At 32.3% G+C, this 72,089-nt stretch overlaps 2 protein-coding genes across 7 annotated transcripts; one reads left to right on the top strand and one right to left on the bottom strand.

The window, feature by feature from the left end:
* Positions 1-12,106: 12,106 nt before the first annotated feature.
* On the bottom strand, positions 12,107-25,514 carry LOC132730878 (uncharacterized). Of its 2 annotated transcripts, none has more exons than XM_060716956.1 (2): positions 23,504-25,514; positions 12,107-13,537 (listed from the first exon to the last, which is right to left on the bottom strand). In XM_060716956.1, the coding sequence occupies exons 1-2, from the start codon at positions 25,317-25,319 to the stop codon at positions 13,182-13,184; spliced, it is 2,172 nt and encodes a 723-aa protein (XP_060572939.1). In that variant the 5' UTR covers positions 25,320-25,514; the 3' UTR covers positions 12,107-13,181. The 2 variants fall into 2 exon arrangements, with proteins under 2 accessions (XP_060572939.1, XP_060572941.1); XM_060716958.1 differs by lacking the exon at positions 12,107-13,537 and adding an exon at positions 23,007-23,064.
* A 3,349-nt stretch (positions 25,515-28,863) lies between these two features.
* LOC132730874 (alpha-L-fucosidase-like) lies at positions 28,864-70,375 on the top strand. Of its 5 annotated transcripts, none has more exons than XM_060716952.1 (10): positions 28,864-29,265; positions 39,345-39,451; positions 40,972-41,102; positions 45,431-45,564; positions 58,150-58,247; positions 59,694-59,826; positions 61,854-62,024; positions 62,730-62,989; positions 69,371-69,458; positions 70,160-70,375. In XM_060716952.1, the coding sequence occupies exons 1-10, from the start codon at positions 28,901-28,903 to the stop codon at positions 70,305-70,307; spliced, it is 1,635 nt and encodes a 544-aa protein (XP_060572935.1). In that variant the 5' UTR covers positions 28,864-28,900; the 3' UTR covers positions 70,308-70,375. The 5 variants fall into 5 exon arrangements, with proteins under 5 accessions (XP_060572935.1, XP_060572933.1, XP_060572934.1 ...); XM_060716950.1 differs by lacking the exons at positions 28,864-29,265; positions 58,150-58,247 and adding exons at positions 33,593-33,988; positions 57,917-58,014; XM_060716951.1 differs by lacking the exons at positions 28,864-29,265; positions 45,431-45,564 and adding exons at positions 33,594-33,988; positions 57,264-57,394 and having other exon boundaries at positions 70,160-70,373.
* Positions 70,376-72,089: the final 1,714 nt, after the last annotated feature.

Below are 72,089 nucleotides of genomic sequence, written 5' to 3'. Positions count from 1 at the left end.
TTGTTATGAAATAAATGTAAAATATCCTTGAATTAAACAAATTGTATTGATTTAACTAACCTTGATGCATATTGATTTTCTGCTAAAGTGTCGGTCTAATGAAGGCAATATAAGCTCATAGTGGAATAGTGGCACAATTCTCCCTCTCGTTTAAAGCGAGCGTTTATTGAATTTCTAAAGAAAAGAATTTGCTTGATCTATTTTATTTTCTAGAAAATAATGTAGTATTCCAGAAAAATACGATTTTATCGTATGATTATAAACGTGTTGCATAATCGAGCTCTGTGTTGGAGAATTAACACGCTTATGTATTCAGCAATATACTTTTTACTGTCGCATTTTCTCGAATGTCTTTTAAAAAAACGTCAGCTTCTTGAGATAAAACATCTTAGATTTTTCCAACAAAGGAATAGTGTCAGATTAGAATTCTTAAACTATTGATGTGATCGAGCCTTAATAGGTGAGTGAGAGATTCAGTCCACTTCCTTTTTGTCTCTACCAAAATGTTTTCTCCCCCCACCGCCTCCGCCCACCCATTCGCTTGTTAACACATTTGCACTTTAAGAAGCTTGTACCGGTAAACTCCACAAAAATAGTCTTAAATGTCTGAAGATATGACACTAATGTTCATTTTCTGATGATTGAAGATAATTTACAGATGACAACAACGAATTAACCTTATCGCGACATTTCTGATTTTTTTATCAATGTTTATTTGAATAAATTGTAATCGTGTGTCCCGAATTATTTCAACACCTTCAGTTTCACATAATGATAAAATAATTGATGAATGCAGAGAAAAATTCTGTTTTCATAAAGATCACTATGGCTGGACAGTCACAACTGTTGAATGTATTGCATAAAATTCAAAATTTTCATTAAAAAAGAAATGGTTATATTTTTATATTATTATTATATATAATTTTATTTAATTTTAAATAAATCCAAGCGTGAACAAACTTTAGAAATTCAGCACTTTACATGCTCGTCTGTCTGAAAAGAAACTCTAGAAAGTGTTCAGCTTTTCGATTCTTATTATCATCGTATGACGTTATTCCATTGCTTAATTGGCTTCAAATCAATCTAAAGTACTTCAATTTGTACAATTTGCCACATCATTGACATCAGTCCGACGTGATCTGTGTAGAGATTCTGTGATTTTCACAAAAAAATAAAGAATTGATTCCATTGTCATAAAAAATCTGACCTCTTTTCTTACCTTTTATTTTTAAGCTTCTGATATATTGAATTAATTAAATCGGTTTATTAACGTCATGTAATCATGTAAATAAATCTACAACTGCTAAAATGAATTTAAACGACATTCATGTAAGCCTTAAAGACAGATTTATCATGAATTCCTAATCCAGTATGCTCAGATAGTAAACAGTGTTCAATTACACAAGTCCTTTAGATAGGCGCCCGGTATGGCACCAAACAATTTGTGTTATATGTGGTAAAAAACAGAGACGTCCTATGTTATAATATTTTTAAGAATCGACCATAATATTATGGACACAACAAATATTTACTTTTTAAAGTTTTTATTATTTTTTATCGGTTAAAGATGCTTTTCTTCAAGCTTAAAAAATGTATAAAATCATACATGTAGTAAAAATATAGTTGTTCCAAAAGCATCAAATCTTAACATATTATCCTCTTAAGATAAATAGAAATTTAACAGTTAAGAAGCTGCCGGTTGAAGGTATAAACTCTATTGTCGACCTATGGCCAAAACTAATTTTATACAAATTTATCATATATTCTCAACTGATATTAGGAATGGAAAAAAACTCTCGGGAAATTAATGAACTATGCAGAGAAAGCATTGTTTACACGATGGAGCGCAAATGAGTTTTACTAATGTATAATTATATATATAAGTTTCATGAAAAAAAACTGAATACAGAAAGTTCTCGAGGTTGAATTCCTTTACCACATTTTAAAATTATTTATACATCATGCTCATATTTTCATTGTCAAGTTAAGCTGAATTGACTTTATATTTCAAAAGATAGACTGTCAAAATGGTGTTTGACCAACAGTTGATATTGGAAAATGTTTAGGATAAAATTATAAATCTGCCTAAAATAGAAAAAGACTGCCCCACTCTTTTTATAAACTAAGCGTTTTAGGTAAATTCTAATGGATATTTACAGAGATTTCGTTTGAATCTGTGAGTTATTTATTGTTTATGTGAACTTAATTATAAAAGTAAAAGGAATTATGACAAAATGAAAACTTATTTTGATGTTCACCCGTTCACTCACAATATACCCTTGGATGGGCATAATGTCACTTTAAACTTATTGAATTTCAATATACACAAACAAAAATGATGCAGAGTGAAAATGTGATATATATAATGACAACTATTCATAAAGTGCAGATTTAATGATCTAGTCAAATTTACATCTTACAAATCTGCCGCACTTCATGCAATGCGAGAAATAGCGATCGTAATAAGATAAATATTTGCTTACGCACTGCTGGTTATATCATTTTTACGTATAAGTCTAATAAAATGTCTGCTTTCTTCTTTACTGCTTCAGTAAAGGTTATATTATCTCCATATTAAACACGAGTTTTGTAGCAAGTCAATCATTTCTGTGTGTTTCTCCTCGTAATTGTGCAATGTAATTTGTAGTCTATATAGAAATCCTATATAATTTTCTGGGAAAATAAAGTAGATTAGGGAAATTTGTTTCTCAGAAATTCAATAACGCATACACTTGAAAAGTACGTTAATTTTGGATGAACATATAAAGATTTCATTACAACAAACCACATTTTGATCACAGACCTAAAGCTCAGATAAAAGTTTGTGTCGTAATTATTGTTTTATGATGGATTAGAATTTGGTGATAACCAAACTATTAATATTTTGAAGGCTTTAAAGGTGCCTGGTGGTTTTAAACTAGAGCCTGAATTTTGAAACAGTATGTTATGATAGTTTGATAAGTTTCTTAAATTATGATTGATATCCGAGCATTTTGGTAAATTTCATTTCTTTAAGCCCTTTTAAAACAATAATATTTTCACTTTGTTCTTTGAAACTTTTTGCTTGTTACTTTCGTCTGTTTTTCTGATATCAACTGTTAATTAAATGGTTGAAACAGCCTACTGAAATAAAGTCTGAAAGACGGTTGATATAGAAACTGCAGTACAAGCCCAAAAGCAATTTGAAAGAAAACTTATTTTGTAATGTGTGTATATGTAACGCAAACAATGAATGTGTTTTCTTTTTGAAAGTCATAGTTTTACAAGGAAGCAACACTTGTAATTTGACAAGTTTTGTCTTGATAGCAGGGTTTGAGAGCCAGTCGTACTCATAGACGGTTTATTCAAACGTACGAACCCTTTCACATACTCTTGTTTAGATATTCTAAATACGTTATAACAAATAAGTTCTTTTTTACTTTTCTATGTCAATTTGACCCTTTCAATCAATGTATTTCACGATCCCTCTTTTGAAATCTCTACGCGAATTCAACGTATGAATGTATTCGCAAAAAGCATTGTGTCGTAGACAATCAATCAGGTTGATATATTTCTGCTTGATTTATTTCTGCTTGATTTTTTGACATCATTTGTAAGTATTGTAGTTCTACTGTAATTCTTTTAGAAACAAAATTATTCCTGAAGTTATTTCTTGGAAACTCTTCTCCCACTGTTATGCATATATGCATTATTCTGCTGAAATATTAGCCAGCGTGTTACTATGTACAATTTATTATGTTATCTGATATATCTTACTAAAATATACTCTTCCCGATTGGCAAAGTAGGAAGAACATCGTGTCTGTGACCCGGGGTCGCTAATTCTATCCACGACCCAGGCAAATATCTCGGTGCTGATTGTTTTTGGACATAGAGTCTAAAGGTCATTTGTCTCTCACCGCATATTCAGAAACCATATGGAGTTAGTGGTTGGTCACTTGCGGAGTAATTGGTAAATTTTTACAGGTTACATTTGTAGCGAATGTCGGTTGGGTGAACCGACCTATTTAAAAAGACCAAACGTGTTAAAATCGGCTTAAAAAAGTAACCAACCAAACAAATAAACCAATTTCAATATTTTGTCGTTGGATATATAAACGCACAAAATATTAAACATGCATGCGTTAATTGTCTTATGTCAACTCCCGAATAATGTGGATGCTTCCACTCACAGACTATGTACTTTCCTTCAAAAGTAAATATGTTTTTAAGCTGTAACAACACATTCTGCTTGGCTAGGATATGTATAACTGATGCCTTAGTGTGGTCAGACTGATAAACTGCAAATGCATCTTTATGAAACAATGGACCTTTCCAGTGTTTACAGATTTATGTAAATTGGCTTGTTATCCAATTGCTACACTGAGATAATACATAGTAACTGGTTGACCTGGTTTGCACAAAAGAAAACTTGGTTTTGTTTGTGATACTGTTTGTGATCAGTTGACCTAACAATGAATGGAAAAGGTGTGGCTAAATGTTCCGCTACGAAAAAAAACGGAAAGGTCCATAGCATAATTTACCCACACCCCTTGTACTTCTAAAAGTAAATACAAGTAGTTAAAGACACCCATTTGAGAAAAAATTACATTTGTGTTATGTTAACTGGTCATTTATTTAAAACCTACTTGAATTATACAAATTGTCTTGATTTAATTAACCTTGATGTACATTAATTTTCCGTCGTACAGTTTTCGGTCTAATGAAGGCGACAAAAACTTTTGGTGAAATAGTGGCCCATTTCCACATCGTTAAGCGTCAAGTCTCATTAAAAGTGCCCGTCGTTTATTGAGTTTCCCAAGAACCAACTTCGCCTAATCTATTTTATTTCTTCGAAAATAATGTCGGATTTCTAAAGGATACAAATTACATCGTATAATTAGGAGAAATGCTTGGGAAATAATTGACTTGTTGAAAAATCCAGCTTTATATGGGAAATTTTACGTGCTTATGTAATCAGCAATGTATTCTTCTCTGTTGCAAAGTTTCGCAGGAATTTCCATCAGGTATACAACATTGCCAAATAATAAACAATCCTGTTTTGATATAATCGAAACAGTTTCGTGGAGAGGGAGATTGATTTCACTAACTTTGTAAATAATCTTCACCCAAAATACGCACTTCTCCACCAGTTTTTCTAAATAATGAAGGACTTTTGGCAGAAGACTTTTGGTTAAAGATTGAATAGTACAAAAATTAGTAATTAAAGAAAGCAATGATAATAATGATTGCTAAATATTCCAAGGTTGAACAAACTCTAGAAAATTCAGTCGTTTATCTGGGAAGAAACTCAAGAAGTTCTTCATCTTTGCAACTCAATTATCATCGTATGACGTTATTCCATGGCTTTATTGGCTTACAAGGCAATCTGAAGTACTTCAATTTGTACAATTTGTCACAGCTACTACGTTAATACCACGTGACAAGACGTGCTCAGTGTACAGATTCTGTCATTTTCACAAATACTTTTTCGATTCCATTTTCATTAATAGTCTGAATTCTCATAATTTAAATTTTTAAGGGTCTGATATATTTAGACAAATCGGTTTATTGACCCCATATGATCATATGAAAAATCAGCAACTGATATAATGAATTTGAACGCAATTCATAAGCCTTACAGACAGGTGTATTATTCCTAATCCAGCATGCTGCGACAGAAAACAATGTCCAATCACACAAGTCCATTAGATAGGCATCCAGTACGGCGCCGAACAGAATAGTGGTAAAATATCTAAGAAATTAACAAATCTTAACAAGAAACCCAACAAAATAGAGAAAAAAATAGTTCGTACAATCCCAAAAGAAAGCCCAGAAATGACAACAAAATTAAAAGACTTATTTTACAAAACCTAAGACAAAGCCATATGTTCAAGATTTGGGTTATTTCAAATATTATCATCATTAGCCAAACTTCCCCAGCTGATGTCTTTAAAGTGTATAAGCTGCATAAATAGTTGAATTTTGAAAAACACCTTTAGGAAAGAAATATGTGTCTCATTCCAAAAAGAGCGCATGACATATACCCGAAATCATTGCCTAACAGATAAAACCTACTTAAATAAGCATCATTATATGTTGTTCCGGAACATGTTTTTCTGCATTCTTACATTTCTACAATATTCATGTTAAACAATTCTCGAGAATCGAACGTAAGATTATAGAAACAATATATAGATCTATGTACTATTTAAAGTTTTTTTTCTATTAGATATAGCTTTTTATTATATAATCTATAAATAACTTTGAAATACCTTTCCCTGATTGGCTAACAAGCAATTTTTTGTAAAAAATAACAGGTTAATATCAGAGTATATTAACTTTTTTTTTCCCCTAAAAAATAGATTTTAAGAGTATATTCACTGTTTTTTTCTCCAAAAAATAGATTTTCTGGAAATCCCTAGAAATGCGAGAGACTATGACGTCACGTCACGTCAAATTTGTTGTTATTATTCAGAAAAAAACGTTGAGTGACTCGAAATAAGAGTTAAATTAGTCTATTTAAGTTACCGTCTTAACATTTTAAAGAACAATACGAATTAGCGTGCCAATGCGATCACTTAAAAGAAAGGACCAAATTATGGAAAAAGTACACAAGCTGAAAAATAATGGTTTTCGTCGTATGCAATGGCAAATTTGATAAGCCATATAAAGCTATTTATAAATTATGTAATAAAACAGATATGTACTTTTTAGCTTTTGAATATGATGTAATATGTACTGAAAAATTAATATAGACTTCAACTATCGCCTCGGTCAATATTAATTTTTTCAGTACATAACACATCATATTCAACAGCTAAAAAGTCCATATTTGTATAATAGATATTTAAAAAAATGTCGGTTAAAGCTGCTTTTCTTCAAGCTGAAAAAAATGGATAAACTTATACATTTAGCAAAAAAATAGTTGCTGCATTTTCAAATGCATAAAATCTTAACATGTTGATATATACCTCTTAATATAGAGATATTTTACGGTTATGTATCTGCCGATGCATGGTATAGACGCTATTTACGACCTATCGCCTATATTTGTGCATAAAACTGATCTTATTCAAATTTATCATGTATACTCATCTGATATAAGGAATTAAAAAAACTAGTAAAAAAAAAATAATATGCAGAAAACATTGTTACCACGATTGACCGTTAATGGTTTTTGTTGATGTATAAGTTTCCTGGAAAAAATGAAAGCAGACTATCATGCGTCTCATTAGAAATATTTTATTACATAATAATTCTTGTTCAGTATATATACTAGTGTATATATTAATGATTCTTTGTAGTTGAGCAGTAACGCAGGAACTGTTTCCAGACAATTCTTCATTAACATTCAAATCAATACTTTTTTTATAGTGTAAGACATTATATGATATTGATTTTATATAGCGTCATAAAATGTTTATATATTTCATTGCGAGTTTGCATTGTCTCAGAATTATTTTAATTTTTTAAAAATGCCAGTTATTTGTTTAATTTTTTGTGTAATAAATTGAAGCACGTTATATGTTTAACAACTTAACAAAGTAGCACTGAACGTAATGTAATGTGTTGTAAAGATAGCAAAATGTATACAAAGTAGTAATTTGACTTCCATACAAAATACTAATTCACTATATGATTATATCCATTGCCAACAAAGCTAAAGGAGCAAATTATTTCTATTTCCCTAAATCAAAGCACATATTCCCAATTACCGAATTTAAGATATTATCTATTGCCAACAAAGCTAAAGGAGCAGATTATTTCTATTTCCCTCAAACAAAGCACATATTCCCAATTACCGAATTTAAGATATTATATCCATTGCCAACAAAGCTAAAGGAGCAAATTTCTATTTCCTTAAATCAAAGCACATATTCCCAATTACCGAATTTGAGACATTTTTTTCAAGTTACCACACTCAACACATTTATTTCAATTCATCATATTCAACACATTAATTTCAATTCATCATATAACCTCTGTATCTATAGTCAAATACACCATGATATACTATCATTAGAATGATGGAAGCTTTATTCAAACGATGCAAACGCCTTTCGCCGTGAAGTGCGCCACAACTAATTGTGTTATTCAACGAGTAAGGCTCTACTTTGGTACATCATTCAAAAGGGTTTCTTTTGGTTGTGACAAGGTGGCTTAACAGTGTTACGGAGAAATTTCATCCTAATTAAACCAGCGATCTTGATAATTAATCGGGGAACGGACAGATCGAAGCCCTCTCAGACAAAAGCCCTTCCGTCCAAAAATGACAAAGCGGACAAAAGCTTTCCCATGAAATTGACAGGGCGGACAGATGCCCTCCCGTGAAGATAACAGGGCGAACATAAGCCCTCACGTTGAAATTACAGTCCTCCCGTGAAAATAAAAAGCGGACAAAAGCATTCCGTGTATATGATGATTATTCCGATGTTTTCCTTATTGGGCTTATCGGTTGGAATTGCATCAAGCAAACAATGCAGTTTGACGTGCACTGTTATAGTACAACGGTATGATTCAAAAATTTTGATAAGCCCTACAATAAGCTGAATGTAAAAGAATTTTCAAAATTCTACATCATTAATATCATAAAACAGCAGGGTAAAACAAAGAAGAACAAAACAAAGCAACAGACAAAAATAATCATTTGCATGATTTTATTTGAATATTTTAACAACTTTGAGTCTATATAAGGTTTATTTATACTGAAACATAAAATCCAAGGTGGTAAATCGATATTCCAATCACCGACTCCACAGTAAGACACTTATAATTGTGTTCACACTGCAAGCATGCGAAAACACTAATTGGACATTTCAATTGCAATTTAACGTACTTCAAAGACCGTTAGTACATTGAAAGCCACTTAGTAAAGCGAGACGACTCTTTAAATAGAAATAACAAGAACTATAGGGCCACATTGAAGGCCTTTTACAGAAAGCATCGAAAGAAGGCCACAAGGCCTATATCATTTACTTTAATATAAACCCATTTTAGCATTAAACCAAGACAGTTTGTAACTGGAAAGCCACTAAGTTATAGTAAAGCAACGAGGCTGTAATATAGAAATATCATTGCCTGGGGCAACATCAAAGGTAATTCTCTACAGAAAATGATCAAGAATATGTAGATTCACTGCAGAGGAAACCCATTAATTGTTTGTATATTCTATTATGTTTTCTCCCATGAGAGAACAGAGCAAGTGTCTTATGAAGTCTATTTATGTATATGAAGACAGTCAGTCAGTCGGTCTTTATTTATTTATTTATTTTATTTATTTACACTATCATATGATGACTGGTATCAATATACCAGACCAAAATTAATATACCCAGCTCAATTTGCCTAGATGTCGCTCAAAACAAATTAACGTATGAAAAGAACTAGAGATTTTATACGATAAAATTAATGTGGAATCCCATGCAACTGTTATTTATGTCAAATATTTGTTTAATTATATATTTTCTCGTCTGCACACATAGGCTTTTACAATATATTTAGCAAGTGTTCTTATATATGTGGTCCAACCTTAAATTGAATACCGAAAAGACAAGGCATTGAATGGTAAGTTTATATAAGTTAAAATAGAAGAGTTGAATGGTATTTTAATTTGTTCTTCAAAAATACTTTATATTTAAAACAAATATAAGAAAATCTTACGGATAAGATTTTCAAAAAAAAAACTCATAACCTACATATGGGTGTTTAACCCTCACATGAATTACCTGACACCATCGTATATTTTAACTTGAGTACATTTCGGTGGTCCTTATTATAAGGTTGGTCCCTCGAGATCGTGTCTTACCTTCTTTTTGAAAAAAAATGAAGATTGTTTAATATCTTTTTTTTTCATTTTGTATATTGTATATTGACAGTGTCAGCACTACAGATTGTTAAAAGATTTGTGCTATTAATCATTTTTGTACATTACAATACTGTACATCTGATACCCTATTCAGTGTTAATCCAACATCCTGTTTTTACAAGAAAGGTGCAAGTGTAAAGATATATGCTCACAAGGAAGGTTCAGTAATCGGAAGTAAAATGTGATTGTACTCACATAAACTGGTACAAAGGAAAAGTGTACAGGCTTGCAAGCATTATTTGGTGATTTCGTTTCTCCACTGTGTTGTGTATAAATACCATATATATCATAACGCAAGAATCTACTTTTACTTGCAAAAAATCATTTTGAAATGTTAGCAGGGCCTGTTTAATGATGAAATAATGACAGTTATTATTTGTGCCAATTCCTAGTTATGATATTGCAAACAGTGATGCAGGACTCTCAGTTGAGTTAGTCCATTTAACTGCACTATGAGTTGATGTATTGACTATTTCGCTATTTTATGTCTGGGCAATATCTTTCCTCTACGACATAGAACCGATATAACGACCCGAACAAAATGTATCCGTAGAATCTAATATTCTATAACTAGTTTGACTATCTACAGGTTCTGAATCACTCGAGTCAATTTCTATTATTCGACTTATGTTTTCTTAAGTCAAATCATGTTTTTGCATGGATACATGTATCTCAACGGTCACCTGTTTTTGTTATATTTTCTGATATAACGTAAAGTTTAACAAATGATATATAATTATTAAGAATGTATTTTTTGTGGGTGAAAACATGGTTAAACAGAATTTAGAAATCGGAAAAACTAGACTAGAAAGGGAAAGAACTTAAAACTCTGAAAAACTTAAGAACAAAGTTCGTTTCCGGAACTCCTTTAGATTATATTAAAAAATACACGCATGAATCTTTTTCAGAAAGATTCTTTATATTATTTTACATATTTAAGAATTGCCAATAAGATTCAAAGATTTCAGTTTATAAATTTAAAATTACCAATGAAAATTCTATTATTATTTAGTTATTTCCTGCAAATTTAACAGCAAGTCTTATTGATTTTAGATGGCATTCGGTCGAAAATTAAAGAGTCATGTATGTGGTAACCGTTTGAGAAAATGTCAATCATGGGTTGATACATGTACCCATGGTTGACATTTACAAAAGACAATATATTTTCAAATAACATCTCTGTGGGGTTATTCAAAGTACATGTTTACGTAACATAAGTGTCCCTATATGCAATGCATTCATGAATGGCAAATGTAATAGATTGCAGCAAAACTATTACGGATTATCCCTAATAAACCTTGGTTATCTGTCGGAGGTATAACATTGAAAAAGAGTGACATACCTCTAGAAATATGATCGTCTTAGAATTATTTGTGAATTTACTAGAAACCGTCACTTATAAGACAAAAATAGCCGTCTATGCAATTTAAATAAAACAAACTTTCTTGAAAAAAAAAACATAAAGCATTTAGTGAAATTATATGCTTTTATGTTTTATATGTGTATTGTTCAATTTTGTTATCGAAAGAAAAACAATAAAGAGAAGAGGTGGCCTAGAAGTGAAGGTGTATCTCTTAACATCGTAGGTCAAAGCAATATTTACTTATATTACAGCAGCACTGGTTAGTTTCAGGATAAGGTCTCGAAATTGGTTAAAAAATCACAAGCTTTAACTACAATAGAGACAAAATGAACTATATTATATTAACTAGAATTGGTTTCTTTGCAGCTCAATTCAACAATCACTTAGTGTTGTTGTTCTTTGAATTTGTAAATTTGATGAGTTAAATGTCATTTTGGTATAAATTATTATCTATAAATAACACATATGAGTTTAATAAATTTGAACATAGCCTTTATGTATGATAAATCATGGAGATTTTTGTATTTGATTAAATGATATTGTCCATATTTTGACGGTAAAATGTTTCTTAAAAAACATTTTGATCATCTCAACAATTATTGCAAATAATGTAAATGATTTTTGACATTTCTTAAAAAACAATCTGCATAATACAAAGCTTTTCCGAATTTAAACAATTTATTTAAGCTGGTGAAGCAAGTTATTGTTGAACTATGTTTATGCTCTAAAGGACATTGGAAATGGTCGACAACAAAATTGTTAAAAAAAGAAAATTAGAGTTGCTTTTCATAAATTTTACAAAAGATTTTTTTTGAAAAGCTGTTGTTCAAAAATAAAACAACATAGTTGATTTATTAACAATTTATTTAGAATCTTATACATTGTTCCAATGTCAAAACAGTAACATTTACAATGTACTATATACATCAAATTATTTACTGAAAAATAAATGTTTTGATTTAACAGCGTACTTATTCAGATATATTGCGATTTGTGATGATAAATTGAGAAAACGTATGGAACTGTGGTTCACAAAAAACAACAAATGGTCAAAAAATCGCTGTTGACGACAGCTATTTTTTTTAAAAAATACTAGTTAACAACCAGAAAATTTTCGAATTTAGGCCTTTTCATTGGATGAAAAAGTAGGTGGAGATGAAATGACCAAGTTCAATATTATAAAAACAAGCATGTGTGTTAAATACTGTGTTATATGCACAGTCACGTGACAAGTATTACAGCAGCCTTGTATATAGATATTGTATCATAGTTTTGGGACCTTTCTGTTGAAAATGTGTCAGAGTTAAATCGTATACATATACATGCACATTGCGTTAACTGGAGTGCAGGTATCAGTTACCCGCACTGCAGAGCATGCCCATTGATTGGTTCATTTTGTCTGGGGTTTAGATATTGTGACGACAGCGAAAGGGAAAGCGATAGCAATATCATATTCAGATGCTCGTTCATTAGTTCCTTCCTTTTTTCTGGGGTTTTATATTGTGACATCAGGGAACGTGTTTTTATTTTTGACTATGATACAAAAGAGAAAGAACTTCAAAACACTCGGCAATCTGATTTATACTCGGGGGCTGCGTCCCCTCGTACTTGTAAATCAGATAGCCTCGTGTTTCGATGCTCTTTCTATTACACATACAATGTAAACGATAATCTAGTGAATATCGACGTAACATAAATTGTATTGAAGTATGTATTATTGAAAAGATAATGGATTTATTTGATTGATAAGACTAGTTTCCAAAGACCCCGATCCGAACTTTACACTAAATGGGTTGTTGTTGTTCTTTTCTGTTCAAACATGAAACTAGATCTAGCTTCCTTTGTTGACGTCACTGATATTATTGAAACACGATAACACACATTATCGTTTTTCTATGTCCATTAGCGTTTTATACATTTTAAGCGCAATACACATAACTTAAGGTACATTATAATTTAATTGAAATACGATTCAAACATAAGTTGTTTCCATAGCATCCACATATTCATCGTCTCTGTAATCGTCACTTGAATCAGAATCGTCACTATCGTCATTTCCGATATCATAATCGTCAGTATTTTTAACGATATGATTATATCGCCAAATATCGCCGGACACTATTGAATCATATTCGCAACATCCGACGTTCGATAAAGCAAGTCGGTGATTTTCGTTGGTCTTCGGGGAAATTTCATTTCCGGCTGAGACGTCATCATCGCTCAATGAATCAGCATATTCTTGACACTGTGACGTAGCAGTGACGTAAGTACATTGTTGGCAACCACATGCATCGTGATAAATATCGTCTTCTGTGTTGTCTAAATAATCTGTATAAATAAAAAGTGTGTAAGACAGGACTTTTGAATGTGTATTTGTAGCAATGAACATAAATTTACAGTTGCCGAGGTTTGCCTCACATGCAAATATTTCAAAGTAATCATATAGAATAAAACAACCAAAGCGTGTCATCTAAGATTCGGAACTTAATCTAACCAATCTACTGTATCAATAATTCATCTTGTTTAATACAAGAATAAAATATGATCCGATCAGAGCATTATGCTGTACCGAGATATTAACTCTTCATTAGATATTCTATAATTGCTTTTTATCAATGTTTTTTTTTTATTTCATTTACTTTTTATTAGATTCTTTATTATTTCAAATAAGTAGAATCTACACGGGCATTCGTGTAACAGTAGTTTGTTCAAAATTTGTTTCATAAACTATATCAGAATAAGCAAATACGAAAATAACTACATCCTCCTAAAATGCAAAATAGAAAATAACATGTGTCAATGGGGAATGTACAATATGAGGGAATAAACCTGTAGAAACAAAGCAAACAAAAATCGAAAATAAACTGTATTTTAAAAACAAACCAAATAATTTATAAAATAATATATTGCCAGCAATTAACATGTGAAATTATATCGTATTATGAAAAAGAAATCACTTTCTTCTCATAATTAACATTAAAATTTACAAATTATATAATGCATGTGGCCTATGGAACAAACTACAATCTTCTATATAAAGATATAATTTTAAATTGTCAGTCAAATGTCATTATCTTCATATGCTGCCTCTTTGATGCTTAAAGGTAGAAATAAATTGTATCCAACAAACTATGTATACAAGTTTTCCTCTTTTCATGCATCTGTAAATGTCAAAACCATTAGCACTTAAAGACCACAATGAAAAATGGGATTTAGTTTTTTGTTTTACGATTCCGTTTATTTTGTTTAATTTCTCATGTATATATGTTTTATTGGTAATCATGTATTAAATTTTTTTTACAATGCTGTTGCACAATACAGAAGTAAGTTTATCTACCTAAACAAAGCAACGTATCATATCAAGATTAAAATGTATCTTTTTAATTCAATGTAAAAACATTGCCAATCATATTAAATTAAAATACATTGAACTCTTTAATTCAGGGTATCAACATAGTAAATCACATCAAATTAAAATACACTTTTTATATTCAATGTAGCAACAAAATAAATCATATCAAATTTAAACACTCCTTTTATATTTAATATCGCAACATAGTTTATCAAAAAAAGATTAAAACACCACTCCTTTTCATATCGGTGAAGTTACATAGAATATCATATCAATTTAAATTACCCCTCTTGAATTCAGCGTAGCAACATAGCATATATACAAGAAAAGCATTGATGCAAAGCATCAAAGGGCGTCCAAGCAAGAAATGCAGCAAGTGAAGATGAACTAGTAGACATATGATGACAAGATATTCTTATAAACTACCAGAAATGTATATCACTTATGAATGAGCGGACGAAAGACATTGTTCATTATGAACTTTGATTGGCATGCTAGAGATTAGAATATTACTTGTTATGTCTTTATGATCGTGGTTATTAATAGCAACGGATATACATGTATACAATCATTTATAATCCATATGTGTAACGCATGATCAACACGTACCACACCTTTGTAATTGTCCCTTATTATGTTATCGCTATTAGCGAAGACCCCCTTAAGGTATCTGTTCACACTTAGTAAAAATATGACACTGGTTATATTACCATGTTGATCATGTTGAGCATAATTGTTTATTATACAATAAATGTAATATCTATTAATTTTAATAAAAAAAATACAAATTTTATAAATATTGTTTTCTTTTCTTTTTTTTTGCGTTTTTTTGTGCTATTTTAATACGGAGTTTTTACTACTCTTTTTTTTTATTTAAATTGTTAAATAATTTTTAAGAATTCAATTGTCATATTAACCGACGATTATAAGTCAAAACGTAACTGGAAAAAGTCAGTAAATGATGGTTTATCTTTCAATTTATATAATATTGTTTATTCTTAAACCATGTAACATGTACATTTGTATTTTTCTTTATCATTTTTCAAATTATCAATCAATTGAATAATTCATAAAATCTAATTCGTAACTTTGAATAATTCCTCGGCATCTTTACTAAACACGGATAACAAATTAAATAAAATGTTTCAAAGTTGATAATGTCATATTAATACCATAAAAATGTACATTTTTCTCAATTATTGTACATTTTTATTGTTTTTATCTCATATAGATAAAATGAAACATGCTATTGTTGTTGTTGTTTTGTTTGGTTTTTTTAATTGTAACGATATCAAACATCTACTCCAAAACCGGGAGAGACCGGACAATAAACGTGTGGTACTATTCGCCGGTCACTAGTAAATCCCGGTCAAAATAGACCGGGAGAGACCGGTAATTACCGATAGAAGTGAAAAAAAGGTATATCTATAAATAGATTTTCGGAATATTTAGGTCATCAACTGACATGTACAACAATAACATACCATGATAACCCACTGTGTACTACAAAATGATAAATAAATTAAAAAGAAAACGAAGAGCGCGATTTATTGACGGAAAAGGTTATTTTCATTTGAAAGTGTTTGCATTGCGAAATTCTCTAGTTCGCTATTCATTGTAACATATCGCGACATTTCATTCTTAATTAATAATCAAGCACCCTCATACCGATCGGAATGGTCGGCTTTTATTATTACCGACTAAAAGGCTCGAGAAGTTGCTGTCGCCCTTTCACAAAATCTGATTTCATTCCATAAGGGCGCGGCGCTTCGGCGCGGACGCCAATCATATTAATATCGGTGTAGTTACATAGAATACCATATCAATTTAAATTACCCCTCTTGAATTCAGCGTAAAAACATAGCATATCATGTCAATTTAATTTACCCCTCTTGAATTCAGCGTAGCAACATTGCATAACATATCAATTTAATTTACCCCTCTTGAATTCAGCGTAGCAACATAGCATACCATATCAATTTAAATTACCCCTCTTGAATTCAGCGTAAAAACATAGCATACCATATCAATTTAATTTACCCATCTTGAATTCAGGGTAAAAACATAGCATACCATATCAATTTTATTTACCTATCTTGAATTCAGTGTATAAACATAGCATTCCATATCAATTTAATTATAACCCTCTTGAATATAGCGTAGCAACATAGCATACCATATCAATTTAATTTACCCCTCTTGAACATAGCTAAGCAACATAGCATACCGGCCCTTCTTGAATATATTAAATTAAAAATTCCTTTTGAATTCAGAGTTCTAGCATAGCAATCCATAGTCTCATAGTAGTTACACGTTTCTTTTAACAATGCCATTTTATTACTTTGATGTTTACGTACTAAAACTACGATAAACATTTACAAAATGTACATCAATAGCCTGCTGACAGAGTTCATGATGGTATTTTGATGAATTGTATAGAGATAATTATAACACGAACAGTAAAAAACAGACTTACCTGTAGGAAAGAAATCAAAGTACAACACAAAATATCACCGCATCCACACAACAATATCAAATTTGATATAGTGAAAGCAAACTACGAAACAATCAAGCTAAAAAGTTAGTTAAAATAATACTATGCTCATTTTTTCTGTACGAAATCTGCTGTGGTCATAGTATTATTTTTTACAATAGGTTTATCTCTTAGATTTGGTTTGCTAAATTGCTAATCATGGTCATGCAACTACATAGTTAGGTGAAGAAGCAGGCGTATGTTTTGGTTGAGTCTATTATGTTTTGTTTAGGAGGTTGAGTTGTCATACACAAATTTACAATTTATATGCGTTAATTTTTTTCCAATGATTGTTATTATCTTAAATGCTTCTGGGATTGTTGTTTAATCAATTCATTTGTAAATAAGATTGATATATGTCTATTTACGGAATAATTTTAATGAACACGAAATTAGTTCACACCTACATGTGTATTGGTATGAACGTGATGGTTTAAGCCACTGAAAACACGTCAATATTATTATACTCAGGCAGAGAAAAAGTATGCAAAGAGTAAATCGATAATCTTTATGTAGCCAGCAAACTTTGAATTGCAAGTATTTTTTCATATCTTTTCGGCAGGATAAACTGTCGTAAAATGGCTGTCATTTACAGTATCAAGTGATTATCCCAAGCACCACTGCGACTTAGCGCGGGAATTTTAATTATAGCTAACCTCTGCGCGTATACCTTTTTCATATTTTATTGTAATAAATATTTACAAACTGTGTCTGTCGGGTTTTTTTTATCAATATATAATCAATTATGATGTTAATATGCATAAATAATCATATCTCAAATCTTTGACTATGATTTACAATGAAATTCTACCTTTAGTGTATTAAAAAGGTTTTTAATTTCCTGTAATTTTATTTTGTGATTATGCTTCAAAGCAGTCAATTGACCGTGAATTTTCTTTTCATATTTTGATTTCCTTGAAATCGTTTTTCTCATCTGAAGGCATGCAACTTTAACATGGTGATACATTAATTACATACCATGAAAATGTTTAAAGATATAAAATATCTCATGACATGTTTGTTCATTTTACATTTAATTTACACCTTTAATTCAGCAAACATAAAACGTATGATTAAAATGTATAAACAACATACATTATACTTCTGTAAATAATGCATAAACAAACATAACTATATAAACCATTCGATTATTAAGTCTTAATAAGTATTTTATTATGTAAATAATTCAATCCAAATTGATGATAATTAAAAAATTTAGTACACTATTAAAATGGCCAATGGTACAGACCGCTCTCCAGTTGAATGATCTTGTCGAAAACGAAATTAAGATGCATTACAGGAATTAAAAGTCTGCAAAATGACCTACACGTTAAATAATTTGCATTCTCACTGTACCAGTAATCGTATCAATAGCTATAAACAAATAAGACATGACAAGAAAAACACTTGAGAAAGCTATTTGCAACAATATAAATACAGGTCAATAATTTAATTCAATTCTATCAGTAAATAGATATTCACGATGAAATATAAAACCTGTCTAAAATATTCATAGACTGTGGCGTGCCTCACTCTTTTCATAAATTAAACTTTTCACACGATCACAAAAATATATTTACGGAAAATTCTGTGTTTTTGTTTGTTTTGTAAACATAAATTGCAAAATTAAGGAACAGGGTAAATTGACATTAAAAAACAACAACACTTAAATCCATTTGACAGGAACTAGCGGCTGAAATAATATCACTTAATTAAGAAAACCATTATTCTTACTGTAATTAACATTCAACATATATTTTACAATCATTTTGCTGACTAGAAAAATACCATTTTGTATTAGAATATGCGATAAGAAATGAAAACATGTGTTTTTAAACAAGTACATAGTGTGGCGAAGCTTCTTATAGACCATGTATGTCGTGTCAGGAAAGTGAGAAAAAAATGACTATTTCGTAATCTTTGAAAATCCCTGACTAAATAAACACCAAAACGCATTTCCTACAATCCAAAGCAAAAAGTAAATTATTTGAAGTTCATGTCCCTACAGGCCCTAATATAAGAAATCGATCTACACAAATTCTAACCAAGCTACACACTTACTGATGACGTTTTAAAAAACAAATGTTTTAGGTAACAGAAATTCTCCCATTGATATTTTCGACCAAATAGTGTAAATAAGTTATCTTATAATGATGAAGATTATTCTAGGGCTAACATATACAAAGTTAGCATATTTTTACTGTCTGTAGCAGTTATAAGTAACATTAAAAGACATGACGTAGGATTACTTTCATCAGTCAGTTCTTGTTATATTCATTAAGCTCTATTGTCGGTTCTCATTGGCTAAAAAGCTATCTGACGTTATTCAATGTGCGGTGTTTGTCACAATTGTCACTTTCATTAGATACCACCCTGTGACAGATGTGATTTGTTGACTTCATAAAAATGGTATTTATAGTTTAAAGAGAGACAGAGGCAATATTTTTATTTCTTCGCTTTGAATTTTTCCTTCATTATTCTGTAAATGTCCTCAGGGCAGTCACAGGAACAATTTTTTTCTCAATATAAAGTATTAAATGGTGGTTTTCAAACCTGACCCATGCGTGTCAAGTTAGAGCGTTATGATTTCACAAAGGTTGTCAGAGTGATCTTTGGAAAAAAGTTCAAGAACATGTCAAATGAATGACTTAGACTTATTTCAATAATACAATATCCACAATATCTGTTATTGTAACTTCCAGGGTTTGTTAAAGTCACAAAACTGGTTTAAAAACTACTCGGTGATTCCGTCGACTTCAAAATTTCTTTCAACATGCATGTATATGGATATATTTACGCTTAAACCAAAAATATATAGAATTTAGACAGTAATTTATCTGAGGACTTTAAAAAATGTCATTTTAGCTTGATTTGAGTTTGATAAGATCATTTTGATATTTATTGTCATTAATTTGCCTGAGTATCCCTTTAAAAGCAGCAGGATTTTCTGGCTAAATAGTGTTTTTACATGAGCATTTACAAAATTAAACTGGTAAAGAACGGCACAGCCGTGTGACAAATTTAATTTATCAAAATGCTCACTTATGAACACTAACCAATTAAGTGTTTGAAATTATTTTTAGTCGATTTACTAGTATGAATAATTGTTTGTCGAATTTTGTTATTGTTGTTTTCTCTTCTTTTTTTTCTTGATATTTCTTTTCTTTATTGTTGTGAATTACGTCAAAGCGACATTGTAAAGATAGGTCTTACATGGCGAAGTTTCGTATCCATGGTAATTACGCAAAATAATAAATGTAAGAACTGTTCGTCATCGTTGTGAAAAATATACAGTCATAAAATTCGTTTTACGTAATAAAAACATAACCATTTTTGTCTGGTAAATTACATTGACGTACCATAAGGGAGTGTCATCTGAAATGTATACCGTTTTTGAATTTTTTCAATATCCTTGAGTGTAATATTTCACTGTCTGATAGTCTATGTTAGTATATCGATAATCTTTTTTTTTGTAGTTATGCAGTTACCGACTAAAGAAATTAAACACCCACGCTAGTATAAAATATATACTTGATATATTGATTTTATATGAAAGACTAAAGTCTTCTCCAAATTCAATCATTGAAGATGATTTACTTCTGCCGAGGGACATAAAGATTTCACATCGTTTAACTCCAAACGCTACTGTATAATTCAGTGCAAACACTATAAACAAGAACAATAACGGATATTCGATATTCTAAAATTAGAAAGAATATTCTAAAATTAGAAGGAATTTTATAATATTAGTATGAATATTCTAAAATAAACCGATGCTATAGCATTCTCATTTGTTCCTAGATAGGCGAGTAGTTCAGGTCTTATGGTAGTCGGCAACACCCCGAGCGTGTGAAATTATAGAGCTTTGATAATTCTTTCAATACATCAGTATTGTGGACAAAAGAAATTGATAAATCGCCCAAGCAAATACACACAAATGAAATACACACAAGCAGTTAAAAGATGGTATATGTATAGAATTGATGGTATATGTAAAGAATTGCAACTAAATGAACATTCTAAACATGTTTCTTTTGGTCTGAATTTTTTAAAAGATACAAACAAAAAATGTCCACCAAGCCTTATAAATGAAAACAGTTTCTTTCGGTTAAAACAAATTTGGGAAAACATACTTTTAATCATGTTGTAATAATGGATTTAGAGCATTTGGGTTGTTTATCACCTGAAGCAAATAGCGCGTTAAATGTGTCATAATTTGTGATCAAAGAGGCAAAATGTAAACAAACTGGCATTTTGTCTTTTATACAAAATACTGAATCACTATAAAGTACTAACTGTTAAAACGCAAAAGAAGCAAAACATGGAGGCTCAAGAACATGCCTCATGAGCATCTTTTGGGAAACTGTAACCAGGCAACAAAATAAAAAAACTTTTGAAAAATGAATATGATAGTATTTTTAGGCTTAATGGGCTATAAATGAAGAAACATTCTATGGAATGTGAGACAGTGACATTGTACTATTTTATGACTGTAAATCGATATTAGAATAATCTACTCAGACAGGGAGATGTTAATTTGTTAAAACATATCATGTTTACACTTGAATCACGGGAATTATTTTATTGGTATTACATTAACAGAAATCGTCACGCAAGATGAAAGCTAGTGGTATCTTGATAGCGGCTATTTTTTTTTTTGTCTAGAAATACAAGTTTATTCCGTGAGCGAGTGGTGCTTCAAAGCACTGGCCCCTCCTCGCCCTGTGTTAGAAACTCTTAAGGAACTTTTGATTCTGTCATGTGAGGAAGCTATACAGTTTGTTTCCGAAACATCGGTGGTTCTATTCAGATGCCCGATCGTGCTTGAACTAAAGCACGGAGGGGCACCCGGGGTTTTTCCACCAGTAAAGCTGGAAAGTCTCCAAATGTGTTGGTGCTACGTGAAGATTAAACAGAAAAAAATAACACAACGCAGATTCAGTGATGTTCGGTTGCAGAAAGTGTGGGGAAGGTCTAATGAAAAAAATCATAATTGCCTGAATTAATTATTTACTTATTTACTAGTAAATACCTTTGCCTTCTATTTAAACAATTATCATTACTACTTTTTACATGAACTTCATCGTAACTATGCCATTATGAAATGAAACCTATTATGCATTATATTTGATAAATAATTTGTAAATGAAAATTGTATCAATGATATATATGATTGATTTAGAAGATTAGTGTTTGTAAAATAAATCAAATTATGCTTGTGTTCTTTGAATTGACTCATTTTAAGTGATGTTATTCATGCTCTTTATGATGATGTTTTTGTGTTTATTTACATGTATATCTTATTATATGTATTTAATTACTAAATTGAATGTTGTTTGGATAACTCATTTTATGCATCTCCCTTTCCGAGATTATTCTAAGAACTGCTATTTATGATATCCATTTTGTGACCGACAAAAGAGGTTTGCTCAGTTCTTTTTATCATACCTTTGGTATTAATTAGAAAAAAAAACGTTTTAAGCTAATACATACTCTTCCATAAAAGTATAAGCTTAATATGATTAAGATTCATAAAGTGAAACTTTAACACCAGTCCTCAGCAATATATTTCTTCACTGTAATTCAATGAAATTCTAATTAGAAATTAAACATTTAATGTTAAATATTCTATCTAACTTAAAAATCTAAATTGATTGACTTATCAAATAAAAGTAAATTAATGCTGTTTTGTTCATACTCACGAAGCATTGTTTTAAAGAAATCTAATGGAATAAAAAACATGAAAAAATCCATGCACAAAATAGAAATATATTTGAAAGCAGGAAATGAAAGGAAGTAAAAAGAGTTCATTCAACAACATTGAAAAACAAAACATAATGCTACAAATGCTACAAAATGTCAAATTGTTATAATATAACAACAAAAAACAAGCACAGTGTGTTCGTGTATACCGTTTTTTAGCAAACAGAGATGAAAATAACGTCAATCATGCAACGTTGGGTAAAGCCTCTAAAAGTAAAATGGTAAATTTGCTTAGTTGGCACTTGTTTGGCATTCAGGATTTAATTCTATTTTGATTAGGTTTCCTTCCTTAATTTTATCAAAGCCAAAGTACAAAAAAGGTAACAAATTTATTTCATTCTGGGTTTTTTCGAATACAAATATGAAACTTTCTTTTTGCATTTTCATATAGTTCTTTTTTCTCTTCAAAACTTGGTTGAAAATGAAACGCTTCCTAGTTTGAATGCATTGGGGCTAAAAAATTTCATACATTTAAAATGATTTTTTTATTACTTCATATGCTTAACTTATGTCTCAGATAAAAAATATTAAAATCTTAATCAACTTTAGATTAAGGATGAGAATGTTTATATAATCATATGTTTTTAAATTTGGGTTTAAATAAGACCTTCTTACGTTATACTTTTTCTACTATTTTTGTTCTTACCGTTGCAATATAAACGTTGGTTTCCTTTCCTGGAAAATTGTGTTTCGTCTATGACGGCTGAAGAATGATAACATCTTATTTGTCCATCATTTCGTAGCGTTGTCTCGGAGACATCATTAGTTTCCATAGTAACGGTTTCACATTTATCACAACATGTGTGTCGGATCCCACTGTAATTCCCCATGTTCTCCCAACAAATAATCTCAAGACACTCTTTGGAAGGACAGGCGTGCTTTGTTTTTTCAGATAACTGACGACATTGCAAATGATCAGAATTTAATACATTAGATTCATTAGGAGAAAATGGCGATTGACCCGATACATCTTTGCAGCGTTCATTTTCTTGGAAATCAATATTGGCAATGACAATGTTCCTTGCGTTCATGGGATGGTACTTGTACGCATCACGAGAATTTGAGCTGTTTGGTCTAGTTTGATATGAAACCGACATTTTGTCGTCTGCTTTTAATGATGAATATCTATTGTCTATATCTGTATTTGTATTACACCGGGGAATACATTTTTGAAGTTCGTGTGATGAATATCGTCTGCAACAACAAACATTTGCGTTTGAATCCGTCCCCAAATCTCGACTATTAGGCGATATCAAAGTGTGGCATTTATTATTCATACAGGCATAATACGCCTCTTCGTTCTTCCATTTATTCTTTTCACACAGAAAACAATAGGAAAGAAATCGATCGCAAGCATTCTTGTTTTCAATTAGCCTATGCCTTTTGTCTGTTTTATTGATTTCTTCAGTATGCTTTAGTTTATCTACTGATTTAATATGGCTAGTTTCATGCAACTTATCACAGTCTGAAGCAATTTCCTTATAACCCGATTTTGATTCGTTTTTAGACACCAGTTTAAAATTTGAACCATCCGTCAAGACACAATACATACACTCAGAAGACTTATTCTGCCTGTCGCTTTCGTTGGTTGAACAAATAGTTTTGCCAATACCTTTACACAAACATTTTGTAAAAGCACCGCCTGTTGACCTATGAATGTCACCACAGTTTTCAATATTATCACCTTTTATTAGCCTGGTGACCGACTGTTCATCGATACACTGTTTCTGCTGTCCTTTGTCCAGAGATAATTTTCCAGTATGTTCTGCGTCACCAATACAATGATCACGTTTCTGAAAACCCTCTTTAATATCATCTTTGTCTTTATTTGGCAATGCCGACTTTTCGTATTTTAATCTTTCTTCATAGTGTACATTGACAGCAACAATAGAATGAACATGGTCTTCAGTTACAGCGTTAGAATTAGCAATGCTTATTGAATCCTTGCTTATATCCGATGCATCAGATGCCTGTTTTACATCGATATTTCCAAGTGCTCCAGAAGAACTTGGCTTGCAGATATTTAAAGATGATGGATCTAAAGAGACTGAAGCGAGTAATGGTGCACTTCCACAACGGCCATATGAAAATCTCTTATTTTGGAGAATATCTTTTGATGTAAATCCTTCACCAACTGGTCGCATTTCTATTCCATCACTGTCGTTTGAAGCCTCTGAGATCAAGTCATTATTTGATGTAAAGTCAATGTCATATTGTTCAATTTCTAACATAGAGCCATCCGTAGACAATCGAACTGTAATTTTCGAGGCACCCTCGTCCCTTTCATAACATTTTGAGGTTGATGAAAATGCATTATATGTTGGGGCGCGTCTGCGTCCACTTAGAGCTGACTTCTTTTGTTTCCGACGAGCTTTGTCCAGTTCTTTAATATAGCAACGATTATACTCTGAAGTACTGTCAGCAATCCGACCAAGTGAATTTCGGCTTGGGCGACAACCCATTTTACTGCATGCAATGTTGCTATAGTCTTCTATAGAGAAAACATTATCATTTTCATTTTAATAATTCATTGTATAGTTCTGAATAATTAATCGTTTCCGCTCCAAAAAGTCTTCAATCTGATCCAGAGGTTGCGATTTTCTATTACTTTTCCTTTGTGGTATAGTATTCGTTAATAATTAATGCACCGCCCGTATATGTACAACAAGTATGTGAGAGGTCGTATGTTTTTAACAAATTCTATCATTTTTTCTCAAAAACCCTAGAAAAATATAGAATTATTTCGCTATCGATATAACTAATGAGAATTGTTTCTGTTAAAAGTATGATAATCAGATATTTGATATTTTTTATTAATAACACTCTTAAACTAGAGCATATTTTAAGACTTACTAGTAGAGACTTATATTCTTCATTTGATTTGTACAAGATTTTAGTAATTATGTCGATATGTTTCCTATTACATATCATACGAGTTTATTTATATTGTCAACCTAAATTTCTATTTTAATAATTAAAAAACAAAATATTTCAAGGCTGTTTAACTGTGTATCCAAGTCGTTGATTTCTACTTTTTTCCTTTTATATCAAATGGTAAGAACTGATATCATTTATCAAACTCCGTATCTTGAGAATAATTTCACAGCATCATTTCATCACTAAAAGTCCGTTTAAAATTCCTTTTAACTTATTTTTATATTCCAAAACTGCATACAAATGAATATGTTCCTCCACTGACTTTTTGAATCTGACACAAGGCATGTAGTGACTCCTGTGGCCGTTCACTTATAGATAGAATTCATTTATCACTTTTTTGTATGACAATACCACACACGTTCTTGACAAATATTACTTCTTCTCTAAAGCGATATAAATAGCATCTAAAATTCCACGCATAAAACTATGCTTCTAAGAGAATTCAATACTTAAAACGCCGTTCCAAGCACTCTCGATATATATTGGAAAACATTGTTATGTAGCCACTATGGTTCTATATATCCATTCAACAAATCCGTATAGCGATATCGAGGAAAGCTTAGCCACGGTGTAACATGGGCTATGGAGAGCTGCTGACAGGGTGATAAGCTATGACAATAGTTAATCAAAGGGGGTTATTTAGATTGAATAGATATTACAATTACTAATTTATTATTGATAATCTCCGTGAATTAGGTTCAAGATTTTATTTCTTTCGTTAGAAGAGCAGAATATGATGTAACTCAAATGTTAATTAAGCCAACATAGACTTACATTTTTTGGATAATCAGATATATGATAATCAGTTATCGGAAACTTTAAAGCTGCCTTTAGCTTTTATTTTTGTTTTAAAGAATTTATGTGCTTTTCAACATAAATATTTCAGTAAATTAAATATTACCTAGGAAAAGTGCACCATATTGTTAAGCCTTCTTCAAAGCAGCGCACGACAACTACATGTATTCATAGCGCGCTGCAGATACGTTCATTTCTAAAAATAGAAGATTGGGAAACGAATTGCTCGCTTCACTAATTTACATATTGAGAGAAAATTTCATTTGATACATATTTTTCTATATGAAATTATATGAAACGATTTATCTTAAGACAATATATTTAACCTATAGAAAAGCTGAAGGTCGCTTTAAGAGATTACAAATTCATACATGTAACACTGTATTATGTAGATAAAAATCCTGTCGTTCAAATTAATGTGAATTCTGGGAGAATTGACATTACGACGCCTGTCAATCATGCTAGCAGGGGTCTTACAGATAAGTCAATCAGTTTCACGCTAAGATGTCTGCAAAGTCCGCCATTTTCCTTAGACAAGCTATTTGTATAAGACAATGGTGCAGCAGTATTTATATTGAAATTATTTTGATTTTTTGTCAATTCAAAGCTATCAAATTGGTATATCTAAGTTGCCAAATATCCTGAAATATTGACAGATGGAATCAGTTAGTTCATTTTACAAAAAAGATAAGATAATAAGTTATATAGCAGGTACGAAAGTTAAAACCGGCTATACCACAATGCATTGAAAAAGGAAAAAGTTTAAACAAATGCTCTATTCCTTCCTTCCTTCCTTCCTTCATTACAATTATGTCTATTCATAATCACATAATATATTATAAGGACCCAGCATATCCAGATGATATGACATTTCTTTTGTTTGTTTATAACATAGTGTCAATAAAATGCTGCAGTAGAAAAAAGTACTTGCAAATAAATTGAGAGAATATGCTATGAACATTTTAGTTGATATTATCCTACTTAAATATTTCTATTAAAGCTCAATGAATTAAGATTAAATATTGAAATGCATCTGCTTCAATAACATCAAAATTATCTGATCACGGTTTTGATTTAAAGCTGAGGTCTGGTGTATGCGAAACTTATTTTGTAGTGTATTGCGTTTTATCACGAACAATATCTAATGTACAAATATGCATATAATCATATATCATACTACAAAGTTACGCAAGTGCAATTTTCTCATTCAATTTTAACAATTTATGCACAAATGCATTACATATATAAATGATTTCGCACATAAAAGCCTAAAAACATGTAAACATGTAACATGTGTAAATGTTACTGTTTCATTGATATAATATTACTATTTATATGTTCCGCTACTTCAATTATAGCTATCTTTAAATTTATAAACCAGAATGATATTTTGTGAGGAACATCTTCCTTGACATCAACAATATAACAAAATCTTTGCCAAACGTCTTCTTCATCATTAATGCATGAATGCAGTTATTTGTTACTTTTTTAAATACCATAATACATTGAACTGTTCAATAAAAGCATTAAAATTTTATATATACCAAATTATATAAGGTAAATTCATTATAACAGTTTCGAGTAAACGTCGGTACCGTCTTTTGCCTTAGGTCACCCTTAGGTCACGTGAGTCAGTGGGCGGAGCAATCTCTTCTCTTGCGTAATATCAATTGTCTACCGAAAGTTTAAAGTACAAGATAATTGCATACTAACCTTACGAGTGTCATAGGTGCGTCCTATCTACAAGAGTCTTGACAATTTCAAAAATGTCTTTCATGCATATGTTCTTTCGATACCCTAATATGAAAGAATGTTCATGAATAGATTCACGAACTGACAAATCGTACTCTTTTCATTATATTTTATACATATATTTTATTTATTTATTTATTTATTTATTTTATTTTATTTTTATTTTATTCCATTTAGCTGTTATTTGCCTGAAAATAGAATTAGACCAAAACATACTTTTAGGTCTGCATGTCTTAATATAGTTGGTGAAGAAAACAGAACAACAACATTTGAATTAAGATTTCATTATTTGATCAAAGAACAACGGGTGTTCAGTAATTTCGTAGCTTATTCGTGATCATCTTAATTATGTATTTCATATGGTTTCAAGTAAATATATCAAGTTCAATTAAAGTTTATTCTCTTTCAAGCCACACTATAACAAAAAAAATGTGGTTAAGAGCAATGAGAAGTATTAACTTATGACATTTTTACAACCTTGCTGGCGTTTTAATACCTTGCGCGTACATTTGGTACCACGTGATAGTCATGTGATTAAGTTTGATTTTTGACAACAAACATGGCAGGAAGACACCGAGAGGTACACTTTTTTCTTGCCTTTATTTTGGTGTTATCTTTAGTGACATGTGTTTTCACGTTGAGATACGAGCCGACTTGGGAGTCCATTGATAAACGACCTCTACCGACATGGTATGACGAGTCGAAGATTGGAATTTTCATTCACTGGGGAGTATTTTCTGTGCCCAGTTTACTTACAGAGTGGTTTTGGCATCAATGGAAAACTGAAAACAATACCATTGCTCAGAAGTTTATGAAAGATAACTACAAGCCGGACTGGACGTATCAAGACTTTGCTGACGAGTTTACCGCTGAGCTTTTCAATCCAGACGAGTGGGCAGACATTTTTTCAGCTTCAGGAGCCAGGTACAGTATGATTTCAAGATTTGATAACTGATATAATATCATGATATGACATATATTTCTAATTTAAAGAAATATATTAGTCATTTCTTTTGTTTTTATTTTTAATCTTCAAAAATGTGCATTCCGCCATTTGTACTTTTAACAGGTTTTGACAATCATTTTGCATTAAAATTTAAATATTGCAAAACTCAGAAGAGCTGATCGAATATCACATTAAAGTAATGTGAAGATTTTAGTATTACATCATGGTCATATATAAAATGAAGTAATGGGGACGTCATATGAGAAATTGTTCTGTTATATACACATTATCAAGGTTAACGCATTGGTGACACCAGTATGGATTTAAGTACATGAAAATAAACATTAAATTTTATCATGTCACTTACAAGTACGTGGCTAGCTACAGATTAACCTATTGATTTTATGTTACTCGATGACAGCTTTGTCTTGTTGAAATGTTTCAGTTTAACGTTTAAAGATCAATTCTACGGGTGTCTGTTAAGCATGGCCGTGACCGATAAGATCCTTATGCTGTTTTAAATATACCTTTGAAGTAAATAACTTTAGTTTTTGTTATCATTTTATCCACTACATGACCATTTGTGAATTACAATAGGTTTTGTACATGGAAAAGAAATTCGATTTTTCGCATTGACTTCTACGAGTTTTCTCAAAAACTTATTTTTGTAACAAAACTGTTTAAGAATATTTCTCTCTTCAAAATAATTTATGAACTGGATTTCAACCCTCTGCCGGACAGGACCATGTACCGGACGTTTTGTTTTTCTCACGCATCATAGATTTTATTTGACTATCAAAACTGCCATTTAAAGATGGGAAATATTAATAGATGGTTATTTAATATTACAACATCGAAATGTAACTTTTTGTTCAAATATGCTTTCATATAAGCACGTAAAATTTGACTCCAAAAGTTTCATTGATTTTTTTTTGTTCCCTCAAATATTCACCTACAACATATACAAGGTTTCACGTAGTCTCCGGGTCCAATCTATGAAGGCATTTTCAGTCGTTTTAGGTATACTATAAAGACACTGGAATATTGCATAACCGAGGTGTAGGCTCTAAACAAATTTTCGACCTGAAAGATTTTTTAGCTTTGGAAACAAAAAGATGACACAATTAAGGGACAATGTCAGGTGAATACGGAGGATGGGGCAGCACAAAAAAAAACTTTCTGCTTCAGAAAGTCTTTTAATATATGCCTTGTGCGAAGACGTGTCGTTATGCAGGAATTTGACATTGGCCAAACATGTTGCGGGTCTTCGTTTTTGAAATTATTTGTTCAGTACGTTTTCCAAAATATTTTGTCTTGTAACATTTCTTATTAACAGATTTGTCTTTAGGAAAAACAACCTGAATTTTGAGACCCTGGGTTGAAATGACATACATTACCTTCTTTATACTGATGGTCCTTTTTGCAATGCATGGTTTATTGCCAGACTTTGTAGTTCCAGACTGCTCGTTTACTGAGAAGAAGTACCTCCCCACGCCCTAAAAACAGCACTATTCTTTCTGTTGAATCTACAATACATAAGTAATGAAGAAAGAAACAGTTTGTTCAACATTATCTGACAAGGTAATGCTCTTTGAAGTCAGTTCTAATGTTCTAGATTATGCTAGATGTAAATGAACATTGTTATAGCTTTTTGTAGCATAATATTTGAAGCAAAGTGTTTCATATTCGTCTACGTGATAAAGACACTCTTCGAGGTCGACCTACTTGTGTTGATAACAGGTTAATGGCCAGTCTGATCTGTATATAACAGCAATTAGCAAATATTTGAAAAACACGTTGTTTGTCAAACTGAACATAAATATCTTCTTATGTTATTGACCGTGAAGGGATGGTTTAATAGTTCAACAAACAAAACATGGACCCACTTGTTTACAATACACTCCTGGGTAATGTTTTAAAGTTCCGATCAATGTAATACAAAATGTTAAGACTTTGTTGAAATGTCATCCTGTGTATTTTGTCGTATACATGTACATATGTACTTAAGTTTTTCTTGTGATTTATTTTTATGCATGTATACTATTTTTTGCTGAAAACAGAGAGATGGGAATGAATTGAATGATTCAAAATTTACAAATGAAATCAATATAATGAAAACACCCAGACCTTGGGGCGAGTTGATAATTTAAAATAATTAAAGCACACTACATGTACAACCTTTCACAAAAGAAGGCTGAAAAATGATTGATTTAGTATTTCTTTTCGTTTCGTTGCCGTCATTTCGGATGAATTGATTGAGGTTGCATAAACCTACTCTATACCAAAAAAATGGCATTTATCATCTGACCACATATATATAAACAAATATTTAGCTCCATGATCTGACTCACTGTTTTCTACAGAACAAAGATGCAAAAAGATGAAGACAAATGAAGAAGCAATATTAATTGTCGTTATAATTTAAAACCCCAGAAAAAAAGTTACTAATATACGAGCATCTGAATAAGACTTTTCTATCGTTATCTCTTTCCCTGTCGTCAAAATAAGTAAACCACAGACTAAAAATGAGTCCATTAACAAGCATGCTTTAGACAGACAGTGAGTGCGGGTAACTTATAATACCTGCACTCCAGTTAACGCACTGTACATGCATTGCTCTACGATTTAACTTTTTCAATAGTAAAGTCACCAAACCATGATACAACTACCAAACCATGATACAACAATAAACAATGGATACCTACTGGCTTATTTTGATACCTTTAATTGACATATAGGACCGAATTTCGAATATTTAAACCGCTGTAGATATATATTCCAAGGTGTCTAAGAGTATATTTATTTTCTGAATTTGCAATGTCAACCAAATTCAATATACAACGTCTTATCCAAAAAGCGCATGTCATTGTTGTAGGAATATTTTGGTTTCAGGAAAATGGCATAATTGAAAGAACTTAAAGCAGTATCACAACTTTAAGTCAGACAAACGCAATAATGAATTCGTTTTGTTCATTTATCAGGCCCGTCGTCACGATTTTGTGATTGGTGCGGCCAATTTGTTTGATTTTAGGTAGAATCTAGGGGGGTACGGGGGCATGCTCCCCCGGAAAAAAAATATTCTAGGATGCTCTCAGGGGCGTTTTCCCGTATATTTAAAATTATCCAAGATTGAAAATAAGCCACCTCACCTCTTATTGAATGTTTGGGGAGACATTTTGGAGCCGTCATAATATACAGACATCGTTTCAGACAGACAAAAGTTGAAGTCTGAACCTTGTTATTATTGTAAATACAATGCTATGCACTCCTTGAACCCCTCTCAGCGAATTGGTCTTTTGGCGTTTTTCATAAAGTGCAATATTTACTGAGTAATCTTTGAAAAGCAATTGCAAGAATGTGACTCATTTCGGCAGTCACATTACTTAGTAAATGTCCTACAATTATCAGTATGATATGACTTCTTTTCTGCGCTTATTTTGCTAGTTATGTAAATTGCATTTGTCTTTGAGAATAACATCATTAATATACTGTCATTTTAAAACATAACTTTTCCGTTACGAAGACCTATTCAATGGTATCTTAAAATGACTTGATTTATTTGACCACAACTTTGTCACTCATATCTTGCATTCAAATCAGAATTTAACTGGTGGTTTTGATACTAGCATTTTTTTCCTTAGATTTATCATCAGTCGACAATTGCAAAAAAAAATCCTTAAAAACACTTATTAAGATCTTAAAGTGGAGTACCGTGTATTTCTATCCTTTGCAAAAATGTGTGTCAATTAGATATCACTCTTAGATACTATAGCCTCATATTGCTGAACGACTTGCAAGAATTTCTGCTATCGTCTCTTCAAAACAAGAAGGGTCTTATCATCCTGTCTTGATCAATGTTTCGGCCTTGACAACAACATTTTACATGACTATGAACGTACAAACTGAATTCATTTATCCGTTTGAATAAAATAAACTTATTCAATATCTCTTTAACACATTTATTTTTTTCTAAAATATTGAAGTTGTTTATGTACAGATATATATATGTACCTGTGATTTAACTTTCATCAATCTTAAACAAATGATAATTACAAGAGATTTACAAGATTTATTCAATACTGTCATGGATCATAAGTATATACTGTGACATATGATAAAATGCAAAATTTTGAACATGTAGCAACCGGAACACAGAAACATATACATAAAAATATAGGTAGGAGAATGAGTGACAATAATATTGTACCCATAAAATAAAAAAGATAATAGTAACCGTTTAATTAGACGCTAAGACTTGCGTGTGTTTTAAAATCTTGCGATTCGAATGCATGTCACGTGATGGTCATGTGATACAAGTCGTTCAACCGCAAAGATGGCGGATAATAACACAATGGTGTCCCGATTTTTCCTGGTTGCAATTTGGACAATATTGATGGTGACATGTGTTGTCGCTACTAGATATGAACCCAATTGGGAGTCTATAGATAAGCGACCCCTACCGTCGTGGTATGATGAGTCGAAAATTGGAATTTTCATCCATTGGGGCGTGTTTTCTGTACCAAGTTTAATTAGCGAATGGTTTTGGTATGACTGGAAAACACAAAATTCTTCAAAAGCTCAAAAGTTTATGAAAGATAATTACAAGCCTGACTGGACATATCAGGATTTTGCTGACCAGTTTACAGCTGAGCTGTTCAATCCGGACGAATGGGCAGATATATTTGGTGCCTCTGGAGCAAGGTGAAATAATACTGTTCTGAACTCTTATTTTATTCAACAGTTCAAAGTATTGATACAGTATGTAGTAAGGTAGATTATTAGCCATGTAGTAGCCTAATTAATTTGGCGTGAACGGTTTGACCCATTTTACAGACTTTTTTTTCTTACTGTCAAACCGTTACGCCTAATTTTAACTGTTATTTTTACGCACGGAAAATCTACCGGTAACACTATCGATAGTTTGGACTGATTTTTACTGCTTAAACCTGAAAGTAACTTCAATTACCTCTAAAGATCAATAGAATATAAATTTTAGTACTAACTTCTCCTAGAAAAAATAGTAGATTGTACCTGTCTTAACGCATACATGCGATTTATTTCAAATTTGTACTGTCTACTCTATCTTAGGCGGACATGTTATGACGTCATCGTAAAAAATCGATTCCGTGAAAGCTGGTAGTAGCTACCAGTGTGTCTAGCAGGTAAGTGTGGGTTACGCATGAAGATTAAATTAAACGAAATATCGGGGGAAATAAATCTATTCATTATTTTTTAATAAATGTGTGCATTATTAAATACTATTGAAAAGTATCATTGTATTTAACCTAAAATGCAATGGTCGCAAATAGGCTCTGTACAAGTACTGTTGTTTAATATTTTTTAAATATTTTAATACATATACTCAACATTTATCAATTGGTGGTTTGCCTTCTTGTTTACTGCTAATGACTGCCAAATGTCACTCTCGGATAAAATACTGACTTCATTTATACATGCATATTTATATGACAATTAAGAACGTAAAAGAAATATTGAAGGAAACTATTTGAAATACACTTCAAATTATTCAGTATTTGTACAAATAATATTTCAAGAGCTCTTTTTCACCGATTGCCGATATATAATACCATATTAAACCTATTGATAAAGTTAAATGTCTTCTTGACGTACTTTATTAATTTACTAAAAAGGAACTTTATTGTGATCCAGCCATATGCTGTGTAACTATAAAGGAAGGGTCACATATTTTAATTGAAATAAATTTTAAGTAGAGGATATTAAAAAAAAAAGTCATTGAGAAGATCAGAGTTTTCAAATGAACAGATTAAGAGACTTATAAATGTATAAGGTGTATGTCTTGTTGTTTCATACTGTTTTGGTGACACTTTTGTTTGTGTCCCTTGTTGTTTTTTCGTCTTTGGTAAGTATCTTCCCTTTGCCCCTAGTTTTATTTCTTTATTTCGCCCCCTCCCCGAATTTCCTATCCCCTTCCCCTGTGCTCGTTAACTTAGTGGTCCTATTAATCATTCATTTATTTATTTTCTTTGATTTCCTTCTCAGTTACATTTTAGTGATAAGCCTGACCGTGCTCTCCCTTGCGCCCTTTCCCGTTTTAATTTAGGATCCTCCTGGGCTCCTTGCCAATGGTTCATGTTCCTGGGTCGTGTGGGGTTTGCGTTCATTGAACGCCGCCTTTCCTTGTTCATCTTGTTTATCATATTGTATACATGTATACCGAACCGTAACAAACAGATAATAATTACCAATACAAGGTTCGGCAAGCAAGCAAAGAAATGTAAAGAAACAGAAAAAACTTATCCACATTCATGTATCCACCCTCCAAAAAAACCCACCAAAAACGCCTGAAACTGCAAAATAGAAACATAAATACACAGGAGTGCCAAAGACGGCTCTGGTAGGTTCAAGTGCTCCCTTTCGCCGGTTTAAACAGAATTGATCACTTAAACATAATAATGTTGAAATTTTTAATCAACATCCACAGATGTGTACATAATACGGCGGTAATCATGGAACTTTCAATGTGACACATTCGAGGTGCCGTTCAACGGGAACTAGATAACATGGAATTTTTAATGGGTATCAGAGGTTTTGGTGCCTTTTGCGACAGTCGTTCCAACATTTCTCCCATCTGTCTTACATTGTTATGCTATTCAACATCTAAATAACGGTCACTAAATTTCCGCTTGCTGTGTTTTTATCATAAACCCCGTCAAATCTGTGCGACAATTGTATTTTACTGAGGACTGTCTGAAATTCCATTTTATAGTTTGAAATTTTAAGATTTTTTTTTCAGAGTTTTAAAGTTATTTTTGGTTGTTTTGAACTTCTTCCCATACACAACCGTCCTCAATTTCTTTTAAAGATAATAAACTAGAAATTGATATGGAGTGTAATATAAATTGAAATTCTTCTTTGCTTCATCATGTATAGTATAATTATAATTCATTAAGATGTACCTACAATTACATTGTATTTTTGTATGTGGGAAATCATGGCAGGGTTATAAAATAAAAAGATAGTTCAGAAATTTCACCTAATGATCACAGATGTTAAAAAGTCCAACTTAATAATATCTAATTTGACAATTTAAACGGACTTAAATGCAGTATGATCTGACATCGGACATCATAAACTATTTAATTTCTAAGTAAGGTTATCATAATTTCCTTTACACATTCTCTTTTTAATGCTGAAATATTTGTGTGTGAATAAAAGAGTTATTCCTGCAATAATTCATATAAAAAACATAAACAAATTGTATAATAAAGCTTGGCAAATACAATCGATTGCCGCCGATACCTGTGTTACACCATGGATTTTACCAGTGTTTACAATTTTACCATGACACCGTTTTCCAATATGGCCGCTTTCAATAATTTTCAACGATTAAAAAAATTAAAGTGGAATATTTAGACTTCTGTTCGACTTTGAAGTATGATAATTTGGAACCTTGCATAAAAAACGATTCTCTTTCAGGTAATGTAGACCGTTTCTTTGAAACTTTTCTAGTTTTCGCTCCCAACAACTTCTAATTGGGAAGCGTCCGTGCATAAAAATGCAGTTCGTGGTTGGACTTGGAAAAAGACAGCGCCCGTCCAAAATTATCTCGGTGTCTCTTTGACAAGTCTAATTAGTTGGACTAGCCATGTAGAAATATTGATCAATTGTGCCAGTGCTCTTTTTATAATTCAAGAAGATCTCCGAGAATAATTATAATGAGACTCTTTTGATATCTACATGTAATCTACAAAATGGCTGTGTGTCTGGGTGGTTATAAATGTGTTGGACTACTAGCTATTAATCTAAGGATTGCTGGCAGTGTGAGTTGAAACCCTAGGTGACAAGGGCAAGCTGTTTTCACAAGGAAGAAACTTTACACTCATTGCTTAGTAATGGTTTGTTCAAGGAACATTGTATGAGAAGGTTTCAATAAGCTTGTATATAGCTTCCAGGGCTATATCAAACTGAAAGAAATTCTTATTTATAAACTAATTTATAAACTCCTTTGCTGTCAAACTCCTTGTGAGAACAATAGTTGATAATATTTTCTTTGCAATTTTATAATATATCAAATTTTGTTCAATCTGGCATCATGCTGTATCAATTACATGTTTGTACATACCCGACATTTTGCGTTTCCTAACCTTAGCCACTGTTCAACAACTATTAAATTGCAAGGACTGTAAATTCACAATTGCATACCATCAGCAAATCCCATATATCCAGGTCATATCATTTTAAATTCCTAATCCCTCATTGACCATGGGGTGGGCTCAGATACAATTATTAGAATCATGTAAAACCAAAATAATTACATGGGAATTTGTATGTTTTTTTTTGTACAACACTATAATTGTCTTAAACAATATTTTGCTGAAAAAACCTTTGGTCTTAAAAACAACCCTTTGGGCTTTGCAATATTCATAATCTTTTATCAATGACCAGCAATGTAGAAAAATGTAGATAAGTATACAGTCAAATCTGTGAACAAAGCCATCCAAAGGAGAGACAATACTTGACCTTTATAGACAAGTGGTCTTTATTTGTAGTTTACTCTGTTGTCAGGGCCAAAAAACCCTTCTTTGTAGAGGCCGAATATAGGCTGCTTCCCAAACCAAAATAGCCTCTTTTTTTCCCCAGTTTGGTCCTCAAAATTTCCCAGTCTTTTGAAAGTTCCCATAGAATTTAGAACAAAATTAAATGATGATGTTGAATTAAGGTCTTTTACTGCCTTATTAGTATTTCCCAGTGCTATTTGCTTTTCTATTTTGAAGAACTTGTTAAAAGTTTGTGTTAAATTTGAGACCCATTTTTCAAAAGTATGCCAAAATCACGCATATTTTCCCCAAGAAAAAGGCTGAGGCCCCTTCCCCAAAAATGGTGATTTGGCCCTGGTTGTATTTTTATCAATGAAGGTTTGTCAAAGTTGGACTAGTCACTTTTATTATGCACCCACATAGTGGGAGCATATAGCGTTGCACTTGTCCGTCCGAGTGTCCGTCCGTACGTCCGGCCGTCCGTCCGTCCGTACGTCCCGAAATCTTGTGAACGCAACTCCTCTTAAACCGGATGGCAGATTTTGCTTAAACTTACAGGGATGAACAACCTTAATGTGTAGATGGTAGTAAAGGAAGGAATTTTTGCTGCGACCAAATTTAACAGAATTATGGCCCTTTGTTGATTTTTTCACTATATACTATGTAGAAATTTTGTGAACGCAACTCCTCTTAAACCGGATGGCAGATTTTGCTTAAACTTACAGGGATGAACAACCTTAATGTGTAGATGGTAGTAAAGGGAGGAATTTTTGCTGCGACCAAATTTAACAGAATTATGGCCCTTTGTTGATTTTTTCTCTATATACTAAGTAGAAATTTTGTGAATGCAGCTCCTCTTAAACCGGATGGCAGATTTTGCTTAAACTTCCAGGGATGAACAACCTTAATGTGTAGATGTTAGTAAAGGGAGGATTTTTTGCTGCGACCAAATTTAACAGAATTATGGCCCTTTGTTGATTTTTTCACTATATACTTTGTAGAAATTTTGTGAACGCAACTCCTCTTAAACCGGATGGCAGATTTTGCTTAAACTTACAGGGATGAACAACCTTAATGTGTAGATGGTGGTTAAGGAAGGAATTTTTGCTGCGACCAAATTTAACAGAATTATGGCCCTTTGGTGATTTTTTCACTATATACTATGCAGAAATTTTCTGAACGCAACTCCTCTTAAACCGGATGGCAGATTTTGCTTAAACTTCCAGGGATGAACAACCTTCATGTGTAGATGGTAGTAAAGGAAGGAATTTTTGCTGCGACCAAATTTAACAGAATTATGGCCCTTTGTTGATTTTTGGTTTTCAACTTGTGGCACATGTAGTCCAAAAAATATTTGACCTAGAGTCATAAGATTGACAGAACAGTGGTGTGTGGGGGCATCCGTGTCCTATGGACACATTTCTAGTTTACAGGTATTTACAGGTATTTATTCAGATGTGGTCTTAAACACTGGTTTGACTGTATAATAAATATTACTATCACCAAGTTAAATATGATGTTCTTTTATGTTGTTACAGATATGTTGTGTTAACAAGCAAACATCATGAAGGTTTTACAAACTGGCCCTCTAAATATTCTTTCTCTTGGAACTCCATGGATGTTGGACCTAACAGAGATCTTGTTGGTAAGTGTTTTGCAGGCCCTTTATGTAGCCATTTAGGGAAAAAATACCAAACCGAGTTTGTGAAATTCTATGTTGTTAAATTGCTTAATTGCACTTTTTGAAATCTTCTTTCAGGCTCTTTTGGCATAGTATTATGAATTGTGCGGCATTGCTTATTCTAACCAATGCAAATACTGATTACATGTACATGCATCAGCATACCAAATACATTTAAATTTGATTATAAAATAAAAATGTTTATGAAACATCTGTGTATTAGATACCTGCATAACTGTCAGCAAATTTTGTAGTTTAGATATCAGGAATTTCAGTTTGATGAGGGAATGTTTTGAAAATTGGGGAAAAAATAAGTGTATTTCCCATTGGGAATGAGTTTGAAAATCTGGCCCATGGTGGCACTTGGTAAAGGCCTGTTTGGAGCTGATAACATAAATCATTCTATTAACCCATATCTTTCAATATCTGTGAAGTTGACTTGCCCAGGTAACCCTTTATACTTTGAAAAGTCCATTGCAGGTGTACATGTATGAGGTGGTTATATGACCATGTATAAATGATGGTTAGCTATATAAATTAACCTAGCCAATATAAAGCTACAAACAATTATATTGGTATATAAGTATTTTGTAACTAATGTGTGCTAAAATTTAAATTAATATTACATGTTTATCTGGATTGATAAAACAATAATTAAAGACCATAATTGTCATTTCTAATGGGTAACCTTAAAGTAAAACTACAAATATTATAAATATATCAAGACAATGTTTAGTCTGGGTTATGGAATTACCAGAATCATATAGACAGCAGATGTTGTGTTACATGGATTGTGACACATCTGTTACATAATCTATCAAGATTATGTCATAATTTAACAACCGTTGAATGTCAATATGAATAATATAAGTGTTGTATTGCTGGGTGATTCCAAGAAGATTTTTTATTTGGTTTGAAGTCAGAACAATATTACATGTATATAAGTTGTTTGTCATATTCATATTCCATCATAAGCAGCAAGATACTATAAAACTTAAGATACCTGCCCCCCCCCTTTTTTGACCCCTTTCTCCCCCACCCACCACACACACACTTTTCATTCTCCCCTTCTCCTTGATTTATTTCTGACAAAAGCAGACACTTAATGAAATTACTGATCTTCCACTTGCATTTAAAAATGTAAAAGTTCCCTTTTGGGGTTCAAACTCACGGGTGTCAGTGGAAAATTGCTGGTCCTCACTAGATACATCTCTAGAGATGCCATGTGCTAGGTCTGGAGCCAATATCACAACCAAAAGCATTGGAAGGTAGTGTGTGACTGTTGCATAGAACCTCAGGTCAGACTGCACAACTAAATTGGTTACAAAACCTCTAGCACATGAAGGGTCAAAGGAAATTTTAATTTTTACAAAATTTATTCCGCAAGCTTATTGCATGTAAATATTATAAGCTACATTGTATTTTATGTATTTAAAAAAGAAAGAAAAAGAAATGAAAAAGATATTCTATTTTTTCTTGTACAGGGTCCTTGGCAGATTCTATTAGGAAGAAGACTAGCATGCGTTTTGGACTATACCATTCACTGTTTGAATGGTACAACCCACTTTATCTTCAAGACAAGGCGAACAAGTTCCAAACTCAGGATTTTGTAAAGGTAACATCCATTTTTGGTATTGTTAATCTATTGTAAAGGCATTTAGTAAGATAAGAAATAGTACTGGTGATGTTGTTGTTATTTTGATGTTGTTGTTGTTGTTGTTGTTTCACTTTAAAAGTTAGTAAAAAACTAAAAAGTTTAGATGCATTTGTTTAACAGGAGATACAACTGAGATTTAATTTGAAATTATTTTGTTTTTAAAGACAAAACTTAAAAAAACAACAACATTTATATATTTTAAGAATGCCAGATGCTGTTTGAAATAAAATAAATATGAGCTGCGTCATTAAAAAACCAACATAATGAGTTTGCGACCAGCATGGATCCAGACCAGCCTGCGCATCCGCGCAGTCTGATCAGGATCCATGCTGTTCGCTATTAGTTTCTCTACTTGTTACAGACTGCGCTGATGCGCAGGCTGGTCTGGATCCATGCTGGTCGCAAACCCATTATGTTGGTTTTGTCGTGACGCGGCTCATATCATCATTCCCCCAACTGCCATAATAATCCAGTTAACCTATGTTTATCTTGTATACATGTATATTAAAGGGACTTCACTGAGATATTTTGACATGACAGGACTTGAAATATTTTTTCAAGATAAATGTTCCATTTGATGTAGATCTAGCACAATAACTTGTGTACACTGATTCTATTTTTCCAGTATGATTATTCTAATTGTGAAAAATGACCAAAAAAATTTAAAGCGTTGCAACACTTTTCAATCAATTTGGCAAAATTTAAGACAATAAATCAATAATCAATTTAATTCTGAGTACATTTGTTATTTGTTTGTTGTTTTTTTTCGCAGATTTTTCAATTTTAAGCACTTCACTTGATCTGTTTACGATTTTCAAATTTTGTTTCAAGTTTTTTTACTCTCAGTGGAGTTCCTTTAATGTTGTGTTTTCTTTGCTTGTCCAGACAGTCTATTGTTAATCAGGGATGCAGAAAATACTGGAATATTTTTATTTCTTTTAGCAGTCTGCATTAACTCTTATCAGATTTTATATACATGTATAATACTGCCTTTTATGTCACATTATTTCATTTTGTCGCAAACTCTCGCTTTTTCCCAGCAAGCTCTAAGGAATTTAAAATCAAATACTAGTTCAACAATAATCTCAAGTTTTGTCGTCTGCTATATATTGATTTAACACACAAATGTACAGAGTTGAATGTAGCTTTGTTAAGAATTGTTAATTTGATTTTGCCATCGTGCTCATCTAGTGTTACAGATCGTGGAAAATGATTTTCTTTTGTAAAGTAGTCAAATATTTCCTGCAGGCTTTGAGCTATGATTAAATTTGAATGAATTGAACATTTCTATAATTTTATTTAATGTAATTACATACATAATATTATACATTTTTTTTCAGATTATCTGTTACTAGCGTACATGATTTGCCTATATATATAACAAACTCTAATGAAGCCATTAATAGATATTTAATGCACCTTTTCTTGTGCATTAACATCTGCAAAAGCACAAGGATGCATTTAAGGCCCAAGCCCGCAGGTCTAAGGTCTTCAGCTGATGTTAATTGCATAAAAAGGTGCATTTGTGCTATTCTTGTATAACAAAAAAAATATACATCTTATCCCGTAATTCTATGTTTCATGATTTGTTTTTTTCGTCTAAAAGTAAACCGATTTCATTATGCTTTTTCGTGTAAGTGAGATGTCATTTAACTGTTAATTGCTTTGACAACGAAACTACCAGATCCTTGTTGCAGTAAACAATTTTACTTGGTGCCCAGAGCCAAGCATATTTAAAAAATGGTGCAATAATGATCAATGGTTTTAGCCTTTAATGCATGTTGATTTTTTTCTCTTTGTTAATGTAGTGCATCTTTTATGCAAGAAATATCGACTAAGTCAGTTATGTCATAATGACCCAGATATTGCTCTCGTCTTCTTTCGCTTGTTTTAGTAATACATACTTTTAGAACATTTTTGTCACATGAGATGAGTGTTATTTCCATTGTTATACAATTACATGTATTTGAGAAAGAACCAATCATTATGGTAGTTGGCATACATGCTGATTACAGTTTTAATATCTTTAACTTTTAAATTGTAACTGTCGTCTGCTAGAATTTTGACATTTAAATCCCTTATATTTATAATGGACTGGTCCAAAATTCAGAGCAAAGCAAGTCCATTGCACAAATGGAGCAGGGTCAGGTTTACTTTATGAGAGTTGTGACAATGTCAAAACAAGCATGATAAAATTTACTAACATAATATGTGATAAAATATTCAGATATTTGCTCAGAATATCATTTTGTAATGGATATGGTATTGTAATGGACGTTTTGAATCAAATTGCAATAAGCCATGACTGTTTGTTTTTTTCTCTGGATATTTTTAGATTAAAAATTTAAATGTGTTTCATTAATAAGTAATGATGTTCAGATTTTCCAAGAATTTGCTTCAGTAGCCAAGGTAAAATGTTCTGTGTGACAATGTTTATGAATTATTCATCTTTCTAGATAGATGTATGAAGATATTGAAGGCATTGACTTGCATTCTGTATAGATTTTATCATGTTAGACTAGAATACAGGTTATTTTTTTCTCGGGGTGGGAGGGGGTTCAGGGACAGTCTGTATTATAGATACTGACTGCAGCCCCTAGTCAGGTGAAGCTGTGGAGGTTGTTTTTTTATGCTCCCCGAAAAATTTCGGGGAAGCATATAGTCGGCGCCCTGTCTGTCTGTCCGTTGTCTTGTCCGGAGCATAACTTGAAAACCCTTGGAGATAATTTGTTTAAACTTCATACAGTGGTAAAGGGCATTGAGGGGGAGTGCAGTGTCAAAGAACCATAACTCTATTTTGCCCGGTTTTTTGAATTATGTCCCCTTATAGAAAAATCTTGTCCAGGACATACTCTAAAACTATAAGAGATATCAACATGAAACTTTGTAGGTGAATAGATCTCAATGGGTAGATGTGCAGTTTAAAAGAACAATAACTCTTTTTGTCCTAATTTTGGAGTTATTGCCCTTTGTTAATTTTAACACTCTGAACTTTGTCCGGAACATAACTCTAAAACTATAAGAGATATCAAGATGAAACATTGTAGGTAGATAGATCTCATTGAGTAAAAGTGCAGTGCAAAAGAACCATAACTCTGTTAAGCCGCATTTTTGAATTATCTCCCCTTTTAGAAAAATCTTGTCCAGGACATAGCTGTAAAACTATAAGAGATATCAACATGAAACTTTGTAGGTAGATATATCTCAATGGGTAGATGTGCAGTGCACAAGAATCATAACTCTGCCTTGCCTAATTTTGGAGTTATTGCCCTTTGTTTATTTTTACTTTTTGAAGTTGTCCGGGACATAACTCGGAAACCATAAGAGATATCAACAAGAAACTTTATAGGTTGATAGATCACATTGATTTGATGTGCAGTGCCAAGAACAGTAACTCTGCCTTGCCTAATTTTGGAATTATTGCACTTTGAACTTTTTCCAGGGACATAACTCTGAAACTACAAGAGGTGTACTTTCCTGTGTCCAAAACCTATTCGGGGAGCATCACCCAGCTCAAAGTGGGCTCTTGTTTAATCTTATACTTGACCCTTACTAAAATTTGATGAGTTGTTGTCAATAGGCATAAAAATTAGGATTACAACTAACAAGCAAGATGGGCTTGTAAGTTGTAACTAAACAATTTTCAGTGTAAATTGGGAATTTTAATTGCCCAATTATAAGCAAATTAACATGTTCATTTGCGGTGTTTTTGCTGATGCTTATACTTCAACGACAGTATCTGGAACGGAGGATGTGTGAGGAGTCTTTCAAGCTGTCTCACTGAATTAGGCTGCTGTTTCTGTTCAAGTGCTGAAACTTGTGCTCTATATTATTCACCAAAGGATACAATAGGACTCTTCCTTTACCTGTAAAGCTGAGAAGTTGCCACACATCAGTATCAGTGTCATTAATGCTGCAATCTGATTAAAAACAGCATCTAAATAATGCTTCAATCTGAAATCTGCACCTAAATAACGCTTCAATCTAATGAAAACTGCACTTAAATAACAATTCAACCTGACGATAATTGGTACCTTAATAACATTTCCATCTGATTAAAATCTGCACCTAAATAACGCTTTCATCTGATGGAAATGTGCACCTAAATAAGGCTTCTTCAATCTGTTTGCTAAATAACTCCACATTCTGTATAAAGTCATCTCCCAAATAATACATGTACTGTGCTTTACATGTTAACAGAAAAAGATCTGAACTTCAGTCAGATTAAATAAAACCTGACGATTTTAAATGAACAAAATGAATATCCTTACATTTTTATCCTTCAGTTTAAAACGTTACCAGAATTATATGAGATAGTTAATACGTACAAACCGGAAGTGATCTGGTCTGATGGAGACTGGGAAGCTAAAGATGTTTACTGGAACTCGACTGACTTCTTAGCATGGCTTTATAATGATAGGTGAGATTCGACTATTCCCCCATATTTTTTCCTTTGGTAACTTTACAATTCTTGTGTGTAATTTTTCCTAATAACTCCATTTATTATGTAAATACCTTTAGATACCCGAGTATCAGTAGAAGTGATTTCTAATTTCTTCCCTGATATTTGTAACCTACAGCAGAAGAGCCTACATTAGGTAAAGAATGGCAAGGTATTTAAATCATTTTTTTTTCACAGATCACTTTCAGGGTATTTATTAGCTTTAACAAAACAAAAAGGTGAGAAAGTTTTGAATATATTTTAATTTTTAACTTTCCAGATGACTATTCATGTTTTATAGCAAGTGTAGGAAAAATATATGTACGACTTAAATTTGGATTGTGACGTATTTTTGAAGGCAGGTGGGATAGTGTGGACCAATACTGAAACCAGGTCTGTTGAGTCATCTTTGTAGTGTGTTATATTTATGGGGTGGGGGAGGTTATAGTGTTGTGAGGGTTAAGTTTGCTCTTCTTCACACAATACTGGCCTACTTTCTCTGTAAGTGATTGACAAAATTATCTCATAATAACCATATATCAAATGAAATTGAGGTATGGACAAAATGGTGTCAAGAAAAAAAAATAATACAGTCTAGTAAGTAAGTAAGTAACAACTTTATTTAATGAGGCTAATGATACTTTCCCAATCTTCCATGCAGGCCTCAAGTCTATGGCTCAGACTTTCAAATTTAATATCCCTATGCTGAACTGACATATCCAATTTAATGTGCTAAACAACCATAATACAGGTCTGAATATGATAATAATAATAATGATTAAGACTTTATTTAAAAAGGCAACATAGTTAGGCAAGCCCAGTCTTCCCTATGAGCCAGTCTTTCAAAATGTACATATATACAGTTACAAACAAAACATTCATATAAACATTAACAAAGAAAACTTAATGTATACAACATAGAAAAGTAGAGTTATTGAAAAATGCATTAAGAAAATGAATATAAACATTTGAAAGTATGAAAGTTTACATTTTATGAGACATACATGTATATAAGTAAGTAAGTAAGTAACGACTTTATTATACCCCCCTTCGAAGAAGAGGGGGTATATTGTTTTGCTGATGTCGGTCCGTCGGTCTGTCCGTCGGTAGACCACATGGTTTCTGCTGATTATCTTAAAAAGTATTTATCACAAAGTCTTCATATTTCACATAATGATTGGTCATAACTAGTAGATGACCCCTATTGATTTTGGGGTCACTAGGTCAAAGGTCAAGGTCACAGGGACCTTAAATATTAAAATGGTTTCCGCTGATTATCTTGAAAAGTATGTATGACAAAGTCTTCATATTTCACACAGTGATTGGTCATAACTAGTAGATGACCCCTATTGATTTTGGGGTCACTAGGTCAAAGGTCAAGGTCACAGGGGCCTTAAATGTCAAAATGGTTTCCGCTGATTATCTTGAAAAGTATTTATCACAAAGTCTTCATATTTCACATAGTGATTGGTCATCACTAGTAGATGACCCCTATTGATTTTGGGGTCACTAAGTCAAAGGTCAAGGTCACAGGGGCCTTAAATGTCAAAATGGTTTCCGCTTATTATCTTGAAAAGTATGTATCACAAAGTCTTCATATTTCACATAGTGATTGGTCATCACTAGTAGATGACCCCTATTGATTTTGGGGTCACTAGGTCAAAGGTCAAGGTCACAGGGGCCTTAAATGTCAAAATGGTTCCGCTGATTATCTTGAAAAGTATGTATCACAAAGTCTTCATATTTCACATAGTGATTGGTCATCACTAGTAGATGACCCCTATTGATTTTGGGGTCACTATGTCAAAGGTCAAGGTCACAGGGACCTTAAAATGTCAAAATTGGTCCCGCTGATTATCTTGAAAAGTATATATCACAAAGTCTTCATATTTCACACAGTGATTGGTCATAACTAGTAGATGACCCCTATTGATTTTGGAGTCACTAGGTCAAAGGTCAAGGTCACAGGGACCTTAAATGTCAAAATGGTTTCCGCTGATTATCTTGAAAAGTATTTATCACAAAGTCTTCATATTTCACATAGTGATTGGTCATCACTAGTAGATGACCCCTATTGATTTTGGGGTCACTAAGTCAAAGGTCAAGGTCACAGGGGCCTTAAATGTCAAAATGGTTTCCGCTTATTATCTTGAAAAGTATGTATCACAAAGTCTTCATATTTCACATGGTGATTGATCATCACTAGTAGATGACCCCTATTGATTTTGGGGTCACTAGGTCAAGGTCAAGGTCACAGGGCCTTAAATGTCAAAATGGTTCCGCTGATTATCTTGAAAAGTATGTATCACAAAGTCTTCATATTTCACATAGTGATTGGTCATCACTAGTAGATGACCCCTATTGATTTTGGGGTCACTATGTCAAAGGTCAAGGTCACAGGGACCTTAAAATGTCAAAATTGGTCCCGCTGATTATCTTGAAAAGTATATATCACAAAGTCTTCATATTTCACACAGTGATTGGTCATAACTAGTAGATGACCCCTATTGATTTTGGAGTCACTAGGTCAAAGGTCAAGGTCACAGGGACCTTAAATGTCAAAATGGTTTCCGCTGATTATCTTGAAAAGTATTTATCACAAAGTCTTCATATTTCACGCAGTGATTGGTTATCACTAGTAGATGACCCCTATTGATTTTGGGGTCACTAGGTCAAAGGTCAAGGTCACAGGGACCTTAAAATGTCAAAATTGGTTTCCGCTGATTGTCTTGAAAAGTATGTATCACAAAGTCTTCATATTTCACATAGTGATTGGTCATCACTAGTAGATGACCCCTATTGATTTTGGGGTCACTAGGTCAAAGGTCAAGGTCACAGGGACCTTAAAATGTCAAAATGGTTCCGCTGATTATCTTGAAAAGTATGTATCACAAAGTGTTCATATTTCACATAGTGATTGGTCATCACTAGTAGATGACCCCAATTGATTTTGAGGTCACTAGGTCAAAGGTCAAGGTCACAGGGACCTTAAAATGTCAAAATGGTTTCCGCTGATTATCTTGAAAAGTATTCATCACAAAGTCTTCATATTTCACATAGTGATTGGTCATAACTAGTAGATGAACCCTATTGATTCTGGGGTCACTAGGTCAAAGGTCATAGTCACAGGGGCCTTGAATGTCAAAATGGTTTCCGCTGATTATCTTGAAAAGTATTCATCACAAAGTCTTCATATTTCACATAGTGATTGGTCATAACTAGTAGATGACCCCTATTGATTTTGGAGTCACTAGGTCAAAGGTCAAGGTCACAGGGGCCTTAAAAGCCAAAAGGGTTTCTGCTGATTATCTTGAAAAGTATTCATCACAAAGTCTTCATATTTCACCTAGTTATTGGTCATAAGTAGTAGATGACCTCTATTGATTTAGGGGTCATTAGGTCAAAGGTAAATGTCACATTGGCCTTAAATGTCAAAATGGTTTCCGTTGATTTTTCCATAATTGAACACTTCCATGTACCCATTTTTGGCAAGTTTCTGTAATAAAATTACCAATTAAGTGAGTCAATAGAAAGGGGGGTATATGTGTCGTTCGACATTCTTGTTTAACGAGGCTTACACATTCAGTTTCCCGATCTTCCATGTGGGCCTCAGCATAACATTATTACAATCAGTTTACATGTACACAACATATACACAACATATATACACAAATATTATCAAGATAGATCAATTAAATTGAAGTAATGATTGATAAAGCAAAAAATGATATATGATTGTACACCAATAACAGAGAAAAAGTGCAATATGCACAGATAGGCAAAACTAACAATATTTATACTAATAAATACACCATGAAATTTCAAATGATAATTTAAGTGATATTATTATCTAATACATATAGGCTCATGAGTTATTTTAAAATATAACCAAAAAAAAAAAATATATATATATTAAAATTTAAGTTTAATTGGAGTAGGAAATCATCATTTGGCATCATTGAATCATAAATTTTCCTATTGGGAAAATATGGGACAAAAGTAAAAGAAACGATAACAATAGTAATGTAGTAATGATAAAAATACATAAGTAATTTATACAACAGGAATAAATCAACAGCTAGTTTAAGGTGAAAACTGCCATTAAGCTGAGTGAAATTTCTGAAGAGTATCGGAATTTCTTATAATTATTTTCTGGTATGTCATTCCATATTTTTGGTCCAGAGTATGCAAATGATTTTCTGAAGAATTCTGTTTTAGGTTTTGGTATTAATAGCTTTGCATTTTGTGCTGATCTGAGGTTTAAGTTGTGCCTTTCGTTTACTAAACAGTCGGGCATACTTCCTGATCGGGAAGCAAGGGGATTTCCCCTCAAGGTTTCCCGATCAGGCAACAAACGTCAAAATCTTTCCCGATCGGGAAGTTTTTTAGGCCTTTTTTACGTAGTTTAAGAAAAATGGCCGGTGCATAACAATTTTCAATCCACTTCAATATGAATATTACATTTTAGTTCAGAAAAGATACATCTAAAATCCTACCGAGTCATTTTCTTTTTAAATGTTTACAATTAAAATAATCTGAAAGTGAACTTAAGTAAAGTTTTTAGATTTTACCAAAAACTAGCCACTTCCCGTTTTGGGAACATTGCTTCCTGATCAGGCATCTAGCAAAATATTCATCATTAAAAGTTTAAGATACATTGCTTCCCAATCTGGAAGTACCTTATATTTGTTGTAGTTCCTGGCCTTGATGATTAGAAATTGCCAAGCCTGGTCAGTTTTTAAAGACATGTGGCACATAATTCAATCACGACGAGTAGAATATATCTGGCGAAACTTATGTTCTTGTTAGGCGTAATAATACCTATCAAAACATTAGCTATACTTGACGGACAGTACAAAAATCATCATTACAATACAAAAGTTTCATACTGTTAAGATTGTAAAGCACATGTTGAACAACATTGCGTAGAGTGTTATTTCTCAAAACAATTACCAGGCAGCTCAAATAATTCAAATGTTGACTAGAGCTCACATAATTTTATTTTGGCTATAGCTCAAGACGTGTTTGCATACTACATGTGTTTGTAGTGACTGTGTCATATTTCTGAAACTTAAGTGTATAAAGCTATATATCTGATGCAAAAATTATTGTTAAAATTTTAAAAAAGTATACTTCCAAAATTATTGTGTGAAATAAATATGGTAATTTATTGCCTTAAACGCGAATGGCTAATATAGCAAAACAGTATTGTGTTCCTGTTTACTTACAAGATTCATTTGTATTTAATAACAGTGATATTCTATGTTACATTACTTTTTCAGGAGTCAACCATATAATAATGGAACCAGCATAATTTTGCTGTTAATAAATATTTAAATATTTCGTAAGATATAGAATCATACCTTTAAGCCACATTAATTTTAAAAAATGAATAAAATATAAGATAAAATAAATAAATAAAACAAGAAATATCATAATGACATATATGTCCCCCCCCCCTTTCTAGCTGAAATTGAATGAAATCTATCATTAGTAAGTTAAACAAAATGGAGAATAGCTGGAATAAATTATATACTATCATGTAAATGTAACTATGAGCATCTACTTTGAACATTCAAGGTTATTGTAACCTTGTCCTCTGACCTAGTGACCTCAAAATCAACAGGGGCCCTCTACTAGTTATGAACAATTAAAATGTGAAACACAAAAACTTGATAACGGGTAGTTTTGAAGATAATGAGTAGAAACCATTATGACATTTAACGTCCTTGTGACCTTTGACCTAAAGACCTCAAAATCGACAGGGGTCATCTACTAATTATAACCAATCAATAAGTGGAATATAAAAGGTTTAGTGACAAATAGTTCTCAAATAATGGTTAATAGTTTTCAAAATAATGAACGCAAACCATTCTGACATATAAGGACCCTGTTACCTTTAAACTGGTGACCCCAAAATCAATAAGGGTCATTTACCACATATGACTTATCAACACATGAAATAGGAAAACTTTGTGAAAAATACTTTTCAAGATATTGTGCGGATACTATTTTGACATTCAAGTCACTGTGACCTTGACCTTTGACCTAGTGACTCCAAAATCAAAAAGGGTCATCTTCTAGTTATGACCAATCAATATGTGAAATATAATAAAGACTTTCCAATAAATAGTTTTCAAGATAATGAGCGGAAACGATTCCGAAATTTAAAACACCTGCAATAATCAGCAGAAACAATGTGGTCTAACGACGGATAAACAAACATACTTAAGGTCCCTGTGACCTTGACCATTGACCTAAAGACCCAAAAATTGATAGGGTCATCTACTACTTAATTAATATGTGAAATATAATGACTTAGTGATAGATAGTTTTAAAGATAATGAGCTTAAACCAATTTCGACATTTAAGGCCCCTATGACCTTGACCTTTGAACTAGTGACCACAAAATCATAGGTGTCATCTACTACATATGACTAATTAATTTGGAAATATTAAGACTTTGTGAGAAATAGTTATCAAGATAATGAGCGGAAACCATTCTGACATTTAGGGTCCCTGTGACCTTGACCTTTGACAAAGTGACCCTGAAATCAATAGGTTTCATCTTCTATACTTATGACCAATAGAATGTAAAATATGAAGACTCTGTGATTAATAGTTTTTAAGATAATAACTGAGGTCTACCAATGGACTGGCCGACCAACATTAACATAACATAACATTTTTTTTTTTCAACATAAAATTGTATAAATGCAATTTATAGTCATACAGATATTGTGTGGACATTAGCAAATCAATATACCCGCTCTTCTTTGAAGTGGGCATAATAAAAATAACTAGGGCCGGGAACGAATAAGAACTTACATTGATGTTCGAATATTCGTTTTTCCATATTCGAATATATTCAAATATTCATTTTTACAAAATTTAAGAAGACACCACCTATGATGCTATCATTTGTATCTAAACTGCTAGACACTTCAGACTTCAAGACATTCACACCATGACTCACATGTTGATTTGTTGCACAGGTAACTTTATTGTGGTGTTGTCTCAAGCAATAATTCCAGAATAGAACGCGCTAACTTAAAGAAGAAAACTTCCCAAACGGAAAACATTTAATGGTGAATATTATGCTAGATGCCTGATCAGGAAACAGTGTTTCCAAAACGGGAAGCCGCTACTTCTTAGTAAAATCGTAAAACTTCACTCAAATTCACTTTCAGATAATTTTAGTTTTAGGCATTTTAAAAGAAAATGACTCGGTAGGATTTTAGATGTATCTTTTCTGCACTTAAATGTGATGTTCATATTGAAGTGGGTTGAAAACTATTATGCAGCGGCCATTTTTCCTGAACTACGTAAAAATAGGCCAAAAATCTTCCCGATCGGGAAGAATTTTGACGTTTACTGCCTGATCGGGAAGCCTTGAAGGGGAATCCCCTTGTTTCCCGATCAGGAAGTATGCCCGACTGCTAAAATTCTGGAATTTATTTTTATGCCACCGCAGCATCTGCGATGCGGCGGCATATAGCGATTCACCTGTGTGTTTGTGTGTGTGTGTGTGTGTGTGTTATATAGATGATATAGTGAACGTAAAAAATCTTCTTGTGAAAAACCACTAGTCCAATTTCAACCAAACTTGGCAGGATTGTTCCTTGGGTGAAGGGCTTCCAAAGTTGTTCAAAGAATTTCATTCCATGCAGAAATCTGGTTGCCATGGCAACAAAAAGGAATTATAAGAATAAATTTAAAAAATCTTCTTGTAAAGACCCACAAGGCCTAAAGCATAGATATTTTGCATAAGGCATTGTCTTGTAGACCTCTTACAACATTGTTCAAATTATAGCTCTGGGGTCAAAATTGGCCCCGCCCCGGGGGTCATTGGTTTTCACTATATACATATAGTAAAAACTTAAAATACCTTCTTGTAAAAACCCAAAAGGCCTAGAGCTTAGATATTTTGCATAAGGCATCATCTGGTAGACCCTTACCAAGATTGCTTAAATTATAGCCCTTGGGTCAAAATCGGCCCTGCCCCGGGGTCATTGATTTTCGCTATATGTACATATAGTAAAAACTTAAAACACTTTCTTGTAAAGACCCAAAAGGCCTATAGCTTAGATATTTTGCATAAGGCATTGCCTGGTAGACCTCTACCCAGATTGTTCAAATAATAATAGCCCTGGGGTCAAAATCGGCCCCGCCCCAGGGGTCATTGGTTTTCTTTATATGTACATAGTAAAAACTTTAAAAAAAAAAGTCTTCTAGCAATTGACAAATGCTAGTTAGATATTTTGCATGAAACATTGTGTTGTGAACCTCCAGCAAGATTGTTCAAATTATAGCCCTGGGGTCAAAATTGCCCCGCCCTGGGTCAAAATTGCCCCGCCCTGGGGGTCATTGATTTCAATATATATATATAGTAAAAAATAAAAAAAATCTTATTGTCTGAAGGTACAAGGCTTAGAGCTTTAATATTTGTTAAATAATATCATCTAAAGGTAAAAACCAAAGTTGTTCAAATTTTTGCCTCTTGTGTCAAAATAAGCCCGGCCCCTGGGAGCCATAGGTTTATCTTATATGTATATGTTAGTTAAAACTTAAAAAATCATCTTCTCTAAATTTACAAAGGATAGAGTTAAGATATTTTGCATGAAACATTGTGTAGTGAACCTCTAGCAAGATTGTTCAAATTATAGTCCTGAGGTCAGAATTGGTTCCGCCCCGGGGGTCATTGATTTTCATCATGGGGTCATTGATTTTCATCATGTACATGTAGTGAAAAAAAAATTGTCTAAAGGTCTAAGGCATTGAGCTTTGATGTTTTGATATATAATATCATCTATAGGTTCTCTACCAAAGTTGTTCAAATGTCAAAAATTGGCCCTGCCCGGGGGCAGTGATTCTCATTATGTACACGTAGTAAAAACAGAAAATAAAACAAATGTTTTCTGAATGGGAGAAAGCTATAGCTTAGATATTTGACTTGAAATGTTGTTTAGTGGACCTGTATCAAGATTGTTATTAAACCCTTGGGTCAAAATTATGCCTTGCCCAAGGGGACAGTGACCTACTTTCTTGTCCTTTGATGTACAGCAATGACATTTTGACCATGTGCACAGTTTTAGTTCTAAAATTGAACTTTGACCTAGATTTTGATGATGTCACCTACTTTCTTGTCCTTTGATGTACAGCTATGAAATTTGAACCATGCGGTGGCATAGCATTTTTCTCAAATGCAATCTTGTTCATATATGTTGGAAAGTCAGGTTCATTAATTGATTTATACATAAGAATTGACTTTTTGTATATGATTCTTTGGTCAAAAGACATCCAGTTTAATTCTTTGAATAATTCACTTGATGGTGTATCAAAATTTTTGTCAAGGAGTATTCTTGCTGCCCTTTTTTGAAATTTAATGACATCTGATATGTGATATTAAAACAATAGCTAGATTATTTGATGCCCACCAGAGAACCACCAAAGTAATTAGGCTCATTGGTATTACTATCTAATTGCCAGAAAATCTTGCAAAAGATACAAAATGTATTTTCTGAACTAAAAGACCTTCCTTCTTGCACTATCATGGCATATTCCTGTGTTAAAAAAGGGTCAAGATTTGCAAACATGTACATACAATATCTTGTAGGAGGTGTTTATTAGTATTTTATGCTGATAATTTGCCCAGACAATTTTATTGCTAGGATTGGCATTGGCCGGACTATGTACAAATGCCGTTCTGGTACAAATTTATTTTACAATAATCATCTACATTAACATATCAATCCTTTGTTAGTTATAATACATTGATTTTTCTGGAGAAGGAAATCAACTTTTCTTAAAGAAAGTCATCAACCCTTACAAGAAATCACCCTCCTTAAAGAAGTCAACAACCCTTTGGGAAGTATTTTCTGGCTTGGCTAATGAACCCTTTCGTTATCATTTTGTTTTTTGTGAAAATATGAGGCAAGAAAGAATACAGGATTTGTGTTGATTTTGGATTTTAAATTGTTAACATGCACGCATGTACTTGTTTTTTTTAATAGTTAAATCCTCGACTGAAACATATAGTATTATGTAATAGTAAATTATCTGACATTTTATCATATTTGTGGCAATTATTTTGCCTTTTTTTTCGTATCTACCTCACATCTTTAACATCCAGCAAGTTTATTTGAGTGGAAAGTTTATTGATATAGACTTGTGGCTTTATGATTATTCAAGGCTATATCATTTTAAATCTATCCTATTTAAAATTTTTTTGATACACATAATATGGTGTTGTTTTTTTTGTGAAACCTGGCTGAGCACTAGTTTAAAGGAACTCCACTGTGGTCCAATAGCCTAAAAAAAAAAGATTTTTATACATAGATCAACTGGGGCACATAAAATAGCCATGTTTGCTTGCATAAGATAATTGAGAAAATATACCCAAAATTAAATCATATTTTATCAAAATTATATTTTTGTTCTTTTATTAGCCCAATGTGTGGGTTATTTTTTGCAGTTTGGGATCTTTATTTTTTTTTTTCACAATTAGAATATTTATTCTGGAAAAAAAAACAGAATGAGTGAATGATCTGAAATTTTGCACACAAGATAACTAGTCTAAACCTCCATCAAATGGAACAATCCTGTCATGTCAAAAAAACTTCAGTGTAGTCCCTTTAAGTAAATTTAAGTCATTCATCAAAAGAAACTTGTTCACATTTTCATTAGTTTGTTGGGTTCTAAGTCACATAGAGATGGCAAAAAGTCATTTGGCAACTTTTCACCTTATTAAATAGGGAAGAGTCCTGGGCATTTTTTATGCACAAGCTGGCACCTGAGCTCAGTGTATAAGCAAGCTGCATTAATACTAAGCTTCCTTACATGAAAGAAATCATAATCTCCCTGCATAAACCATTTGAAATAGTTGAGGAGGACAAATGACATTAAAACACATTTGATAAACCAGTCTACTTCATGTTTATCATAAGAAAATTACTGCTACAAGTTTGATACATCAGTATAATTATAAACAATTCTACTCACTATTATTGCAAGAATGGTACAAGTTAGAATATAAAAGGCTCCCAAGAGAGGTATAGTGATGGGAATACTTATAGGTGCTTGTAATTGCAGGTACACAAAGAATTGTATAGATTCACAATACATGATACAGTGATTTCATTTATTCATTTTGATGTCCACCATCTCACAAAAACATCTCTTAGCTGACAATTTGTTCATTTGTACCTCATGTCATAAAACTTAAAGTGGCCTCTCCCTTCCCACTCATCAAAATAGGTCAAAACAAATGTTAGAAAACCAAAAGCAAATTGTCTTTTGCTGTTACATATCAAGAACTTTAATGATACATGTACCCTTATTTGGTATAAGAATAATTATCACATTATTTGAATATACATGAAAATAGGATAGGGTCATACTTAGTTTGTCTTATCAGGGATGAGAAAATAAAGGGATGGGAAAAGGTTTATGGGCTGGAGGTGGATAGAACTGGAAATAACAAAGGTAAGGCTGCTAATTGAAAAACAAGAGTTTTTCTTTGCAATAGTTCAGGCTGGATTAAAAATTTTCCTAATAAAGAAAAAGAAAGTTATTAGTTGTCACGAAGAAGATTACCTTGGCTACGAAACAGGTTTTGGACAGTCTTTACCAGTTTTAAGGTTTGATATTGAATTAAATTTGCACTGAACTAATTTTAGTCAAAAACAATGCCGGAATTGTATGAGATTGTAAACAGATATAAACCGGAGGTTGTATGGTCAGATGGGGATGCTGGACCAGACACATACTGGAACTCGACACACTTTCTTGCGTGGCTCTACAACGACAGGTATTCTTCTGTTCCGAACAAAGTGACTGCATTGTGAATCAAGTGTAAATTGAAATTTGTGTATGCATATGTGTAATGTATGTTTTGACATGAACTATAATGCTTCTGCATCAATACACAAAGTGGCATATTATGTCCTGTCTAAGATTGGCAACCTTTGACATTAAATTTTTTTTTTTTAAATACACATTACCTCTAGAATGATGAGTCTCACTTACATGAATATCAAATGTACACAAATCTTGAAAAAATAATTATGTTCAGTCCCGTCATTTCAAAAAACCTCTGTGGAGTGCCTTTGAGGCACTGACTGTACAAACACCATGTGGTTAATTCTTGAATATTTTTTTATGCATAAAACTCAAATTGCCTATTGCATATATCATAATGTAAATAGATCATTAAATAAAGGCATTCACGTCAGAACTTTAAAAATATTACACATATGCATACACAGAGGGTTACAAGTTTAATATTGATTTATATTGAATATCATGAATGCCATCATTCAATGTGTTTCAGTCCAGTGAAGGATACAGTGGTCACTAATGACCGCTGGGGCAGAGGAACAAGGTGCAAACATGGTGGCTTTTACAACTGCATGGATAAATACCATCCTGGTAAGGGGTGCGAGTTGCTGGTATACAATTAATTCTGTTTAGGGGTTTACATATTATTTAACACAGCAATTAAAGCATTTATATTAATTTTTGGAAATGATGTATTATTTTGTGTTATTTTTCATTTCATTATAGTCCTGTAAAAGATACAGTTGTAACAAATGACCGTTGGGGCAGTGGTTGTGCATGCCATCATGGGGGATATTACACCTGTAGTGACAGATATAATCCTGGTAATTATTTTGATTTTCAGCCGTCTCTTTCGGAAAAAAAATGCTTTTATGATTGCTGTGGCATTGTCGTTGTTGTCGTCTTCTTGCATAACATTAATGTAGACTATCATTTAAACAGTTTAAAAGGTACCAACATGAAACATGGAATACTTGCTTATCATTCCAAGTTGTAGTTGTTAAACAAGGGGCATAATACTAAATTAGCAATCTTTTTAGTTATCCCCTTTTCAATAAAGAAATTTTAACAGACTAGCCTTAACACCACATAATATGACAGTGCTTTTGTTTCTGCTGAATTTTTGTTATGGACTAAAAATGTCCGGCCTTGATTTATTAAGATCCTTTTACGTGATAGATTCCTAAAATGAACTTGTCTAGCTTACAGTTTTGGAATTGTCCATTTTCGATTTTTGAGATTTCAAGAATTTGAAACAGGTTGCATGGATGAAAGGGCTGGCTCAGCTCTATTACACCCATGACATATGCTGATTACTTTCAGTTTGAATATATTTATGGTTAAATTTGCCATTGATGATAGAGTCAATGAGGTTCAGTAAATCTAAAGAAGGATTCAAAGGAACTTAGCAGATAAAATCCTGTTTATTTTCTCTTTTGTTTATTTATAGTTACATAGGAATGTTAATATAATTCACTCCTTCTTCCTTTGTTTACTTGTAAATAATTTATGATATTGTTTTTATAGCCAAATTATCGACTTTAACAAAACTGTAATTTTCTTTGGATGGGTATCGACATTTCCAAGTTCCTGAAAAGACCAAAGACGGTCAGATTATTGTTATAAAACTCTGTCATTAATAATTTTTAAAACTATCTCAGAATGTTATTATTTCATAACTCTGTCTTAAGTTAAATGATTTTTAAATTACCTCACATTATTTACTTATTTTCAGTGATTAAAACTGTTCAAATATATTTCTAATTACATATACACATATGTTATTTATTGTATTTCTATAATGAATTTTATTGTTGAATGTTTAGATTCTAGCATTTATCAAGATTTCACACTGAAAGTCAATAGTCATCCATACTTCAAACTTTTGAAGTAATGCCATTGTGTGCAGCATGTAAAACTTCCCTGAGGCGGGGGACGTTGGTAACTCTGTAACTATTCTTGTTCAATCTGAACATTTCCAGAGAAAATTTCAAAATCTGTATTGACTGAATAGCAAATATATTGTCACTTTAAGGCAATAGCGGCGTAACTCCTCATAAAATTAAATAAGAGTTAACTGTTAACCTGTTTTGCTCTAAACGGACAAGTTATATTTATATCTATATGTATTTTTTTCTCTTCTAGTGTGGAAAGTTATACATGTACAAATCATTTATTTTTCGCCATTTTAAAGAATAACATAAACTATACCTACCTCCATTTTACAGATTATGATATATATACCTACATGTATGACATTCATTTTACAGGTAAATTACAAAATAGGAAGTGGGAAAATTGTATGACGATTGACAAAGCATCATGGGGTTATAGGCGTGATGCGAAGATATCGGATATGTTGACAATGGAGGAATTAATCACAACTCTTGTGGAAACTGTCAGGTAGATTTGCATTAAGATTCGTTTCCATAGAAACGGAAGACTCGTGAGAAGATTTTATCGACATCTGGAATAAAAATTTTAATGGTTTTAAACTTGTTTATGCTTGCAGTCATCATAGTTTTGTTGTGAAAGAGTTTGCTCCACGGTAGTATTTAAATCAATTAAAGGAAATTAACGCATGTGTATTTTTTATATAAGTGCAAATGTCAACTTTTTACTCCAGATTCTGTCTTGATCATTTAAACAAAATTTCAGTATCCACAAATCTGTCAGATCAAGTTTTTTTTAATCTCTGGATTTATAGGGTCTATTTATTTTGGGATGTTTTGGTAGTGAGACCTCAGGTGCCCCTCCATGCATTATTTTAGACATGAGGGGACAACAAAGTAGAACCCACTGACCTTATTAAACTAGCTGGATAGCTTACTCAAATGAAAAAAAAAATACAAAGACCCAGACAGGATTCAAACCCAAAGTAGGGAGGGGCAAGTGATATGAAGTTTGCAACATGAACCACTCTGCCATGGAGGCCCCTGTTGGATTCTTTCAGGAGATCTATTTTCTCCTGTGAAGTTTGTTCATGACTGAAATAATAAAAAAAATTGTGTGCCTGAGGTCTACACTAGACCACACGCTAAGCTGGAAATTTTGCACAAGATGATATGACCTTTACAATATTACAATATAAATCAAATTTGACTTTAAATGCAACCAAAGAGCAAAAAAGAAGATAAAGAGAGTAATAAACAGCAGCCTTTAAGTTTGTTACACAATGTAAATAGCGTATTTGTAACTTTTGTTCAGAAGGCTTGTTATGCAAGTTCGCAAGTAATACAGTAAAGAAGTCATAGTATAGAAAGTGATAAAGAATGTTAATATCATTTGATAAACATGTTTTGAATATATTGAAAACAAAAGTTTTTTTTAGAAACATTTGCAGGTGCATTAACAAAGAAAGTGTTGTTTTACTGACTTTTCAATTTTCACCATTGGTTATATATGTATGTGTGTATATGATTAACCATTATGAATCAGTATCTTTGGTGCTTATTTTTAGAAAATGTCTATTTAGAGAATGAACTATCAGGAGTGATGGGAATGAAGTAATAACCCTTATACCCTTATTCCTGTAAACATCTTAAATGGACTTTCCCATCTTTCAATATGGTCAAAACCATTCATCGTTTTTAGGGTTTATTTCAATATATGTAACTGAATGAGGATCAAAGAGTGCAAATCATGATCAGACGGCATAGATCTTGGTGTGCATTGGTTGCAATAGGTAGAATTTGTAACTGCCTGCGAGCTAGGAGTTTATTCAAAATTGAGGTTAACCCAACAGCAGTTTTTCTTGTGCAAGCAAAAGTCCCGAATTTACTGTACAATTAAGATTGCTTACTTGGATTTAGTTTTTAATATAATCTTAGTTTTTATGACTGCTCTTTTTCTTGAATATTGCTATAAAAACCCTCAGAATAATGTGGGATTAGTAGCCAGTGAGTTGCAGAGAAATTTGTAATTACTGGTTAGTTATCCAGGACCGCAGAGAATGACCAAATAAGTGTTAAAATTGGCATTGAAAAAAAAATCAGAAAAATAAACCAATTTTGTTGACCTAGCTATATAGCCTACCTGATCTAAGTGATGCATAGGTCTAAAATAACATAAAAATTTATCATTTTTGGCCTGGTTTCACAGGTGCAAACCCTGGTTATAGTATGGTGAGCGGCAGGCAGGTGGGGTGTGGCCTGGGTAAACATTTTCGTAACAGTTTTCTCAGCACCTACTTTAATATCACAGCCTCTTGATATTTGGTAAACATGTGGTCCCATATGGAGGGATTCGATTTCAGGTCTGTTGATCATCTTCTCCCTGTTTACTTCCTGTTTACCATTTATAATTTTTGACATTAATGGTAGAAAATTTTGGTAGCAATGAAGCCTTATGTTATTTGGTGTACAAATGCAACCCGGCCATTTCTGTCTTTGACCGATTTTTTAGAACAAAGTTTTAAACTTTTATTTCAGTTGCGGGGGAAATATTTTGATTAATGTTGGTCCTACCCATGATGGCAGGATAGTTCCAGTATTTGAAGAAAGGTTGCGAAGTCTCGGACAGTGGTTAGATGTTAATGGCGAAGCTATCTACTCAAGTAAGCCATGGACCTTCCAGAATGACACAGAAACACCTGCCGTCTGGTAAACATTACCTTATAAGTCAACGCTTCTATAACTGCTGTTTTGTTTAAAGTCCTAAAGTATACTAAAAGCTCTTCCTGTAACAGTAAATGTTTGAAAGTTGTGATATGACCCACATAGAGTCAATTTAACTTGCTATTTGCTCTTTGGCAGGAAGTTATGCAAATGTTATAAAAATATTTCATGTTATATTGTTATTATCATATTTTTTTACCGCTCGCTTTGCTAAATAGGATGAGCTTAGGTTTAATTCTAGAGGTTGCTAGTGTGATCCTCATTCAAGGTGAAATTTCTGAAAATTGATTTCGGACATGGCGTCTAACGGTCAATTGTCTTGCACTGCTGATTCAGAAATCATATTGGATTGGTAGCAGGTCAATTGAAGAGAAATTGGCATAATCTGGTTAGCTATCTAGGAAAGCCAGTATGTTGGAGAAAGAGCCAAAATTTGACGAGAAAATAATGTGTTGAAATTATGAAACTTACCAAAAATCTTTTTTTTTTATATAGAATAATTGCATTTCTTAATCTTTTTGGTAACATTAGATTTTGTCAGTGTTATCAACTTTTTGTGTTGAAGATTATATTGGGTAAGGGAGACAATTCTTGTCCATTTTACAAACCAGAATAAGGGTTGACAGTAAGTGTTGCAGTTCTTTTCTCATTGCATACTAAATGATGAGTTGTCTTTTGGTATTATTTAAGGTATACAGCCAAAAAGCCTGCAGCGGGCGGGATGAACGTGTATGCCCTTGTCTTAAAGTGGCCAAGTCCCGGAGATTTCTACCTCGCAAGTCCAACAATAGGGACAAACACAAAGGTTACGTTGCTAGGATACGATGACCCCATTGCGTGCAGAAAGGCGCCAGGAACGAAAAACAACGGGATTATATTGACCATACCAGCCATTCCATTCAATAAAATGCCATGTGACTATGCCTGGGTATTTAAGATGGAGAACTTGGGTTAGTGTCGAACTCTCTCTCTATTTTTAAACTCACTTTTTTTACACATGAGGACAATCATAACATAAAGTTTATCTCTTTGGAATATTTTTTACCTGTGCAAGGTAAAAACATACTGTAACTTTTAAGTTTCCTGATAAAGATTTATATTCAATGGAACATATCAAAACATGCTTTTTCCTTTTGTATTTTTTTATTTTGAAAAAAATCTGATCTGTGGGATTTGAATTGATCTTGAATGCATTGATTAATCTTTATTTTGATCCAAATTGTTTTATTAATTGTATAATCACCCCTATATAAATCTTGTTTCTTATAATAGTTATGTTAGTGTTGTTTGTTTAGGAAATAGATAATATCAAAAATTGTTGTCTTGACAATCTTGTGCCATATTGAAAGCTTATGCTTACCCAACTTAAATAGCCCTTGAATTAGATAGTTTACTCAATTTAGGCTTAAGGGTAGTTCAATTTGAAGTTAGGTATAAAAGACCATCAAGTAAAAGTCTTGGTATATCAGATCTTCGATTTTTAAGGTTATATATTTAATATAATTATGAGGGTTATATTTATTAATTGTTTTTTGGGGAATTTTTTTTTTTTTTTTTGTAAATAGGAAATCTATGCAATATTTCATATTTTATATTGGGTTTCAATAATTTTGTATTCCGACTGTTCACTGATTTATAAATATTTGACGTATATATTCATCAAATATATCAAAATAAGCAAAATGTTAAAGAATATGAAAATAAAATATGATTCAGTATGTTAACGTTCAGTCATCTGAAATTTTGTAAAATGTTAAAAAAAAGCTGTCAAATTTTCTCATTGCTTTTTCTAATTGTGGCCATTTTGATACAAAAGACCTTTAAGAATTATTTGTGACTCATTTGTTTCTATTTTTGTAAAGAAAAAAAAATGAACATTCTTGCTGTCAAGTTTTATTTTATTGATATGTTTGTAACTTGCTTGTGATATATGGGTTTTTGCTTGGTGATATATTGTGCTGTGGTAAAGTTAAAGGTGGTCACTCTGATGATCTCATTGTTGTCAAAATATGTAAAGAGTACATGTAGTTACACTTTACTGCTGTCAGCTTATGTACTAAGCCAGAAGATTCGAGGACATTTGCCCCCTTGGGCATTTGCACCTCTTTGACATTTGCTCCCTTATTTTGCTGTGGTAGACAGTTGTCTACTGTCTCATTTGTTTTGAAACAGAGGGCTCCTATATAATTTTTAAGGACATTTTTCCTCCTCCATTGTAGAAAATTAAAAGAGTGGACAACCATAAAGTGAAGCATATTGTTAGAGTGACCACCTTTAGCAAATTGGGCGTTAACTAACTAAACATATGGTTTTGTTTAATCTATACACCAAAATATGTTATTGTACTGTAAACATGTTCACTTTTCCCCGATTTTTCCTGTTAAGAGCTTTCTGTTTATTACCAAATATGATTACAGCTTGACTATCTCTTTTTTTTAGATTTTGTACTTCCTACTCCACATTGAAATTTATTTAATGTAAACGATTTTTGTGCTATATTTATACATACATGTATCTAAGGTACATTATTATTATTTTATTTGGATACAGTTAAAAAGTCAACTTCCAGGGGCATACAACTCCTGGCCCCGTGTTCACAAAGATTTAAGGATCAGGATCAAGATCAGGATCAAATTTAAAAACTCTAATATTCTTCATTGTTTATCCTCAAAGATTAAATATCTAATATTAATTTGATAAAACTAGACTTGCAATAGCAAGTTTATGAAATTTTAAAATAAATTTATTGCCATTTTTGCAAGATACGGGCATTTTACAGTTGATCCAAATATTGATCTTGATCCTAAAATTGATCCTTATTTTGATCTGAAAATTTTTGTATTTGTTTTGTTTTTTGTTGATTTTATCCCAAAATAGTTTGGTTTCTTTGCAAATCAGCAATATTTTACATTTTGAATATATACCATTCAATTCTATGAAAGCATGATTAATTTTAGTAACATAAAACAATGAAAATAAAATCAGGATCACTTAATCCTGATCCTGATCTTTTGTTAGTGAACACGGGGCCTGGAGTCAAACTTGAAATGTTTTTAATGAGAGTTGTTTCCCTTTATTAAATAAAAAAAAAAAGAAATATAAATACAAAGATAGTCATGTTGAAAGCTATGACACGGAGATATTGTTTGGTTTTTGTTAAAATTTTCTTCTTTTTTTTCAAAATAAATATCAAGTTGTTTGTTACGATGAAAACTGGAATGTCATGGTCACTATCACAATGGGTTTTTTGTGGGAATTTCTGTGTGTATACACTGGAGCTTATAGTAGTGGCTTTGTAGATGTGGACACATATTTTATAATTAATCTCAAATACAAATTACTATGATATTCATTATTATACTGCAAACTTTATATATATATATATACATGTGCACTACATACAGGTGTACCTTTGCTCTGTACTTTAATACAAAACATTCCACCGGGGTACTTAAATTAAACTAAAAGGTATTCAGGGCTTGTAGAAATACCTCATTTTTACTGGATTATGTTAGCTTTGGACCAATATAAAGCTCTTCTCAGAAATCCAAATATTTTGCATATTTTATCACCCAAGTGCAGGACTATTATATTTGCTTGTTAAGCTGTTAATAGTTACAACATTGTTGCACTTAGAGGATAATTTATCTCTTTGTAAGTTCATTTAGATATACGATATTAAGATTATGATAACCATTACAATGCTATCACTTCTTAAGAAATGATTTTACAGCCTTAAAGGTTAACAGCCATAATGAATTAACAATGGCATACGGGTCCTCATGGGTCAGTGGTTACAGTTGCTGATATGGAATACCTGGCACCACACCTGAGTGTGTTCAAATATCTCCAGACCCTTTTGACTCTTTCATGGCTAGCTTACAAAATTTAATGGTTCTATTTAAATGCTAGCTCAAGCCTGAAATAATGCCCAGAGGGACACTTGAGGTTTTCCTCCACCAGTAAAACTGGAAAGTGGCCATATAGTTGCCAACAACAGTGTTGTTGTGACATAAAACTTAACCAAAACTTCCTATGCCACCTGTTTTAAAGGACCATGCAGGTCTTCACTTCCTTACAGCCTGACCAGGCTCTTATGTTTTTTGACTACTGAGTTTTGATATTTAATAAAGAAACCTCTTCATGTCCATTGTCAAAACAGGGCTTTTATCCATTACCAAAATACAGGGTTATTTCCTCAGTTATTTTGTTGATGGTTGATTCTGAAGTGTTTTGTCTGAGAACTGGTGTATGGTGTCAATAGCTAAATTGGTGTTGTGTTGGCTATTTTACTTTCCTGCTGTGATTTTGGATTTTTAATTGTCAATTACCTGTACCACCTATAAAACTATGTGATTTTTTTTCTTAATTATTCTTTGTCAGTTATTTAGTTAGATGAAATACTTAAATATTCTTGTACTCCAATTATTGTTTTGTCTTCTTTTCTTTTGAAAAATTATTTACTTTACTGTCATCATAATGTATATTTTTTTGGGAAAATAAAATCACAAATCTTTGAATTTATTGAGTTATTTATTTATTATTTAACATGCTTTTGCTGCACATTAGTGCTTTGTTGCTTTAATTTTCCACTCAATCTGCAGGAACATTATTAACTGGATGAATCATCACGGGCAATTTCATGTATACAATGCTAGTTGTTCCTTAAATATTCAGCATTTTCACTACATTATCCCAATAGTGGACATCATATTTAAAAAAAAAAACTTTTAAAAAAGAAAAGGAAAAAAAAAGATTTATTTACAATTGACCTTCACCCTGCGGTCGGTGAATGTGCCCATCCGTGACGTCTGATCTTGGTCTGCACTGTTCCCTATTCAGTCAGAACATACATTGAAAAATTCTCAAAAAATGATGAATGGTTTTGTCTAGATTAAAGGATGGACAAGTCCATTTAAGATATTTAGCATGTATAAAGTTAATACCCGGTAACTGTTACACAGGTTTGATGTGTTGCTTCAACTAAAATTTATAAAGCCTAACATCTCACCAAACCTAGTATGATGCACCACTATATTGTACTTTATAGAAACTACAATTGCCCCCATTGGAAATACAGATTGAATATCAAACTGGTCTTGAAGAAATGATTTGGTGCATGTTTGTGCCTGAAATAATGTACAGAGGGGTACCGGAGGTCGTCCTCCACCAGTAAAACTGGAAAGTCACCTTATGACCTATACTGTGTTAGTGCGATATTAAACCAAACAAAAAAGGAATACTAGTAATTGTTGATGAATAAGGAAGTCATGTTCTTCACTAAGATTCTTAAAACTTTTTTATGCCCCTACTGAAGCCTGTATGTCTGGCTGTCTGTTCGTACACACATATATCTTGTTACTATAAACTTGGTCAAATATAAACCGCAAACTTCCAACGTTTGCACTAAATGATATCGAAATATAAATCGTGTTATCAGTTTTATGTCGCTTTCATTTGGAAATCCAAAAATTCCATATCAAATCACTACTGTACTCTAGCCTCGTTTTTTATTCCAGAGTCCAAAAAACATAGCATATCATTATTGTACTCATAGTAACAAAGTTCTGTTAAATGTCAAAAAAAAGTTTGGTGGTGTGAAAGAAACAGGACTGGTCATTACACATTGTTGAGTACAATACTGATTCTATTGGACTCGTACACAGCTGCAAACCGTATATAAGATTTTAATAGTGCCTCGTCTAATATTATGTAGATTTTACTTTTGCAATAGGAACCAGTATTGTACCCATCAATGTATAATAACCTGATATTATCCTTGTCAAAAGCAAAAACTTTAGACAGAAAAGGTGCAAGTTTATTAAACATAGGAGGAACATTGTCCATAAGCAGGTATATATTGATTATGATGTCATTAGGTCGAAGATCACAGACTGCGTCAAACCATGAACTGATCAATATCTTGTGATAAGAAGGAATAAGAATTTTGATGTTTTAGATCAAAGGTCAAGGCCATAAATACAAGGCCTAGTATAATTATGCTTTATTGATACTAGTTCGTTTAACATATCCTAGATTTTATTTTAGTTTTTTTCAGTCAGCACATTATAAAAAAAAGTCAAAACGTTACTAGAGACCCCCATCCCCCCATAAATTTGAATCTGTAGCTTTATACAAACAATCAAACAATTAAAACTGGCCCACTAAAATGCAAGTACTGGTTAAATGTATTACTTCACGAATGTTCATTGTCCTTGAATGAGGTGAAGGTCACTTTGATCAAGGTTACTTGGACATGAGCAAAAACAAACACTTAGTATTATCGAACATTATCAAAAATGAAAGCAGTTATAGGTATCTTCCATTTGAGCGATAAATGGCCATTTTGACCTCTTGTATTAGTAACAGACGCATGGTAGGTGCATAACATTAATAATTAAGGAATTTGAAATATACAAAAGTTAGCAATCTTTGGAGAACTAGCCTATGATTACCAACTTTGTTACCGTCCTTTTATACTTTGTTGCCATCCATTGTTATATATACTGTTTGACTGGGCACAGGTTTTTCAGCGTTCTGCTTACATTTTTAAATACAATGCAGTCTGAGCTAGATTTCAAACATACATCAAATATTCACAGCTAAAGGCAAGAGTCTTTTACCAATAGGCTGCACTGTGTTTTGGTTATCACGGCTTATGATAACACTATTTTTTTCAGGCTGCAAAAAAAAACTTAAATCTAAACAAATATTTCAAAGATGATCAAACTCACGTTGACATTGACTGTTGAATAATTTAGATATGACCTTGACCTTGATTATTTACAGCTTTGATTTATACTTGGACAAAAGAACATAAATGTCATAACCGACATGTTGAGTTATTCTGATATGACATTGACCTTTACATGTGTTGACAATTGGTTTAAACATTATTTATTTAAGCTCGATTGCGAAACAAGTTCTTGCAACTTATATTAATCACTTTCGAGTCCTCTTCCTGGAACCAACCAGTACTGGTGTCATATGGAGAAACATGGTCGTGACCCGAGTAGGGCTCGAACCCATGATCTCTGGGTTGACAATTGAGGTCAAATTATTGAAATTTGCTTAAATTGTCAATTTTTTATTTTTTTTAATAATTTGATCTATGCTTGGACAAATAAAAATAAGATAATCAAGGTCGTTTTATCAGCGTGACTTTTTGTACTACATTTTTGAAGTTAAAGAATGGATATAAGTCACCCGTAAATCTTGCATACCAATAGTTTTAGGAAATTAATCCAGAAACACATGTTTCAGGATTTGGACAAACAAAATCATATATTTTTACCATTTTAATTAAAATATTTTTCACTTCGATATTACAGCCGAGCGAGAAATGCACGTGTTAAGTGACGCTAACAATGTAGAATTGTTTAGACTACCACGATCCTTTGACGAAGAGGACGAAGGCCTGTGCGTATATATTTAACCAAATACTAGTTAAAAAGTCTATCATGCCCCTTTTTAATTCTCAAAATCTTTTTATGTGTCCTATTATAGTACCAGGAAAGTTACTCATTGGCCAATTATGTAACTCATCATTTGCTTTTGTTGCAATAAGTACAAATATAACTATTTGGTGTTTTGTATAGAAGTCCTATATAGAATACTACTTTGTTTAGATTTTGTTACTTTTTAGTCACAATATTTCACATTTAGCGCTGCTTTTTTTAGCAGTGATCAGCATTTTAAATGTTCGAAAAGCATTAAATGTTCTAGAAGCCCTTTCTTGAGAAGGAAAAATGTATTCGTTTCTGGGACATAATAATTATGTCTTTAATTGAAGCTTTGTTAAATAAAACTAAATATTGCTGATCCTTATGGTTCCGATTTCTGGTTTCACTATATTTAAATATTGTTGTATCGCTTTGATTTATTACTTGTTTTGTCTCTGATTGTTTGTTCGTTTGTTTGTTTGTTTGTTCGTTCGTTCGTTTGTTTGTTTGTTTGTTCGTTATGTTTGTCCGTTCGTTCGTTCGTTCTGGATTTCTTTGTTGTTGATGTTGTTGTTGTTGAATTTCTACTTAAATTTCTATCCTTGTTTTATAAAATTAATTATGGAAAAGTTTCAAATAGCATGTGTAAAATAATTCAGGGTTTTCGTTTATTTTCAGTTTCAAGAAAATGATAGCAGCAGACGAAATGCGGGTGCCAGAGCATTCTGTGAAACTATCTTGGTTGCTTTGCGCATGCTCAATGTTAGCAGTATACATATATACATGTGCATGTAGGAGAAAACGAAGAAGACATTGTATATTCTAAAATTAAACACTTATTATATTCTTGGGTTCAGAAAATGGTTTTTGCTGTGATAAAATTTGTGAAGCCTTTATGTCTGGAGTAAGCACGATGAGAGTTTTAGCCGATGTATTTATTCAAGCGAGATGTTATGACAATGAATTGTGGGCTATAACAATGAATTGTAGGCTATGACAATGAACTGTGGGCTATGACAATGCATTGTTGGTTATGACAATGAATTGTGGGCTATGACAATGAATTGCGGGCTATGACAATGAATTGTGTGTTATGGCAATGAATTGTGGGCTATGACAATGAATTGTGGGCTATGGCAATGAATCGTTTGTTATGGCAATAAATTGTGGGCTATGGCTATGAATTGGGGGAACATTTTGGTGCTTTATCGTTATTACAATGTATGATATAATATCACCACTATATACCTGTGTTGTTCGCTTCGACTGTGAACCGTGCACAACTTTGCAATCTTTCTTCATCGGACAATGGCCGGAACACAGTAACTATACCACGTGTCTTTTTTGTTATCTGATTGGGGCAGAAAAATAGCATAAAAACATTTCAGTCATATAACTCCTTAAATATTTCATTCACATGTAAAATAATGAAATATTTAAAAAAAAAAAGTTATTGAAGAAAATTCTATCTCGACCGTTATGTGTTATATGGCCTTTGTTTCCTGCCCAAAAGTCACGTGGTATTTGCACGGCGCAGAATTTAATGAGAAAAATACATTTGTAGTTCCAGTTTATACCGAAACAGCAAGATAAACTATTTTCCTATTAAAAATGTATGGTGTTCTTATCGTGCCATCTATAATTTCGTCAGTTGCTCCTGCGAGTCGACACTGGACAATGCGGGTTGACATCGCGATAAAGCCATACGACACTAGACAATGCAAAGCGCTGGTCGATAACTGCTTACCTTCTGTGGTTTGAGCCCTAGCAAAAAAATGGGACATAAAGGACTCTGGGGCTGGTGATAGAATGAGTATTTAATAGGAAAGAAGGAAAAGTAAATATTGCAAATACGTTCTCTTTCAGCTTAATCAGATGACCTAAAGCTCCTATATTAAAGTTTACGAATTCAAGAAATATAGCAACCGTCACACATTGAGATTTGCATGTACATCTAAGTTTAAATGGACGTTGTACTCCAAATTAACCGACTGTTTTAAAAGGCCTTTATGCAAATGATACATTCTAGGTATGTAGTAGTAAATACCTTTCTATTTTTATAACCAATGGCTATATTTTCAATATAACCAAACCAAACAATCTTTATTTTAATGCCACACCTTAATATCGCTGCTTAAAAACATATAGGCTTTAGTCATGATATTTCAACAAATAAATATGTTCAGATAAGAAAAAAATATATCTAAATGGATGCAATGCATTTCCTAAAATCAAGATATTTCAACACAACTGCAGCAATGTCTTCGCTTGAAAAATAATAAAAACTTAATATTTTATGTTGATATGCAACATTTATAATTATAGAACTCACGGATTTATATTACAATATAAATCCGTGTAGTACCGAAACATTTTTTCAAACATTTGTGTGTGCCATGTGGGTGACAATTATTGCTTTTTAATGATATATATGTGTATGTTATTTTGAATATAGGTATAATTGTAAATACATATCTTTGTACAGCAAGTAATAAAATGTTTTAGAACAAGGTTTTAATTATTATTGATCTTAATCATTCAGAAACGTAAGGCAAACTATCTTCAGGGAACGGATTAAGTGCACATATACACAGCCACATTATTCATA

Source organism: Ruditapes philippinarum, unplaced genomic scaffold, assembly GCF_026571515.1.
Source record: "Ruditapes philippinarum isolate M1 unplaced genomic scaffold, ASM2657151v2 ctg4193_1_1_1_1, whole genome shotgun sequence".
In the NCBI taxonomy this organism is placed as follows: domain Eukaryota; kingdom Metazoa; phylum Mollusca; class Bivalvia; order Venerida; family Veneridae; genus Ruditapes; species Ruditapes philippinarum.
Note: the sequence above shows the minus strand (reverse complement) of the source record. Positions and strands in the feature narration are given on the sequence as shown.

Excerpts from the sequence above, each read along its gene's own strand:
- LOC132730878 (XM_060716956.1), bottom strand. The coding sequence starts at position 25,319 with ATGGGTTGTCGCCCAAGCCGAAATTCACTTGGTCGGATTGCTGACAGT. Across the intron at positions 13,538-23,503 it reads CCAACGTTTATATTGCAACG|ATTATTTAGACAACACAGAA; the intron begins GTAAGAACAAAA and ends TTATTTATACAG.
- LOC132730874 (XM_060716950.1), top strand. The coding sequence starts at position 33,621 with ATGGCGGATAATAACACAATGGTGTCCCGATTTTTCCTGGTTGCAATT. Across the intron at positions 39,452-40,971 it reads ACCTAACAGAGATCTTGTTG|GGTCCTTGGCAGATTCTATT; the intron begins GTAAGTGTTTTG and ends TTTCTTGTACAG. Across the intron at positions 58,015-59,693 it reads CATGGATAAATACCATCCTG|GTAAATTACAAAATAGGAAG; the intron begins GTAAGGGGTGCG and ends TTCATTTTACAG.